Genomic DNA, 72089 nt, shown 5'->3' on the forward strand with positions numbered 1-72089 from the left:
TCATGATCACTAAGTCACTAAGTAAAAAATGATAAATTGATTTAAAAGCATATAAAATGCATCGATTGGAACTATAAAAAATCAAACAAGTTTATATTTCATGAAAATGAATGTACATTTCAGTTACACAAATGAAATGCCATAAATAAAGGTAAAAACAGTATAGTTACATTATCTAAGTGAAATACATGAGAAACACAGAACATGTGTTTTTCATCAAAGTAAATATGAAACATATGAAGAAAAAAATAAAACCATGAAAAAAAATAAAGGGTAATTATCCGGTTATATTAATATATATGCAAATATTCCTAAAATATCACAACAAATTTCATTATTATATGAAAAGAATGCTCAGATTCTAAATCAGTCCAAGAAACTCACAGAAGGGAAGATCACAAACTCCAAGAAGAATCCGGCTGGTTCTGTTACTGTTAGGGGTTGGCCTAACGCTGTCCGTACACGTAGTCGTTAGAGCGCACCCCAAAATTTCAAATTTATATCCCACTGGCACCGACTCACAAGGAACGGCCCATATGGTTCTCCTCCTCCTCCCCAACCCCAACCTCTGCCCCAACTGGCTCTCTCAAATCCTAACCCCTAATTTGCAAAACAAAGAAAAAGATAAAACTCAACCATCTCTCACAACCTCACCATGAGAAGGAGAAGGGAATCTGGTGCCACTCTTCCTACCTCGGGGTTGATCCCCTTCTTCTTGACCATGCTCTCCTTTGTATAAAGTTTTGTTGGGGGTGGGGAGGTGGGGGGATGGAAGCCCATCTCTCCTCCATCATCCTCTGAGGCAGCGGCGAAGACGGTAGAATTCGGGGTTTCCGAAGCAGGATTATGCCTTGCATATTTCTTCAGGACGCTTCACTTGAGAGGGAAATCGCGGGCGACGAATGGCTGGCTGTGCAGGACGTCGTTGGCGTTGGTGTCGGTGTCGGTGTCGCTCACCACCACCGCAGGAGTTTTTCGTATAATAAGCTCCCAGAGCAGCTCCTGAGGCTCTCTGTCTTGAAATTGGATGGGGGCTGCTTTGGTAAGAATTTTGGGGATTTCTTGGAGGTTCTCTGTTTCGGCAGGAATTCGGGGTTTTGTGGGTTTTCTTTAAGGTTTTTGAGTTTTTTTCAGATGTGCAAGTGTCTAGAACGGCTTCAATCGCGGAACTCAAGCAAGCCGTGGAGGCTGTGTTCAGTCAATCGTCCAAAGAGGGGCAAGACAAGATTTCTTGGTACGAGCATTGCTTCGTCGATTATGTTTTTTTGTCCATTGATCAATCTGTTAATCTAATTGCCGATTCTTGGTTTAAGTATAATCAGTCTTTCTTTCAGAAAATTCTGCAATGCACAGGCGTTTGAGGGGAGAAAACAAAACCCACTTGTGATTGATCTGCCAGAAAGCTTCTCCAATTATAGAGCAAAAAAAATCACACGAGTTTCATATATCAGAATGGTGTGAAACTCACCATTAACATAGAAATGAAAAAATTTATGATAGTATTCTAAAATAGGAATTATAGAATGATCCTTTGCTACGTAATCAATTAGCTCCTGTAATGGTTGCATTATCAATATACATTTTTTTCAGGTCAGGTAACTGGTAAACCACCTTGTGGGAATGAACGAAAAATAGTGGCAGACATACACTAAGACTAGAATTTGTGATTTGGAAGAAGAGATGGGGAAAATGTAGATTCTTCGCGTGTTAATTTTGCAACTTGCATCATATTGCTCTGGCTTGAAATAGTCTTGGTGGTTGTAGGTCTCATGTTTGGGGACATTTCTGCCTACGCCATCGGGGTTACAAGCTACTAAATGACAAAGAGTCTCTTCGTACCTTTGGAATCAAGGATGGGGATCAGGTATACATCAACTAAGTAATTCTGTCATGCGTGGATGATTTTCATGAAAAGCCTTTTAGAAAATCTTGCACAATTGATCATTTCTTTAGCTTTTGCATTTTGGTTAGGCAAATATAACAGCTTAGGCTGGCCTTTTTTTTCCTTCTTTTTTTTTTAGCTTTGGGAGCTAATGTGATTTGAAAGATGTCCTTAATAATGATAGAAGGAACATTCATGAATCATGATACAGGGTTTTACCTGCTTTAGGCAGCCCACTTGAAGTGCTGATACAAGATCCTTTTTCCTAATGATCACATTCACCAGGTCATGTTTCGCCAACAGAATCATCCACATTACAGGAGAAGGAATCGTTGGTTCTGGAGATTTACTATCCTAAGAATGATTTTTTCTTCTCCCTTATTTTTCCTTCTTTCTAGTCAAGTAGAAAGTAGGTGCAAAAAGAATGTGCAGGCAATGAGCAACAGCCCAATGCTTGTCAACATAAACAAGCCCATGCCAAGCCAGCCGATTAGAGGTTGCATGCAGCTTCATACATTCTTTTGTGTGTGAGTAATATACTGACACCATCTATTCTTAAACTATCTCAGTTCTTACCATCCAAAGTCCCACCACCAAGTTGCGCCAACATCTCTAGAGTTTTGACAATTTTCTTCACCTTCAGGGACCACCAAATAAGTAATGCTCCATCTCCAACATTTATGAGATTGCCATACTTCTAGCATTTTCTTTAGACATGATTTGGTTCTTCTTGGACATCAAGCCCCTAGTTCAGGCACTATTTTCCGCATGGTTACATTAAAGACCAATAATGATGTTAATGGCAAACTATTCTTTAACCCCTTTATGGAAGGAAGTATGCATTCTTTCCCAATGTGCGAAATACTTTATTTGTGCCAGAGGCAGACACTACTTGGCTCTGCAATGTTTAATCCTTATTGTTTTCCACTTGTCACATTAGCACTCAACCCTTAATGTCTTTGCATCATGACTCAAGGGGGGTGTCCAATGCAACCTGGACGCACTAGAGAAACAGAAGCGTCTCAGAATGAGAAAATTATTTGTTTTGAGCAACAATCTCAATTTTGCACCCTGAGAAACATAAAATCATCTTATCAAATCAATTCCTTCTAAAAAAAGAGAGAAATATACTAGAGGAATGAATTTAAGGTATATGTCATGATATCAAGTCATCTCATACACAGGCTTGTCTCTTATTATAGTTCACTAGTTCACCTGACTCATGCACAAGCTTGGTGTCCTAGATTTTGAACTTGACTAATGCTTATAATGACCTTTTTCCTTTTGATAGGCAAGCTGTGGGGAAACCCCAGGGGGGGTCGAACCTGAGACCACTCGATTATAATAACCATTCCAGCTATCTCATACAAACCCCTCTTACAATGACGTTTTTATTCTGCGAGAGAGATTACTGAGATTTGGTATAAAGTTTTCAGAATAAATTCTACCACTTTTGGTGGTGCTAGATAGATAGAACCATTTTAAAATTTGAATGCCTATAGCAAGTAAATGTATTCTTAGATGTTAACCTGTTTTCTACCCTGTGGCCTTGTTTTCAGTAGAATCCCATTGTTTTTGTTACCTAACCTAGGTATTTCTTTTTCATGGGCATGCAGCTTGATTTCATAAGGCATTTATCCATTCATCATTCTCCAAAGGATCGGGCTAAAAATCATGCCACAGCCCATGGGAAACGCATGTAAAGTACTCCCACTACTAGTCTTTCTTCAAAAAAGTGACTGTACCAATATTATGCCTACTAATTTGACAAGGAACCAACGTTGTCAATACCAGGTCATCAGCAGGACCAGGTGATGAAGGAAAGATTGAAGATTATCAACCCCATGAAAAAAATTATGAAGATAACCATAGTGATGATGACATCATAAGCCGGACTGAATTTATGTTCGTCGACTTTTTAAAGGGGTGGCTATATTCGAGACTGTGGTTTGTGAGGCGAATGAGATCAGCACGCAAGGCACGTCTTCACAGTTTAAGGGGTGATGAATCAATGGTGAGATTTGCACGGTTTCAGAATAGTCCCTAGTTTCTGTAACGGAAGGGACGCCAATGATAGGCTCTTTGCTTTGCATATAATGCACAGAAAATCTAAATTTTGCACAAACCTGCTGCTTGTGGGCTGACTGATTGCTATTGTTGCCAAATATCGATTACCTTTTCTCCCACAGACATTCTGTAAATTACGGCCCACATTTTCCAAGCTATAACTTGTAATAAAGCAATTTGAAGATATCAATTCATGAAAAGCCTGGAATACAGTCAAGGGTTAACACTTTTCTGATATTAAAAGAAGGCATCTGCACTATATCAATTAAAATGAAAGGAGTGCAGTTCATTTTCCAAGCTTGCCAACAGAAGAATCTACAATAATAAACATCTACAGCATTAAAAGAGGCACTTGTTTAATAGGTTGCGTCTAGAGAACTAACACGAAGGAAGAGCGTTCATGAATCGCACTGCTGTCCGTCGACCACTTCCCTCCAGGCTGAAAAGTAGGGTCGGGCAACGGACCAGGCGGCCCAAGCCGGCCGGGTTTGGGCCAAGATTTTAGCCCCGGGCCGGTTAGGTACCAGGCTGAAACCCAGCCTTTTATATAAGTGGGCCGGGCCCGGGCCAGCCCAATGGGCCTGAGTTTTTTATTAATATAAAATTTTTAAAAATTAATTATTGCATTGTAACTTGGTAATTATTACTATTTATCTAATTAGTTGCATTTATTTTATGAAAACTAAAAGGATAATTAGTTAGTTTCACGAGAAGTGAGAACTTGTTAATTATTACTCTTTACAAATGGATTGGGTCAGGTCAGGCCATACCCAGCCCACTTCATATTGGCCCGTTGGGCCAATAGGCTGGGCCATGGACTGCTCTTCAAACTTGAGCCTATTAAGAACCTGGTCAAAACCGGGCCGTTAGTAAATGGGTCTGGCCATCTACGAGTCATGTCACACTTAAAGCCCGGTGAGCCGAACTCTAAATAGGCTTGGGCTGGCCCAATGCCCACCTCTAAGCTGGAGTATTTCTTCCCCATCAATATCCCTCATCACGGATTATGGCCACCCCTTGAACTGTGGCAACGTCCTCTCGCTATCCGCCGACTCCGATATTTAACTCACTGTCGGAAGGTCCACGTAGAGGGGCTTTGGATGGGGTGGACGACACTTAGCGATTAGCTCGGTCAAAACTCTCCACTAACATTATCATATGGTCCTCATGCCATCTTACTGGTCGCATACGATCCTTGGATAATCTCTTGCTTTCCTTGTCTAGAGAGTTTTTCTTGCATCTGGCTGATCTGATGCAGAGATGCATCTCAGTCGGATCACTCATCATCCTGAAGATGGCATGATTTGTTCAGAGCCTTCGATATGTCATGGCCTTTTTCTCCACGTCTTTTTAACTCGCGCGAAGAGGGAACTTGATAAGCATGACACACAACTTACCTTAAGCGAGGAGCTACATAAGCCTTGCAAAAGCAGATTCAAAGTGATGCATATCTCATGCACGCTTAGCACATCGGAATATCTAAAGCGATATAATTTGACATGTCGATAGCATGGAGCGATGCCAAAGTCTTTTGGGTACAAGCGTTCAAGCTTATAAGGGATGGGTGTGTTGCTTTCCTGTGGCGAGCGCATGAGCAGTCGAGGATCGATAGAGCAAACTGTGTGTTCGAATAAGAATCACATACATTAGAGTGAGCATAGAGTTTCAGAGACATACCGAACAAAGAGCATATTGTATTTCGACACTTGCGAGTCTTGGCACAACTCGTGCCCTACGGGTAACCCCCCGTTGCGATTATGAAGACCTGTCTCCTTCCAACCTAAGTCAGTTGCTAGTTTGATACAGTGAAACTCCCTAACTTAATTAGAGGAATCATCGTCGCTCGATATGCACTCGTCGAGCCTGTCGTAAGGGTGCGAGATTAGGCGATAAATTGGGCAACAAGAGCGGGCCCCACGCATGCCTAAGTTGCTAATGGAGAATTTGCATACTCGAACACCTTAGAAAATTGTGCCCAAGTGAGCACGTGTCGATGCACTAGTGTATAACGCACCTCATGAACTGTCTCCCACTAATTCTTTGAGTCGCCTTGAAGTCGGTAGGTAGCGAAGGCAACCTACCTCTCTACAGGAACTTCGAGGATGTCAAAGATCTCGCCTATGGCACATATCCACTCATCGGCTGTGTCAGGGTCCTTCTTCCCAGTAAAGGTTGGGGGACTCAGTTCCATAAAGCATATTGTGTTTGGTGCACCATTACTATCAGAGTGATGGTTGTTTCTATTGCCATTAACCCTGTTATTCACGAGATTATGGCAAATAGTTGTCAAAGTCGTGAGAGCTTACAGGAGAAAATCCCTCTGCACAGTCCAACCTCGGGTTGTCATGCAGCCATCTACAAGGATTTTAATTCTATATGAATTTTTAAGTTTGCATAAACAATTTTTTCTACTGATGTCCCTATTTGGCATCTAAGTTCAGAATTTGCAAGAATCATAAACATTAAAAATTTCATGAAAAATTTCATAGGAGTACATAAAAGCAAAACAAACACACTCATCAAGCAATGTCGGTTAGTTAGACGAGTTTTGACCCACATTTTCTCATCTACTCTGATATCAAGTTGTAACACCCAAAAAGTTATGTATTTTTTTTTTTCAAATCGTTTTAGAAATCACAACAAAAATTCAAAATGAGATAAAAACTTCTATCATATCATTCACACATAAATTTAAAATTTAACATCCACATTTAATCAATATTTATTACAAACTTTTAATTAATAATATCAGAGTCCTTAAACAAATGTGAATATTCGCAATCCAAAACACTAGCAAAAAGGAAAAAAATTTAGCTTGGTTCTCGCCGCAACCTTTCGCCATCGCATTGGTACTCTATTCGCTACTTGAAATAAAATATTTTTATAATAGGGTCAGACTAAACAAGTCCTCAATAAGAAAGCATTATTCAATACACATAAATTAAAACAAATATTCAAAATCACATTCCAATACTCACACATGCAGACAACAATAAATAATTTAAGAATACATGCAATGTAATGCTTTACACGATTTACAATCACACACTTACATATTTCTTTCAATTCTGAAGCAGTTACATATTCATGAATAAGTAATCATGCATGAGCAGTTAATAATGCATGCATTTACTATTGCAGAACGATAAACCATTTATGCATAAGTGACCTTATTATCTTTAATTAGATTTTTTTTTTTACACAATGCATGTTATATTTTAACTAAATGAACAATCATCTTAGGTTCACATTTTTTATCCTTATAGGGTCACAAGCTTAAACCTAGACCAATGCCATGACACAAGCAGTATATTCAATCAATTGTGGATTTATCCTAGCTGAGTACCTTTCACTAGTCCCGAGTGAGGGACGACCAAAGTGAGAGAGACTCCCAATACCACAAACCCGATGTATCAGACTTTCACTCATGAGTTTCTTATCCTTCACATTGCAGTCTAATATGGAGGGTTATTCTCTTTTCATGGTTGGGGAGGAGCAACCTTCCGTACTCAAAACTTTATCTAAGAAGCCTTACCTATCGCTTACCCTCTCTTTGTAAGTTTCATACTTTAATGTCACATGGATAATCTTTTTACTTCATTAATTTCATGCAATACACACTTATGAATCCAATTGAAGGATTTAGCCTCTTCCAGGACTATGGATGCACATTCTTAAAATACAAACTTAATCAATCATGTATCATTGCACATTCTTTTTATTTTTTGGCTTAAGCAATCATTCATCAATAGGCAATGATTATAAACAATTGGATGCATCCAAACATTAACATTTCATGCATTATTCATTCACTTCAATATCAATTCGCATTGCAAACCCTTTGTGCCCCAAGCACCATAATCAGACTGTGTCTCTAATTAGACACTCAATTCTTGCATACATTCAATATAGGACTACCTATGCAATAAAATTGAATTTTCATAAAAGCATGTTCGAATACTTGGAAAATTTTGCATACATTGCTAACTGATCCTTAGCTGGTTGGGGATCTATCAAACCCTTAAACTGTTTGACAGTTACAACTGTCACAATGATATGTATAGTCTGCAGACATAGTTTAAATTTTGACAGATTATAGAAAATTTTATCAGTTTTTTGATGCCATAAACCATTTATATTCCTTCGTATGAGTGAGATATGACCGATTTAGTGTACGCTTATACTTTTTTGTTTCGATTATCACAGTTCAGTGCTCAATCTGAGAATAGAGCCCAAAATGTTATAAATTATGTAAAATTTTATTAGCTTTCCAAGGCGATAAATCATTCATAAAAAATCCTCTTAACGAGAGAGATACGAGAGATTTACCGATCGAGTGTCATGCTAGAAATACGAAATAACAGGAAACATGTATTCAGGTGAGCAGAAATAGGTCACCCCAATTGAAATTTCTGAAATTTATTGAACAACACTTTAAATATTATTTTAAAAATCTGAAATCATGATATTACATATTTTTCTACAGACAAATCCCATTTTCACAATCATTAGGCTGAGAAATCCATCTGCCTTTCTAAAAACTATTTTCTCAAAAAAGTTTCCGGTATTTTTCTTTCATTCATGCATAGATTTATATTTTTTCACAGAAACAATGGCATAATTTTAATTGATAGTATACATGTATAAAATATATTAAATCAAACAATCTAACTAATTTTTTTATAAAGAATCAATTATATATCTCCCTATTGTATCTTAAAATCCAATTTTATTTATAAGGAAACCCATTTTCACGGTTAACATAAAATCTTAGGTTTAAAAAAAAAACATTTTCTATGGATTGAACTGACTCCCCTCTGAGAAATCAAATATGTCGCTTCTTCATTGATACATTTTAGGATTTACGAAGGGTGTTCATTTGAAAACCATTCATACTTCGAATCTGGGTTAATCGGCTATGCCCGGTTTGCCCATATTCCAACACAATGCAAACTCTATATTTTTTTTCATTAAGACTCAAGACAAGAGCCTTCTTCACATGTATATGCGTGTGTACACCTCTAAATCAGAGTGTATACATGCATGTTAGTGTCATATCTCCATTTTAATTAAGATTCATAAAAACCGATGGAACAAAATCATTTTCTTAGAGAGTTTTCTTCAGAAAACCGTCTCTACTCTAAATTTGACAAATTTGACATAAAATCCTCACATGATAGGTTCGATATAGGATACATCTATTTAGAAATCAGAATAAACTCATGCATACCAGTTCTAATCTGTGTAGAGAATAGAACCCTGTACCTTTTCCGAGAAAAATGCCTCTTCTAGTCAAAAATTTGGATTTTTCTACTCGAACCATCTCCTCCACTTCATGTGGTGGCTGCAGCTCGATGCTCAGACCCCCTCCAATTTATGTATATTTCTCTTGGTTGTGTAAAAGAGGAAAAACCAAGAAAAAGGAAGAAGAAGAAAAAAGAATAGGAAAACTAGGGAGTTAGAGAAGAGATAACAAAAAAATCAAAAGTGCCAAAATAGGGTGCATGAGCCCCTCCTCCCTTTTTATAACATATTGAGCTAAACCAAGGGGCTGGAGCAAATCTCAGCCCATGATTTAGATTTTTCCTTTCTTTCTTTCCTTCTTTTTTTTATAAATTTTCTAATCATGTTTTTTTTTTACTTTATATTTTTTTCTACCTAGTTAGCATAGGTTATGAATTCATATAATATACTAAGATGTACATTATAAGAATTATAGCCTAAATAGGCCAGACGTCACCCCCTTATGGGGTTTTCTTTTCCTAATTCCTAATTTTTGTCAAACTTATTTGCTTGACTTGGTCTATTCATTTATTTATTTTTTCTTTTTCTTTCCTTCCTCCTTTCTTTCCTTTTTTTTCTTTTCTTATTTAATGTCCAACACATCCTAGAATCTTCTAGGATGGGATGACTCCCCCCCCCTTGGTGGTCTTTCTCTTGATTTTAGTAAGTTTTGACTTAGTCTCTTAAACATTGATTTTTAGTAACTTTTTTAAAAAGGCTTTCAATGTAAAGTTTTAAATTAAATTTTTAATTAAACCTTGAGGTGACACATAGGATGAGCTCCATGGGGGATGACCCACCTATGGACCTCTACCCTTTTATTGGTTTTAGTTAAATCTCATTTTCTATTCTATTTTTTTTATTAATTAATTTTATTAGCTATTTGGGACTTCAAAATTTTCTAACACCACATTTAATATTTTAAATAAAATGCATCTTCATGCAATCCAAATTATTTCAAATGCATACAAAATTCTTTTAATTATTGATTTAACATAATTGTCTAAAATTTTTTCTCATAATGTCATTTTCACTAAAAATGAATTTCAAAAGTGATTTCCACTAGGGACGGCATAACACATAGTCATTTTGATTTTTTTTTTCTAAGATCTAGTCTATTTATTTTATAATGCTTATTATCATTATCCAATTATCATTTATAGGAATACTAAAAAAATGAAAAATCATAGGTATTACAATTTTGTTAAGAACTAGCATGACCAAACTGAGTTAGCAAGGGTGTTTTTATATAAAGTTGCTAAGCGGACGAAGAAGTGGGCATATCAAAATGGCCGACCAGTTGAATTTCAAGACGAAGATCAGGTGTTGGTCAAATTATACCCTAAAAGATTGACTATCTTTCGATGACTCATTTGAAAGTATGATGGGTTCTTTATCATTATCCAAAGAATTGGCAAAGTAGCGTACAAGCTAGATCTCCCTTCCAGCTTTCAGGTCTACCCTGCCTTTCATGTCTACAATTTGAAGTCCTTCAACAAAAATAAAGAAGATCCCAACCGCAGTCTATCTCAACGAGCTCCATCATCAACTCCAGCCTTTTCCTCCAAAGAAGTCGAGTTCATCATGGATCACGTTAACAACTATCTTGGAGAAGTAAAGTATCTTGTGAAGTGGAAAGGATTACAAGAGAGGGATGCCAATTCAGAGACTCCATGCAACATCTGCCAGTTTCAATAGTCAATTAAAGAATATCACCAACAGATAGCATCATGGATGGTGCCAGATTAGGCAGGGTAGCATGTTCCAGCCCGCTATATTTTTAATTTTTTTTCTTGATGTAAATACCTCTTTGGCACTTTATAGTGCTTATAAATAGCCTATGTCCTAAGATCTCATGTATACTACAATGGCAATGGGTCTCTCCCCTCTCTCTATCTCTGTAAATCTTCAAGTTGTTATAAGAAGTTGTTGCATTCTCTCTCTATTTCTCTCCCTACCTCTCTCTCTATGATTATGCACACACGTGTTTACGAGACTACGCATGCACTCTTGTTGCGACTGTGCACCCTTATGCAGGGTGTTTGTATGTTGCTTTTCTTGACTTGTGAGGCTGACCTGGTCGAGATCACTAGGTGTGGCACAATCCTTTCAAATAAGCTTGTGATAGTGATCAATGCTAAGAGAGTGTTTAAATCATAGACAACAGGGGAGATGACAGTGCATTTTATCTTGTACTGTTCGTAAACATTCCAGGATGCACTATCTAGCGTTGTCCACACACCATTAAAAAAACTTTTTATTTTTTTATTAACCATTCATGTCCATCTGTGACTGTTTTGTGGGGGGGGGGGGGGTGTACAGAACTGTAAAACCCAAGGTTTTTCTTTGGCAAATAAATTGAATAAATGTTGAATTTTTTTATATCTATAACTTGATTGCAAAATCTTGATTTTTTGGAAATTCTTGATTTTTTTGAAATTCTTGATTTTTTTTATTTCGACTAATTATGAAATCTAGTCTCAAGTATGAAGAAGATTACAAGAAAAAATATAAAAAATTAAAATATGTGGATTAAACAAGAAAGTAAATTATTTTAGATTATGAATATTGGATTTAGATCTAAATCCTAGCATTCAAATCCAATATAGATTTGATGTAATAATTTGGATTGGATCTAGTTTAAAATGTTAATTGGATTCAATACCAATGGATTGAACCCGCATATAGGATGACTTATGTGGACCCCATTTGGATCCAAGAGTTCATGTGGTTTAAATCTCATTTAGTTCTAATTGAAAAAAAAATAATTAGGACTTTATTTAGAAAATTAGATTTTTCTAAAATGTATTTAAATTATTAATTAAGAGAACAAAGAGGGTGGGGCATCCCACACCTTTTATCTTAATTAGATAATCTAGATGTTTGTTAGTGGTTTGCATGTAGAAAAGTCAAACAAGTAGAGTCCTAACTAACTAAAGTTTTTAAAAAGTTGATAGACTAATAAGGAAAGGAAATTCTAGAGAGTTAGAGGTTGGTCTAGGCTAGGACTCCTCCCCTTCCACACAGTTTTGGAGGGGAGAGTTCTAACCAAGTTAGAACTTTTGGCTAGGTGAGAGAGGTTATATATTCCCCCTCCCACATGCCCTCTCATTCACAAGTGAAAAAATAATATTTTTCTCTCTTTCCTTTATTTTTTTATCTTTTATTCTTCTTGCTTTCTCTTCTTCCTCCTTTCCTATTCATGCCTAGAAGGTCTAGAGTATGTGGCTTGAGCAGTCATTAAACCAGCATATTTCAAGGTGGTGGTGTTGGTGTTGGTGAGACTATCGGATCACCCGATTTCCTTTTGGTTTAGCGATCTACCGATTCTTTCAGGTAAGATTTATGCAGTACATGCTTTGTACATACACCAAGCATGCATATGTGTATAATATATTATAATAGAAGTGTATTTGCATTGTTAGATCAATCATACACATTTTCTTTGGTGAAGATTGCTTATTTGGATTTGCAAAACATGAATCATGAGTTTTTATAAAAACATTTTTGAAAGGCATATCTAAATATGGTTTCATTGTTGAATCAAGTTAGATTTAGCCATAACATTTTTTTTTTGATGATATCTATAAGTTAGTTCTTTTAAAATCTGGTTGAATATAAAATACTGAAGTTTTAAAGGTTTTATGGACTCAAGATAGTTTTTAGCAAAAACGTTTTCTAAGAAACTCTTGTTTGAGATAACTGTTATATTTTGTGACTAGTTTAAAAAATAATTCTATATTTCTGAGAATATCAATACAAAAAATCCAAATAAAAATAATAGGATAACTTATACTTCTAGAGCTTAATTTTAGCATCTTGTTTTACCCAATTTGGATAAGTTTTGATGAAGAAACATCTATCCTAATAAAGCTCTAGTTTTAGGCTTTGGTTACAAAATTGTTTCGACCTGTCTCTTTGAAAGGTATAAAGGCCCATAAAAAATCACTCTAAATAAGTTATGAAAAATATGGTTAAGTCCAACATATAATACAAGATTGTGTAACAAGGGTTTTGCCAAAAATGTTTCCTATAAATCTGAAAAAATTCTTCAGTCTGAGAATTCTTTTATAATTTACATAATTTGGTTTATAACTGTGTCAAAATAGGGTTAAGTAAAGGAATTTTTATTATTTTTATACTCATGATTTTAAAGATCGGTTTATTGGCTTGTGTTCCTGTCAGGAAAGGCAGCATCCATAAAAAATATGATGGTTACATATGCAATTTATAATTTTTGGTGAATTTTGCAAAAATGGATTAATAGGGATTCAAAATTCCCTAATGACTTGTACATGTTATTAGGTAGTAACGTGTATGGGTTTTGTTTTTTCACTATTTTTCTTTCATGTTTTGCATTTCTCATGGATTTCAATCCCGTTTTCAAAATCTCTTCACCTTATTTTCCAGTGAATTCCATGATCATGGCAGTGGGAAAGAAATTATCTGCCTACCTTCCCTTATAGTTTACCTTAGTTGTGTACTTCCTTTGTCGAAGTAACAATGTAATTGTCGCAATTCCAGCGATGATCCAATCCCGGGTAATGGGATATCCTTTCAAAAAATTTAACCTAACCTCATCAGATTTTTCTTTTATCCTTTTCATTCAAATTGTTGTCCTCAAAAAAAATTTCCATCCTGACCATCCCCTTTGTCCTACAGAGAGTATCGACATTGTTGAATGGTTCAGACCAGATTAGGCAAGAAGACTGCACCATATCAACGTGTCAGCGATATTAGCAGCGAGCAAGAAAGGATGAGTTCCCCAAGTTAGGTCAGAAGACGGGGACAGCAAGATGGTGATGACATCAATCCTGCCATGTATACGTTATTCCAAAAGATGATGGCCAAGATGCAATCGAATCAACCTGAGGCTAGCTCAGAAAAGGCACCATCCAAGAAGAAAACTAAGGGACAAACCATCAGGAAACACATCAAAATCACCCGAAAGAAGGTTCAGCGGGACAACGAGTCTGAAGGGGCAGATTCAGCCGAAGAAGGTTCTGGAGAAGAATAGGAGTTGTTCATTCAAGAGCCCAAATCTATTAACCAGTCGAAGAAGTAGACCCTAGAGGTTGATGATCCAATCCAGCTTCAGTTAAAGGAAGTGACCAAGATGGTCAAGGATCTATAGGCCCGAGATAAAAGCAAGAAGGTCTATACTAGTGAGGACTTCTATGATGGTCTTGAAGGGGACAACAGTCTGAAAGATCTCCCCCGTAAATTTATCAAATTTGATGAGACTGGTGATCCCAAGGCTCATCTGGCCATGTTCTTTGCAGAATGCAATCGATTAAGAGAGATAATTGGGCTTTGTTTAGATGCTTTCCATGCAGTCTAGAGGGCACAACAACCAAGTGGTACTCCGAGCATATCAATTCAATCGAGCTGCGAGAGTTTGATAAGGTGGTCAATCTTTTTATTGATTAATTTCTATTTAATACCGAGACATTGCCCACATTGAATCATCTTTGCAGCCTGAGACAAAAAGATGGTGAAAAGGCTAGAGACTTCATTCACAGATGGAGATCCACGTGCAATCAAATGAGGGATCTGATATCAGAAGGGCATGTATTGTTAGTAATCCTAAATATTTTTTTCCAACCTCTGAAGGGCCTGATCTCTACTTCCCCGGCGTGATCCTTTGTTGAATTAATAGAACGAGCCGAATGACTCAAAATGGGGATAGAAAATGGTGTATATGAGAGCCTCATGCTCTCAAAGAATAGCTCAGACGCCAAAGAAAAAGTGTGAGTCACTTGCGCAATTAACACCATGGGCCAAAACAATAGCAACGACATAAAAAGCAAAAAAGGTAATGCCCTCAAGTATGATAACAAGTCTTCTGGCTCCCCGCAGAAACTAAGAACTAGAGAGATTTGATCATCAGTCATGGTTGCAGCTCTATGGGCTCTTCTGATAAGGGACTCGGGGTCCTCAATTGGCTCGACAAGCTCGAGGTCAAGTGAGTGTCGCCCTTGCATACACCTTAAAGTAGACCGGTGTAGCACACGTTCTAATTTTGGTTTTCTACCTAACTAACACGCTAGCAGCAAAACCACGCAAACCACAAAGCAAGTAAACAAAAACAAATACTGAAAATGAGAAACAAACAAACACCACACACTTTCACTCAGTAGAAAATTTGCGAAAAGCAAACTATGAGCACAGTACCAATTGTGCACAGTCACCTCTAAGGGTATCCTATAGGTGGGCTTGTGCAAGAAAAGTAAATTGTTCTCTACCGTTGTGCAAATACGTGGTTCTAATCCTAAGTACAAAAAAAATAACCTAAAGAGTCCTAGTTAATTAACTAAACAATCCTAATTAAAGAACCGAATTAAACTAACAACCTAAAATACGAGAACAAACACAAGACAATAAAGTGAATACTCGTATTTTGCCGTTCTCCAGCAACGGCGCCAAAATTTTGATGTCTCTTTTTATGAAATAATTTTTGAAAATATTTTTATATGAAAAGTAATGTGAAAATCAAACACCAAATATAAAAACCGATTCTCACTAGTGGTAGAGACCGGGTCGAACTCAGGGAACGGGGAATACTTTGTATTCGAACAAATAATTAATTACTCTTTATTGCCAAAATGAAAAACTATGAGGAAAGTAAAGCTAATTAACTATTACAACAAATGAATACCCTACGTAGAGGGTTTAAAATGGTTTTATTACAAACCCAAAAATTGAATTAAATTCCTAAATTCTAAAAGAAAAGCAAAAAGTATCTTCTGCACTCACACCTCGTATTGCGTGTCGAACACACACCACCATATATCTCGCTCGCTTGCCTTTGCTCCCACGCTTTCCTGCACAATGCAACCATCTTATTGAATCATGATCATAGACCCAAACACTGAAGAAGATCCGAATTCAAATTTGTGTAGATTGTGTTTGAAAAATATTACAAAAGTTCGACTTATGTAACTTAATTATTTTGGTTGATTCCAAAGAATGATATTTTCATATATGATTGTGCTCATCATGTGTACTTGTTAAATAACTAAAAGCGTTCTTGACTAAATGGAAATTGAATGGTTGGTATTGAGAAAATTAAAACCCTGATTTCTTAGAAATCGATTTAGGGTTTTGGGCTCTTTTCTTATAATTTAATTCCTATAAATGCATATATTGTTAGGATTTGATCTTTTAAGTCATTGATAACATAAACTGAATTAAATTATGTGTATTTACCTTGGATAAGCTTGGCTACAACTGAACATAATTAAAAATATATGAGTCTTTTGATTTGTGCTTATGGGGGCCTTGACCAAAAAACTGACTTGTATGCCTTTAGTTATGGGTTAGTTGTAATAAACTCATTGATTCAATCTGTTATCATTGATATTTTAAATTAGGTCTGATATAATTTGAGGTACTAAAAAATCAATATATTAATCAACGTCATGTAGATTTACTTGATAAGAGTTTATGGGAGCTCTTATTGGGAAAGTCGAGTTTTATGACTCTAATTATGTTTTGATATTTTTTTCAAAATTTTCATAAATTCAGTTTTAAATTATATCATATCTAATGTAAATATTTATGATTGAGATGAAAGTGAGTTAAATCATGATTGGTAAGTTATAGTTTTGGGATAAGGATGCCTTGTTTTAGAGAAATATGCTTCTACGCAAATTGTGATTGATGTTAAGGGTTAAATTCATTCATGACAGCTTGACTATATTTATTTTTATGATAAATTAAGTATGATTATAATCTTATTTCCAATTAATGTGAATAATGAATCTAGACGTATTTGATTGCAATGTGATTGGCAAAACATGTTTTGGATGTACGATTTTGAACTACTCTAGCCACGGGACCTGAACAACTTAACAATGATTTAAACTGTGATTCTTTGAATGATATATGTTTGTGATAATGATGCATGTTAATTTTTATTCATTGAATTTATATGATATTGTATAAATAATTATTAAATAGCATATTTACATGATTCATTATTTATGAGAATGCATGTGGTGCTATGTGATGCAGTATTTGTGAAATGCATGTAGGGTGATAGAAATTTCATAAGATTGTATGGGCATGTGTGCTTAATAGAATGCTGAATTAAGGTTCTAGAAAGAGAACCATGTGATGATAATTTACTAACATAAATGGTAGTTGCATTTACCCATAACCTAATTAATAAGATAACTCTAAGTAAGATTTTGGGTATGCCTTTACCGATATGTACTTAACCAGAATGGTCCTTAGTCTACCTTAGAGAGAGTAGATGGTATGAAACTCTCTGGGCCCTTTTTTTTTTATGCTTAAAGGGTCAATGCCTCGGTGACCCCCTGACCCAGAGAAGTTAAGGAGGTCAGGACTCTCAAATTTTATCTTTGGTGGGAATGTCCTTGAGTCTTCTGCATAAGTGAGTGATCGATCACCGTTATGACGGGAAGCCATGCCCCAACCAATGTTTCTTGATGAAGTGTTATTCCTAGAGAACGACTCGGTCATTTACTCGAGGAATTAAAATGCATAGCATAATAAATACATGAGTAGTCTAGTCTATTTTGTCGAGGGCCCATGCATACTTGGTAGACTTTTTTATAATCAAGTGAAAACTTAAAATAACTGTTCACTTTACTTTTCTGCACTTATATATTTGTTCATATGATTATGTGGATGAATGCATGTGATTAAATGTCTTGAATTTAAAATATATTGCTATTGTACATGCCTGAAATGAGATATTATCATTGTGCATATTTTGAAAATAAGAATTCTTGAACTTTATTGTTTAGTAATTCATGTGTATTTAGTGTTAAATTTTATATAATATGGCTGATACATGTTATGCAAGCTTAGTGTATTATATATTTGCATTATTTGTGTGAATTTTATTGAGACTTTTGAAAGTCTCATGTTTTCAAAATAACATATTTTTCAGGTAATATGTGATCTAATGGAACAGATGCAAGACATTGCAGGGATGCTATGTGAGATCGATAATTTCGAGATCCCGGGAGCTATCTATCAAAACTTTAATTAAATATTATTTGATTATTTTAATTATCGACATTTAGACAGATACATGAATGGTTTGATAATTAGATAGACTATTCAATATTTCAATTAATTTATTTTATGAATAGTCGATTGTGTGTACTTCAGAATGTAATGCATTCGAGCGGTTTAACCAAAAATCCTAAATGTTTAACTGATTTTAAATCAATATTTTTTGTTGTGTTTTCTCAACAAAAAAAGAAAGGAAAAATAGTTTTTTGTCATTTGGATGTCTTTTTCTTAAACTTTGTTCTAAGGATCTATTAAAAGTTGGTGCATGCGCATGCTAACTCTTTAGAGCTTAATTCGATTAAGGAAATGCCAATGATGAATCTTTTAAATTAATAAATTTTTTATGTAATGTGTTCAATCGGTTTATTAATGGTAGTTCCGTAATGGATCTCGTACTAAGAGGCTAAGACATGATTGCGTTTACGCTTAGGCGAGTCGTCTAGTGCTTTGTATGGTTGGAACGTGTCTGTTGGTAAAATTGTTGTATTATTACATATTAGAAAAAAAAATTACTGATATTTTTGGGTTAAAATCTTTTAGAGCGTTACAAGAATAGCGACGAACGTTGTTTTCACATCCACGACACACACCAACTCAGCATCAATGCATCCTGTGTTCCCGGTTCAGTGCATCCGAGGGATGGGGAATTTAAATGCCCCTATTCGGATCAGGCTTGGATTACAATGCATGCCAATTAGGAAAGCAGGCTCCATGAAAAACTAAACCAACATAATATTGTGCCAAAACAAACCTTGTTTGGGAAAATGGCCCAATGGGTCACACCAACTTCACTGGAGTCTAGATTACCTAGACCCACTTGGGGTTGTTTCGAGAATGCAGTTTCCACTATCACAGTACACATAATGATTTGGTCATATGAAAAGCTCATCGGAAGGATCCCTAGCATGTCTAATTAAAGAACATTTAACTGGTCCTTGGTTACCTCCATGGTTAATTAGGATGGTCCCCATTTGAATGGAATTTAAATGCTTTATGCTTGGGGAGAGATGTTCTCACTTTGGTGTATGCCAGGAGCCAAGGAGTCGATTGGAGGTCTCCCTTAAACTTTATTAGATGTGTTTGCCATAAGTTTGGCAGTGAATCATGGAAGTGGAAGCCTTCCTTTTCTCCTCTTTGCCTTTTGTTGTTCTCCCTCAACACTATAAAATATTTTTCGTAGTTGAGGAATCATTCCTGGGCATCTCTCTCTCTCTCTCTCTCTCTCTCTCTCTCTCTCTCTCTCTCTCTCCAAAATGATAGAGCTGATACAAACTTGCATGCATATCGAGTCGGAACAACTCGCACCAATGAGTTTCGCTTGCATAGCCAAAGTAATACAGCTGGATACTTACACTTTATAGTATGCAATAAAGAGTTATGTGCTTGCATAGCCAAAGTAATACAATTATTTGAAGAAATGCTAAAGCCTGTACTTTACGCATTCTCATAAGCACGATGCACGCTTTAGACTTCCTTTTTTAGCATATTCAGGCAACAGTGATAACAATGGTAATAAAGAAAATTTGAAAAGAACATGGGAAGTTTAAAATAACATGTTTTGTTCAACACACAGACTAGTCTTTATAGCAAAGATGCTGACCTGCTTGATATGAACGCATATGCGTGTTAAGAATCACTGCAGGATTCAAAGGCCACCCTGACTATCTGATAGCAAAGATGCCTCACATACATGCATCGTGCATGTCAAGCATCACTTTAGCATTTAAAAACCTCCACCCTATTTTCTCGGGGAATCGCAATAGGAAAGTCAATTTCTACTAAACAGAGCATGTAAAAAAGAAGATAAAAAATTTGGTTTTGATTGATAAGTCGATTGTAGGCACAGTGACAAAAGTTTAAAACGGCAATCGGCAGTCAAAAACTGGGAAGATTTTAAAAATTTTCATAAATCTCACATTTTTTTGGCAAAATCTCGGCAATAAAAAATAAATATAAAAATATAAAAAATTTAAATTTTATAAGAAAATATAAATAAAACACATTTAAAAAAAAAACTCGAGGGTTTTCACGATAAACATCTGCTAAAAACATAAATATCATGATATTTGTCAGGGTTTGAAAATCTTGCAAGAAATTGCCGTTTTAAACTTTCAGAAATTTCTTGCCAGATTTTTTATAAATCTCACGCTATTTGTCACAGAGCTTGTGGGTACAATCAATTGTAACAAATATTGACCTTTTGAGAGAGAGAGAGAGAGAGAGAGAGAGCTCTCCTAATGTAGCCTGGATCTCAGAAAACTCAAGGGGGGCTGTTACCATCAGGCTAAATCAGGTCCACCATGTCTCTGTCCCAAAAGATTACATTTATAAAACTGAAACTAAGGCTGAGCTCAAAATGGGTGTGCTTGGCCTAGCCCACCAAATCACGCACAACCAGCTTGGGACCTTCAAGCCAAGCATGGTTAACCAATTATTTTCAGCCTGACAACTCTACTGGCAACCCCAAATTACTAAACTGGCCTAAAGCTGGAGACTGTGACTGAAACGGACCTCTACCCATTTTCACCCAAGGTATACGTGCCTCGCGTAAATGACAAATTGATAGGTACCTCCAAGTCTATGTCACAAGGATACTTTAATTTACTCTTGTTTCGTGTCCTATATACTCAGAAATATGTATTGTATCCTGTGGTTTTATGCCGTGTCCTTGTGATACAGATCCAAGTCTATCAAGCGTCGTGACTACCCTCCGCAAGGGATGACATGCATGTGTCAGATGAGAATATACTCATATTTTTTAAAGCCTCTTTTTGTTCGGCAGAGGATAGAATATTTCCTATAAATGAATTGAGACAGCTTGAGCAAATGAGCAGTGAGTGAATGAGATCCTATCAAGCCAATGAGAGGAAAGAAAGAGAGAGAATGATAAGACATGAACCATACTCTCTGAGACTGATGTTAGAACTGAGGTACCCACCACCAATGTGGAAAAAAGAAAAAGAAAAAGAAATGATCCCTCCCATTCATTGTGTGTGATCTTTGGTGATCATGTCATTGATGATGATGATGCCTGTTGCCTCCAAGAAAATAAAGAAAAAGAAAGCAAAAGCTGGAATGAAAAAGAGAGAAAATCTTTCACTATGCTTTCTCTATCTTCCAGAAAGACTCAGTGTTTGCCTCTTTTTTTTCTGGCTTATGCTTTTATTGGAGGCTTTATCTTTGAAGTAGTAAAAATGGGTTGTGAGTGAATCTGAAAGGAAGAGAAGGGAGAGATGGAGAAGTGTGGATGTTGGACCGGGCTGAAGCATCACATAAAAGGATCTTGCAAATCTTCTTCTTCTAAAGATACTCCTCACACCCTTCCTAGAACTAGCCTGGTTTATGATGCAGGTGTTCCCCCCACCCCTCTCTCTCTCTCTCTCTGAAAAGCGAGCCTGTCTGTTATTCTTCTTTGTATTTAATCACTAAAATCCTTTCCTATTGGTGTCAAGGAAAAATTTTTCGGGCTAAATTAAGCTACTGGGTTATTTTTGTTCCAACTGAACACTGTGAGGAATGAATCTATTATAGGTGCCTCTTGTATTGGTTTTGTTTGTGGGTAGTTTTTAGATTTTTAGAATTCATGTTTTTGTTGTTAAAAGTTCCAAATTTCACAATAGTTGTTGGGTAATTTTTTGGTGATTGAGCAGTAGAGACCTCTTATTGTGGTTTGGACAGATGAATTGGTTGAACAGATATATTGGATTGCTATAAACAACATCAAGGAGCTTGGCAGTTCTTATTTGCTGCTTGCACTTCTGAAATGATGCATATCTTTAGTTTTAGGAAGATTTAGGACAGTGAATACTTCATCTTGATCTTTGCACTTCTTACAAAGAGCTATAAAACTAGCTGAATTGCCATGTTCTAAACCATTTGATGGTTCATAAGTGTCTCGGGACTTTTCATGCAGCTGCTGAAACAAGATACTTGAATGCCAGCAACAGAGAGCTCTCTGCACCTCCAGAAGCTCTCGTCTCTGATGCCATCGATATTTCACAAGAAAAGAGGGCCTCAGGCCGCCTGCTTCAGTTCACTTTTCAAGAGCTTAAATCTGCTACTGGCAATTTCAGACCTGATAGCATTCTTGGGGAGGGTGGTTTCGGGTTTGTTTTTAAAGGATGGATAGAAGAGAATGGTACAACCCCTGCAAAACCAGGTTCAGGCATTGCAGTTGCAGTTAAAAGCCTGAAACCAGACGGTCTACAAGGTCATAGAGAATGGGTGGTGGGTAAAGCTAATTTTGAGGAGCCCATGCTATACATGACATTTGTTTTAGGACCTTTGTTCTCTATTATTAAGTAATATTGGTGTTTTCTTTTCTTAATATAGGCTGAAGTCAACTTCCTTGGGCAGTTATACCACCCAAACCTTGTTAAACTTGTCGGATACTGCATTGAAGATGATCAGAGATTGCTTGTCTACGAGTTTATGGTCCGTGGAAGTCTTGAAAACCATCTCTTTCGAAGTAAGCACATATCTCTTTGGTTAGTATGTGTGTGTGTGTGTGTGTGTGTGTGTGTGTGTGTGAGAGAGAGAGAGAGAGAGAGAGAGAGAGAGAGAGAGAGAGAGAGAGAGAGAGAGAGAGAGAGAGAGAGAGAGAGCACTATATGCTCAAGATCACAATCTCATGAGGTAGTGAAAAATGAACCATGTTTATCATAGCAATTTTCCATTTTGATGTTTCTGTTAGATAAGGTTAGAAACCAAGCAAGTTTCTGAGTTTGCAACACCGATAGTGATTGCAGTTCCACATTCTGTTGCTTCTTTAATCTATTTGTTATTTAACAGTGGAAGAGGACAGTGATTGACTCTGTGTAGCCTTTCTGGTTCATCCTAGCGCTGGCATCCTGGGAAAAAATGGGATAGCAATGGGATTTTGTTTCTTAGTTTTTTTCCCCAACTGCTATCTTGGATAGATGTCACATTTGAACAACTGACATGGCCATGATTCTATAAACTCTCCTATGAAGTGGTTGTCATGTTTGTGTTGCTTCAGGGCAAGATTGTTTTCATTGTATTATTGTAATGGTCTGGTTGCAGCATTAAGCAATCAGTGATACTTCATTCCACTGATTACAGGTGCTGTTATTTTGGAGGGGCATGTCATGTCAATCAAACCATGCTGATTAAGTTCCTGATCAATGCCAATGATTTTGTTAGGTTTCTTTCAAGTATATCGTTTTCAGTAGCTGGGCGTGAAACTTAGACTTCCATGTATGACTAGATTAATCATCAAATCACAAGGATTTGCTATTAACGCCCAATACATCTAGGATATTATTTGGAGTAAATTATTGGCCTGTACATTAGTGATCATGCTAAATCTTGGTAGTGAAGCTAAAGATTATGGAACCCTATTTGGGGATGTCACATAAGAATGTGGTGTGAGAAAAATCTTTGAATTCCAAATATTGGATGGACCTGACAGACTTTGCAAAGCAAACTTACGTAGGTATGGGCTTCAAAATATCTCCATGGTGCTGCATAGGGAAGGGTCTGGAGTCTGGACCTATTCATTCAACATGGGTAATTGGATGACATGAAGGAAGCTGAGGTGTCACAGAGATGAGACTGTCTCACAGTAACTTTTTTTTTATGCAGTAGCTTTTAGTTCATCAAGAAGTTTCAGTTGTTGAGACTGCTAATGTAGTCCTGAATCGTGGTAAATGTTTGCTGCATTATTTTTCATACTGGCAGTACAAAATCATCTACTTTAGTTATTACCTGTGCGCTCTCATGCTTTCTGTTGTTATTTTTTCTGACTTCTAGGGCCCTCTTGTTCTGGGTTCTTCTCTCAGTATGTGCTTTAAATGTGTCATGGTTAAGTATATGGTGGTGCTCATAGCACTTCTAGATATAAATGTCAGACGTTTCAGATCTTTTTTAGTTGTGAAACTGTTACTTTTCTTATAAAAAGAATTGTATACTGCAAAAAGTACATTGATTCACCTAAGTTTTCTTGTAGAAGCATCTAAGACAAATCCTCAACTGAAATATCATGGTCCATTGTCATGCATCCAACTTCAACATTTTCACAGAAACAAGTGTAACATTTGATAAAAATAACATATGTATATGTAACCTTTTTCTTTCTTGGGATGTCCAATATTTTTTCTTGGTGCAACATGCAACTGCTGTTGCTATGTCCTATTCTAATTGTCGTTGCCGCAAATGACTATGTCAAGTTCAGTCAACTAGAGAACCTATTAGTGATCCAATGCTTTAGATATGAACTTTTTTTTAACAATGTTCTGCCTTTGCTATCTAAAACCACATTAACCGCTTGGTTGATGATGTATAAGCATGCTTAGCTACACTGCTGAATGTCAAGTAATGTAGTTGTCACTGGCTCTGTAAAGTTACCACTTCCATGTAAGATAAAACCATGGATATGTTAGATCCAACATTAGGTTCAACATCTTGTACAATGAATGATGTGAATTTCCAATGCCTGCTTAGACAGTTTTTGATAATTCATGGAACTGTTGCAGGGACTCTACCTGTTTCATGGTCTAACAGGGTAAAGGTAGCTATTGGTGCTGCTAAAGGCCTTGCCTTTCTCCATGGAGGTGCTGAACCCGTCATTTATCGGGATTTCAAAACATCCAATATTCTGCTAGATTCAGTATGTATCTTATTTTTTAGCATTACAACTTCCAATATGGTTCTGTTATCTAAAACCTTGGCAATTTTGTTCAGGAATACAATGCAAAGCTTTCAGACTTTGGACTGGCAAAAGCGGGACCTCAGGGGGACAAAACACATGTTTCTACCAGAGTAGTCGGTACATATGGTTATGCTGCACCTGAGTACATAATGACAGGTACACATTCATGCATTGGTATGGATTCCCGTAGTGTCTCTCTTTTTCTGCTTGTGAAACTCCTATACAGAAATTTAATCCATTAAATTGTTTTACCTTTTCTTTATATACTGAATCCTCAGATGTAATGTCATTATCTTTTGTCCCTAGACTGTCATCAATATGAACAATAAAACCTCTGAAATGCTTGTAATGAAATTAAAGTGTGCACAAAGACAATGTCACTAAAGGGCTACAAGAGTGCATAAATACAAAAGCCTCTAATAGGCAAAATACAATAAGCCACAAAGGGGCTAACACAAACCACTCAGAAAGAGCAAGAGAGCACAATAAAAATAAAAATAATTGTATTAAAAATGCTTGAACCAAGCACACTTAGAAAGGGGTCAAATGGCCCTTTAAATAGGCTACAGTAGGCCACTAAGAGCCGTTGGGGAGCTCTAATGGACATTTACATAAATGCATACAAAATTATAAAGACAAAAAAGAAAATGGAAAAAGACAAGGCTGCCCCTAATGGACAGCACCTATTAAGCTCCCCAACAGCTCTAATGGTCATTTAAGTAAATGCCCTTTATACAAAATTATAAAGACAAAAAAGAAGATAAAAAGAAGAAAATAGAAAAAGACAAGGCTGCCCCTAATGGATAGCACCTATTACATATAAGTGAAAAGACAAAAATACACTTAGAGGGTATTTACCTATTACATTAATATGTATAGTGTATAAATATATATGTATGTAAGAATATCATATCTTAACACCCCTCTCTCAAACTTACGATGTAATCACCGAAAGTTTGCTAAGGAGATAAATAAATTGAGGTGTCAAAAGAGCTTTAGTGAAGAAATCTCCAAGTTGACACTCTGAAGTGACATACGGCAACTCAATAATCCCTTAGATATTCATCACTTACATAATGACAGTCAATCTCAATATGCTTTGTTTGCTTATAGAAGGTATGATTGCTCGCAATGTAGATCGTAGTATTATTGTCGCAACATATCTTTGAAGGTTTGAAGATGACAATGCTCATATCTCTAAGAAAATTTCTTAGTGATACCAGCTCCATAGTTGTCGTAGTCATTGCACGATATTCAGCTTTAGTAGAAGACAACAATATTTTTTGTTGCTTCTTGACCTTCAAGATATTAGAGAATCTCCTAAAAACACACATAAACCTATGTCACATGGGTGCGGTGCAATTTCAAAAATTTTGGACATGGGGACTCGGCTATATATATATATATATATTAATAATAAGATTATAAATTTTAAAGCAAAAATAAAAAAGTAATTCTTAACAACACAAACTTACCAAAATATAACACATAAAGAAGCTTGTGAGTATGATAAACAACAAAACTTATCATAAATCTGCCTCATCGTCTGTGTAGAAGATCTGAAAACAAACACAGAAATCGAGGCAGAGAGAGAGAGAGACGACTGTATAGAAATGAGAGAACTCGTTACATTGTATTAGGGTTAATCTCTATATTAAATAGAGAGAGGCCAAAGAAAGAAATTACACACAAGTCCCTCATTAAACATTAAATTTCAAATAACCTCTAGTTTAGAAAAAACCTTAACTTAAAACCTCTTAGTCTCAACACTCCCCCTCAAGTTGGAGCATAGATATCAATCATGCTCAGCTTGTCACAACATTTTGAGAAATTTTGCGGCTTTGTAAACATATCTGCAACTTGGTCTTCCGACTTTAGATATTTGGTAGTGATATGACCAGCTTGAACCATATCTCTTATATAGTGGCAATCAACCTCAATGTGTTTTGTTCTCTCATGAAAGACAGGATTGTTCGCTATATATGTGGCAGCCTTGTTATCACACATCATGGTCATAGGAGAGGAAACCTTCACCTGAAGATCATGAAGAACAGTACGAACCCACATCAATTTAGCAGTTGTTTGGGCCATAGCCCGATATTTTGATTTTGCACTCGACCTAGAAACCACATTTTGCTTCTTACTTCTCCATGAAATCAAGTTGTCTCCCAGAAACACACAGAATCCTGTGGTAGATTTTCTATCCACTACAGATCCTGCATAGTCAGCATCAGAATAGGCCACTATCTCCAGAGTTCCACCTTTCCTGAACAATAACCCCTTTCCAGGAGAAGATTTTAAATATCTGAGAATCATTATAGCTGCATTCCAGTGTACCTTAGTTGGTTTGTCCATAAACTGGCTAACTTTGCTTACTGCTAAAGCAATATCCGACCTGGTCACATTTACATACAGTAGCTTCCCTACTAGGGAGCGATAGCTTTTGCTATCAACCGGTTTTGACCCTTCTTCAAACAACTGAACTTTATGGTCCATGGGAATATTTGTTGGTTTAGCTCCCAACATTCCCGTTTCCTTTAATAAGTCAAGAACATACTTCCGTTGAGACAAAACCATCCCTTCACGGCTCCTGGCAACTTCTATACCCAGAAAATATCTAAGTGAACCAAGGTCTTTTGTAACAAAGTGTTTTTGAAGATGAGCCTTTGTGGCTTCAATATCTTTCATATTGTCTCCTGTAAGAATGATGTCATCCACATATACCACCATAACAACTATGCCTGAGTTAGTTTTCTTGATAAATAGTGTATGATCTGCCACTGACCTATTAAAGCCAAAGCGTGACATCACTTCAAACAACTTTTGAAACCATGCACGCGGACTTTGTTTCAAGCCATAAATTGCCTTTCTCAATCTACACACCTTCTGACACTCCCCCTTAACCTCGAATCCTGGAGGTTGTTGCATGTAAACGGTCTCAGATAGATCCCCATATAGAAATGCATTTTTCATATCTAATTGGCACAAGCTCCAACCATGTTGAACAGCTACTGAGAGAACAAGACGAATGGTACCCATCCGTGCAACAGGAGAAAAGGTTTCAAAGAAATCAATACCATATGTCTGAGTATACCCTTTTTCTACTAATCTGGCTTTGTACCTTTCAATAGAACCATCCGATTTGTACTTTATTGTATATACCCATTTGCATCCAACAATGTCAGCATCTACTGGGGAATCAACTAGATCCCATGTATGCTGAGACACTAAAGCATCCATTTCTTCTTGCATAGCCAGCTTTCAGCGGTTATCAAGCTCTGCCTGTTGATAGTTCAGAGGAATAGTTTCTGCAGATAAGGCTGAAATAAAAGTTTTCATCTGATTTCCAATTCTGGCATCGGAGACAAAATGAGATATGGGATATAAGGTACATTGTCGTGTCCCCTTGCGTAGAGCAATAGGCCTGTTATCATCATCATGAAGATCACTATTGTTAGTAGTACTTACCTCAGGAGAAGAAGAAGATGAAGGCACTTGTGGAGGTGGAGCTCTACGCACATATACCAATGGAGGATTATTAAATTTTGAAGAGGATGAAGTTTGGTTCGGTAATGAGGGCACAAATTCCAAAGGAAAATGAGGTATAAGTAATGGAAAAGACTCAGCTGGATCAACCTGCAGCGGGGAACCGGTACTAGAGTAATATGGAGTGGATTCCAATAAAGATACATCCGCACTGACATACTCTCGGCTAGAAATAGGATCATAACATCGATATCCCTTTTGATTTTTTGGATAACCTATAAATATGCATTTTGTAGCTTGAGCAGCTAATTTATCATAGTCAGGGCCAAGTTTGTATACAAAACAAACACATCCAAATATTTTTGGCGAGAAATAGAAGAGTGGGGCATTAGGTTTTAGGATATGTAATGGAATTTGATCACCCACAGAAGATGAAGGCATGCAGTTGATCAGATAACAAGCAGTGGTAATCGCATTACCCCAATATAGCGCAGGAACGTTGGATTGAATCATAAGGGTCCGAGCAACATCAAGCAGGTGCCGGTGTTTTCGCTCAGCCACCTCATTTTGTTGAGATGAATAGGCACAGGAAGTTTGGGGTTGAATGCCATGATCTTGGTAAAATTGTAACAGAACTTTTGATTTAAATTCAAGAGCATTATCAATGCGAACAATCTTGACAATAGATTCAAACTGTGTTTTTATTTCAAGAATTAGGGATTTGATAATACTTGGAACTTCAGATCGTTCTTTTATTAAAAACACCCACGACAACTTAGAGAAATCATCAACAATAACAAGATAATATCGACACTGAGTCCTAGTAGGAATCTTACTAGGACCCCATACATCTGCATGAAGAAGTTCAAAAATTTTATGACTAGACTGACTCTGACTCGAAGGTAACGAACTTCGATGATGTTTGCCCAACTGACATGCTTCACACTGAAATGATGTAGTTGAAGGAATTTGAGGGAAGACAAAACGAAGCTTTGACAATGAAGGATGACCAAGACGACGATGCCACTGAACAGGACTGGAGTGTTCCACTGCAGCATAAACATTACCCACTGGATGATGTAGGTAGTATACTCCATTTTCTTCATAGCCTCCACCAATCTTCTTTCTCGTCAGCAAATCCTGAAAATGACAACCCATCGGATCAAATATTACTCTACAGTTTAGTTCTTTTGTAAGTTAACTAACAGAGAGTAAACTTTGAGGAAAGTTAGGAGCATGAAGAACATTTTTCAACTGTAAGGTGGAGGATATAGAAATATTTCCCTGACCGACAACCGGTGAGGAACTCCCATCGGCTAATGAGACTCCTCGATGAACAATAATATCCTTTAGATCTGAAAAGACAAGCGAATTTCCACACAAGTGTCTGGATGCACCAGAGTCAATAATCCACTTACTATCATTCAGATGAAGATGATTCCCTGTTTAGTAGGCAACACCGGCTACAGGAGGGGTGGAACTCGAAGGGCGAAGAGCTATCAACTCATCATATTCTGCTCGACTGAGGGTGATATTGTCACTTGCAGAGATATTATCATGTACATTTGTTGCCTCTAGTGTAGTAACATTTGCTTTTGAAGCATATGACTTGGATGAAGAAGAGGTTGACCGACCATGCTTATCCCAGCAACGATCTTCTAAATGTCCAGATTTTCCACAAAATGTACATTGAAGTTTTCCTCTGCCTCCTATACCTCGCCCACGACCTCGTCCTCTGATATTCTGAATATTTTCACGCCCATAACTAGATGAGACAACTAGAGCAGATGACTGGGTCACAGACTGAGATTGTGGAAGAGAGATCGCAAGTCTACTCAGACGATTGTATGCATCAGCAAGAGTAGGTACATCTGATCCAGTCAACATTTGGACTTTTGCAACAGAGAATTCTGAAGATAAACCTATAAGAAACCGAGCAACCATAGTCTGTTCTTGATGATCCTTTTGCTTCGAACAACAAAGAGGCATGTGAGCATTGAGTCTTTCAAATGCAACTTTGACGGAGGCATAGTACTGGGCCAAGGTCTGATCTCCCTGCTGCAAATTATATATCTCCTGTTCAACTTGCAGGATACGACTCACATTAGTCTCTTGTGAGTACGTATCTCGAAGATTGTCCCACATCTGTTTGGTTGTATGATAGTAAATTAAACCATCTGCAATATGGGGTTCGACACTATTCATGATCCATGACATAACTATGTCATTATCTTCGTCCCAAGTAACGCATTTTCCAACCTTTTCATTAGGTTCATCTTCCAACAAAATATGTTTTCTATGATGGCCAGATACCGACATCATAAAAGTTCTGGACCACCTGGCATAGTTAGTTTCATTCAACCTTACAGAGGAACCATACGAGAAGGGATTTGCAAAAGCCTTATACTCCCCAATATGTTCAATTTTGGAATCACATTTCGAAGTTTCACCCATACTGAATATTGAATTCTATTTCATCTGCAAAGAAAAATCAGATTTACTCACGTGAACAACATGTTTTATAATCACACGTCAGACAAGTCCACGACTACACAGGTTGCCACACCAGAAATGAAATCTTGACAGGCGACAAGTGACCCAGACAATAGCGTGTGGTACAATCACACATCAGCCAATACTACGACCAGCAGTTGTACTAATTAAAAGCTTCCCACAAACGACATATGTTTCCATACAGCAGGGAATCACGCCTGCTGCTTCCACGACAAAAAAAAAATTGATATTAACATTCTATTTTCACAACACACATGTTACGGCTGGAAAAAAAAATTCACGATAGAGCAAGAAATCACGACGGCTGATATTCATATTCTGAAAACGAACAACCAAATAAGATCTGAGAAGAACTCGACACCCAGTTTCACGACAAACGACAACATGTTACAGCTGGAAAAAAAAATCACGACACAGCAGGGAATCACGTCTGAAATCAAACACCCAAATAAGATCTGAGAAGAACTCGACACCCAGATTCACGACCAAAGATAATATGCGCACGCAGAAACATAGAAATCACGACAGCTGCTCCCATATAAATCACGACAGCCAAAAAAAATCGTTGTTTTTTTTTCGAGCAATTTAAAAAAAACTGTCATATCCCGATCTTAATGACACACAATCATCGTGTCACAAATCTGTTATCAGATAAAAAAAAACTAGAAGAGTAGCACACCTGTTTCCAACCCTTTCTGTTTTGTTTTTTTTCCTTTTTTTTTTGTTGGTGTAGATCGATCATGCTCCCAAGATCTACTGCTCTGATACCATGTAGAAGATCTAAAAACAAACACAGAAACCGAGGTAGAGAGAGAGAGACGACTGTATAGAAATGAGAGAACTTGTTACATTGTATTAGGGCTAATCTCTATATTAAATAGAGAGAGGCAAAGAAAGAAATTACACACAAGTCCCTCATTAAACATTAAATTTCAAATAACCTCTAGTTTAGAAAAAACTTTAACTTAAAACCTCTTAGTCTCAACAGTCTGAATTAGAGGGAAGAACATGATCAAGGTAGTCCATGTTGAGAGTATACAAATCATGTTCTCCCTCCAAGTCAAAATCTTTTGGATTTACATCCCAATACTTGGATGGTCCACAACTGCATCAAAAAATGACTAACTTAGTTTCTAACTTCAAACTTTGAATACAAATATTTAAATACGAACTTTGAATACAAAAGAAAAAAAGTACCTATACTTATCTTTGGTGCGGCGAGAAATTAATCGTAGATTAGAGTGAACATAAACCAAATCCTCTGCTCTTTTACTAGTGAGTTTGTTTCTTTTAATGTTGTGAATTTGAGCATATGTACTCTAATTTCTTTCACAACACGATGATGTAGGAGGTTGGGATAACACCTTCATTGCAAGACGTTGCAGATTTGGTGTCTCTGATTCATATGTTGCCCACCAATTAAGGGGATCTTCCTCGTCCCTTGCCACGAGTGCTGCTAAAGAATCAAATCTCCCAGTAGAGAACTTTTCAAAATCACTATTTACAACCTTAAACATATGAGGATCATTAAAAAGTTTTTCTAAACATATCATTCTATTCCTTGATATCTCATGATCTTCATTTGGAGAAACATGACCAACACCTGCTATCAACCATTTTTTTGCATAATATTTTGGATCGAGTGAGTGTACATGAAATGTAAAAGTGTATTGCTTTTATCCCATCTTCTCACTAAAACTGAATATACATGATTGTAAAATTCTGAATCATCAAGTGCAACATCTTTCTTCTCATGTTTAAAAATGATACTTTGAACTTTTTCAATCATATTGTCCCACATTTCATAAATTCTATGAAGTATGGGTATATCTCTGTCAACTTCTCCCAACATTTCCCAAATAGGCTCTGTAAATTCAGCAAAATATGTAATTTTATCCCACCAAAAATCATCACAGATGCATTTTTTGATAGCTTGAGCCTTAACATCATCTTCAGTACGATAAAAATTTCAATCTTGATCAGTTGCCATCATCATCAATGCATTCTTGAGTTGCTTAATTCTTTTCATCATAACACTGAGAGAAGCAAAACGAGTTTCAGCAACTTTTGGTAACTTGAGATCAGAATGCCTATTAAATATAGAAAGGGCATGATGATGGTTTACAACAAAATTTATAATATTTCGAACATCATGCTCTATTTTCTCAATCCATAAACACATTTCACGTGCATGTGCATCATCTTTTTATGGATTGCATATACTCTTAAGTGACAAATTTAAATGTGTGCAGCACAAGGAGTCCAAAAAATATGTGAATATGTATCTTCACTTGCCAAATTCATTCTTGCACGACTGCAAACTGGAGCATTGTCAGTAATGATTTGCACCACACTTTCTTCACCCACTTCTTTTATCACTTCGACAAATAATATCTTTAAATATTCAACATTTTTATACTCCCCAGATGCGTCAACAGTCTTCAAAAAGATTGGCCCATTAAGTGAGTAAGCAATGAAGTTTATCAGTGGTCGCCTTTGTATATCAGTCCACCCATCAGAAACAATATACTCCATGTCGTTTTCATGTAAATTTTTGGGTCTCTAACAAGTCTTCAATTTTATTTTTTTCTTCTGAAAGAATAATTGTTCTTAGTTTTTCTGAACTAGGAGGCATATAACCACTCAAATTACAATTAGCCAAATATGTAATCATATCTTTCCAGTATGGACTTCTAGCTACATTAAAAAGAATTGAGCTTGAGTAAAAGAATCGATCAATCTTTTTATCAATTTTTGCTCTTGTCATGTTTTTGAATGATGCTTGTATTGTTTTATTGATCTCCATCTTTCTTTTCTTCAAAAGCTCTTCTTGTATATCACTAGCAATAGAAAAAGACAGATTAATCGAATCGCTTCTCATCTCTGCAATTTTCTTCTTTTCAGCTTCCTCTTGTTTTTTCTTTAATTACTTTAACAAGTCTTTGTCAACCCCAGAACATGCCCTAATTCCTTGACCACGAATATGCAAAAGATGTGCTTTCACACACGTATAAGAACCCGTGAAAATAGTCTTACATAAATTACAATGAAATTGCACATTCCCACCACCACCACCATTAGCTTTTATCCCTTTTGTCACAAGCCTCCAAAGCGGTTGAGAAACTTCTAATTTAGGGTTAGAACTTGAACCAACTGTATTGACATTGCCGCTAGAACTCGCCATTATATCTGAAAAGTGAAAAATGAAAAAAAAATACGTAAATAAAATAAAGTTAACAAACACTTCAAAACAATAGTATCAAGAGCTCCACCCCTCTCTCTGTGCCGCAGTTGTGCCCATCAAGAAGCGCATGATGCGGCCTACCAAACTGCATGTCCTTTTGGCAAGATGCACAAGGAACCTTGTAGTTGAGCTGTTAACACCGAGTAGGGACACGATTCTGCTGCGACAAAGGGAAAGCAAACACATAGACCCCAAAAGGCACCAGCCTGGCAAGAACGAGGCAAGGGGCAGAACCCCCTACCTGAACATATGTTCGAGGTAGGGGGCAGCCCTCTGCCGAAAAGTGCATCTGAGGCAGGGGAGCCTCCTGTCGGAAAATAAAGTGTGGCAGGGGCATCCACCCCCTACCGGAAAAAAAGAACGAGGTAGGGGGCAGCCCCCTACCAAAAACTAAAGTATGGCAGGGGCCTCCGCCTCCTGCCGGAAAAAAAGAACGAGGCAGGGAGCAGCCCCCTGTCAGAAAACAAGGAGGAAGGGGGAGCCTCCTGCCGGATGAAGAGGAAGAAGAACGAAAGAGGGAGGAGGCATACCTGAGACCAATGGTTGGCGTCGCCTGCGGCTACGGTCGTCTGGGTCTGGGTCATCGGCGTGACGGCAGAGGATGAAGACCGGGCGGCTGGGGGGAGGCAAAGATCAACCAGGTAAGCCCCTCCCCCTATCGTAAACCCCTCTTTAGGGTTTGGCCCCGATGCAGGTAGCATTTTGGATCTAGGTCGGGTCCGGATCTGAACCCGTCCCAGATCCAAAATGAGTTTGAAAATGGACCTTTATAGACTCGGTCAAAGTTGACCGAGTCTATAAAGTGGATGGACTTAGCCCAAGTGCATTGACCGAGTCTGACACCTGTTGACCGAGTCTGCCTCGTGTCCACACCAGTGTCGGGGCGTGTCGACGCGGGTGCATCGCCTCCCTAGCCGAGTCTGTGTGACATAGACATAAACCAATTTTTAAGATTCTATCATTAGGGTTTTTTTTTCAATCATAATCAGTATCTAAAGAAGAATATGCAGATAAGGAAAGCTCTTTTGTTATGAAATTTTTGATGTATCAAACAATCCTTAGAACTGCACTCATGTGCACTGTGGTTGAGCATGTTAAAATTGGATTGATGAGTGAACTGCATGAGAAATATTCAGTTTGGTGATGAACAAATAAGTGAGAGATCCAATCAGTTGTTTGTAAAGTGTTGGATATTCAAGTAGAGTTTCATCTTTAAGCCTTAATATTGCATTGGCAACTTTAGGAGTATTTAGTTTCTTATCATCCGAGATACCTGACTTAGCACAAATATATGTAGCAAGCATTATTTGAGACAAAATATACCCTTTGAGTATGCAATCTCTATACCTAAAAAATATCTCAAAAAGACCAAGTCAGACATATCAAATTTTTTCTTAAGAATAGTTTTTATTTCTTCAACTCTCTTTTTGTCATTCCCATTGATTATCATATCATCTACATACAACAGAAGTATCGTTAGTACATGTGTTCTTGACAAAAAGTGTAGTGTCAGTATAACAATATCGATATCCCAATTTGATCATAATATTACTAAATCTATCATACGAAGCTTTCGGGGCTTGCTTAAAACCATATAATGCCTTCTTCAATTTGAAAGTTTTACCTTTTTCAATATTAAATCTCGGCGTTGGATTCATATAAACTTCTTTATTAAGTTTACCATTAAGGAATGCATTTTTGACATCTAATTGGTAAATATGCTACTTTTGGATGGAGGCAACGGCTATCAAAGTCCTTACACTAGTCATTCTAGCTACGGGTGAAAAAAGTCTCTTTATAATCAATGTCGTACTCTTGAAAGTGACTCTTAGCCACTAGCCTAGTTTTGTATATTTCTAAAGTCTCATCACTCTTGGTTTTAACTTTAAAAATCCACCTACATCCTATTAGTCTTTTTCCTAAAGGTAAACTAACAACTTCCCAAGTATTAGCTTTACAAATGACTTCTAGTTCTATGTTCATGGCTTCAACCCTGTGTGTGTAGTTTTTGGCTTCATTGAAATGAGATGGTTCGTGATAAGAGTGAAGTGCTATCAAACAAGTTCTAAAATTTGGAGAAAAAGATTCATAAGTTATAAATTTATTTGGAGGAATTGAAACATAATTGGATCTTCTAAGGGTTGACTCTTCTAAAGGTAGACTTTGAGAGTATTTTTCAAGAGCACATGGTTGGTCTCTTTGTTCATGCCAAATATATACTTGTATATTATTAGAGGGATTCTCAACAATGTTATGATCACTATGAGAGGATTCTAAAATATCATTCACTTCATGAACATCATTATCTAAGGCATTAATACAAATAGAATTATCGTCATTATGATTTATTTCACAATCACTTGGTCCATAAGAACCATGTTCTTCCTTGGGCAAAAGATCAAATAAGAAAGAATACTCTACTTTTTTATTATTATTTTTATCAAAGTCATTCTCATTTTCCAAGAAAGTCACATCTTTAGAAACAAACAATTAATTATTTTTGAAATCAAAGCACCTATACCCTTTTTTATTTTCTCCATAGCCAACAAAAACACATTCGATGACTTTTAGAGATAATTTATCATTTTTAATGTGTAAGGACAAAACACTTGCAACCAAAAAATGTATAATCTTTTGAAATCAAAAGTCATGTTGAATAATTTTTCAAATAGAGAAATATTTTGTAAGGATGAAGAAGGCATACAATTATTAAATATGTTGAACTCAAAATGGCTACGACCCAAAAAAATTTAGGAATATCTTTAGAAATGAGTAGGGTCATAGCAGTTTCTATAATATGGTTGTTTTCTTTCCGATAGCTCATTTTGTTGGGGAGTTCTAAGGTATGATCTTTGATAATAAATTTCATTTTATTTTAAATAATTTTGAAAGTCTTTAGACATATTCTCCACCTTAATCGGATCTAAGAATAAAAATCTTGCTTTGAAATTAGTTTTCAATAATCATGTGAAATTCTTTAAAAAATGAGAACACATCCGATTTAAAATTAAGTAGACCCACACATATCTAGTGAAATCATCATTGAATATAATATAATATGAGTAGCCACCTTTACACATAACTGATGAAACTTCAAGTTTTATGAGCTTTAATTAAGGCTCGAAAGTAGTGCCCATCACATACCCCCAAAGCTTCTTTCCTTTGAGGTAGTCTCCATTGCGGCAGAGCACATCATATAGTTAGTTCCATTGAGTATGAAGGAGAGCTCAATCTTTTCTTCATGTTCCATGTCGAAGATGGAGAGCTAAAGAGAGAGAGAAAGATAGAGAGAAGAAGAGGAAGATGGTCACAAACACGTTGGCAACAACTACCACAAGCACATGGTCCCTTGATCACCACGAACAATACGTTCCAAGATCCCAGAGCTCTAATACCATGTAATGAAATCAAAGTATGCACAAAGACAATGTCACTAAAGGGTTACAAGAGTGCACAAACACAAAAGCCCTTAATGGGCAAAATACAATAAGCCACAAAGGGCTAACACAACCCACTCACAAAGTGCAAGAGAGTACAATAAAAATAAAAATAATTGTATTAAAAATGCTTGAGCCAAGCATACTTAGAAAGGGGTCAAATGGCCCTTTAAATAGGCTATACAAGAGGCCACTAAGAGCATGTGGGGGAGCTCCCAACAACTCTAATAGCCATTTACATATACATAAATGCCCTTTATACAAAATTATAAATACAAAAAAGAAGATAAAAAGAAAATAAAAAAAGACAAGGCTGCCCCTAATGGTTATCTATTACATGAGTTAAAAGACAAACATACCCCTAGAGGGTATTTACCTATTACATTAATATGTATAGTATATATATATATATATGTGTGTGTGTGTGTACGTAAGAATATCATATTTTAATAATGCTCACATTTTTCTGTTATATCTCTAACGACCCCAACTCCTACCCGTTAAAAAGTGGCAAAAAAAAATTAAAGCATTTGCGAAAACATTTCCAAAGACCCGGGCCTTTACAGTCATAACCAATCCACAACCATAAAGGATCTTACACTACCATCATTCAAACCAAACCAACTTTATTAATTAAAGGCATAAAGTCTGAGAACATGTACAAATGAATATAAATAAATCAAAAGGTAGAGTCACTCTGTCCCTAAGTAAATCTGTCAGGCAGTCGTATAACCCTCGTAGCTCTTCGTAATAGCAAGTCCCCTCACTGGATCTCAGAAGCTGTGAAAAAACATATAAATAAGGGTGTCAAATCATAGATCCTGTGTACGAGTTCCTCTAATAAATCAAATAAGTAAAAAAAACATAAATAAGATCCATGCAACATTTTAGAGGGCTACAATTATAACAAATTTATAATTCAATTAACTATTCATGCATTAGGGAACTATTACTAAACAATAGAGAACAATTATTAAGCAAGAAAGAACAATTATTAAACAATAGGAAACAATTATTAAGTAAGAGAGAATAATTATTAAATAATAGGGACCATCAATTAATCAATAGGAAACAAATATCATACAATTATTAATTTAGCACAAGGGGACAAATAAATATGCATGATCTAATGCATAACAGGAATATGCATGATTTCAGTGCACATGTATGAATAAATTATTATTTTTTATCAAAGTTTGTTTTTATATGCATGTCCATATTAAATGCATACAAACTTTAGTGCTTCTTTTTATTATCATTGTTCGCAAATACTCCAAATAGGTAAAAAATTTTCAAGATCAAGTTAGATCACCAGTTATAGCTTAACACACAACTTGTATTTTATTACTAGGTTCCACACTCAACCCTCGACCGATATTAGAAATCAACACCATTCTTCGAAATATTAAAAATCAATATCTAATGTCGGGACATTATGAAAATCAACATCCACTAATGCCACTTTTTTGGTATACCAATAACAACAGTTGTGTCTACACAGCACCCTCAGGCAAAGTGGCAGAAGTTCTCTAAAACTATGGCCGAAAAGTAAACAACTTAGTTGGGTTGAGGGGCACAACAATGCACACGGAGTTTTAGTATCCTCATGATTTCCCAAAACCGCAGGTCCAGGATTTCCATACTAAAGAAAGGACATCGAAGAAGCATAAATTATACTTTTCTCTTTTATATTTCAATTTCTTTATTTTGCAAATCAACATGCAAAATCAATAACACACGTTTCGCAAATCAACAACACACGTTTCGCAAATCAACATGTGAAACTCATCACGGGACCACAGTGGCAATATGGAACAGTGCAATTAGAATAATAATATCAAGTTTGATTTTTGCTATGCATAAAAACAACTAAACAACGAGCAACACATGCTCAAGGCTCACACAGCCTACGATGATTCACTTTTGATCATCGATGCACCCAAAGCAAAAATCATAAAGAGCATGTCACTCATGCATTCATTTCACATGCTTTTCAATGCACATTCATATAAGTAAATCGAGGATGTGCATGAATAACAATACTCATATTCATATGTTCACATGATCATGCCAAATACATGAATCATTTCAAACTAAAACACGTGATCACTCATGCAATTAAACACATAAATTTTTTGAGTTTACACATGCACATGTAAGTAATTCGCATAAGGACATTGATAAAGCATAAACAATCAATTCTAAGCATGTGAAAATATCATTCTTATAATGTATAAAGACAAATCTATTACAATAAGCAAATCTAAAAATTTGCATACCAAACTGAATTTCTATTCAAGCTCAACTAGGCACCACTAGTATGCATAAACTGAAAAATTGGTCATGTACCAATCTGAATATTATTTAAGCATAATCTGGACATTTTAACAAGTAAGATTAGCTTGCATTAATTTTTTTTTGTCTTAAAAATCTACTGGCACATGGCCCAGCCGACCCAGTCGGCTGGGTCTGGTACCTTGCTGAACCCTCGGCTGGGTCAGACCTCCTGCCCAGCCGACTGGGCCCCAAGGAATAAAAAAAAAACTTTTATATTATCATCTTCCTTTTTTTTTGTTCTATCAGACCTGTCGGCTGGGCCTGGCAGGGCCTACGCCTGCCCAGCCGAGCCCAGCTGCAACCAAGAAATTTATTATATTTTTTTTATTTTTAAATATCTTTTTTTCTTTTACAGTGTGCCAGCCCGGCCAATCAGTCGGCTGGGACTGGACTTTTTTCCAGATTCAGTCCAGCCGATTGAATCGGCTGGAGTCATGATATATATATATATATATATATATATATATATATATATATATATATATATATATATATATATATATATATATACCTTTTTTTTTTGTAAAGGTAACATGGAATGGGCCTGACAGGGTCTGCACCAGCCCAGCCAGTCCATCCAAGAAAAACATATATATATATATATATATATATATATATATATATATATATATATATATATATATATATATATATATATATATATAAAGGATTTTTGTTGGGTATGCATGCATATGCATAATGAAAATCAAGCATGCATGTATGAGCAGTTTTTACATCCAGATATGCCTATATATTCAGATTCACAAGCAAAATAAGCATACTTGTACAGATTTTTACATTCAGATTTCACATGAACCTTATATAAAATAATTTGCCATGGAACATGCAACTAAACATAGAGTTCTAACATGAACACAAGCAAAAACAGAAATTTCTGTTTAACATGACAACAAGCATGCACAGAAATTTTTATAACCACATGCTGATCGTACTCCTTTTTTTTTAAGGTATTAGTGCACTAGATCTGGACCAGATCTGTGCATGTTTGATACATGGCAGATCTGTCCAGCTCTATGGATCTGCAGCACTTTATATATATATTCCATAATAAAATTCAAAAAGGGAAATACATTAATCACATACGTGTATCTTAGAGTAAATATTCAGATTTACTCTTTTCTCTTGGGTTTTTACTAAAACCTTGCATAGAAAACCGATCTATGCTCTTTTTCTCATTCAAATAAAAAGAACGAACTTGTACCTTATTTTTGAAGTCAGACGATCAACGAATATTTGGAGAAGAAGGCCTCTTCTTCTTCCTTCTCGTTCCTTCTTCTCTTTTCCTCCTTCCTTATTTGCAAAAGCCGGAGGATCAATGGATATTTGGAGAAGAAGGCCTCTTCTTCTTCCTTCTTCTCTTTTCCTCTCTCTCTCTCTTTTTCTTTCTTTTCCTTCTTTCTCTTTTTTTTTTTAAGTATTTATAGAGAATAGGGGGGGTGACGTGCCCCCCCCCCCCTCTTCTAGAGTGGCTGGAAAGAGTACTCTCCTATTTGGGAATCTCTCTCCCTCTTACTTTCCAAATTTGTTAAAACTTTTTCTTTTTGATTTTTCCAATTTTCTTTCCTAAAGAAGTCTTTCTTTTTTTTTATACTCTTCTAATTCTTATCTCTTAGCAATTTAGGGATTTTTTTAAGGAATCTATTTAGTTAACTAAAACTGAAATTCGGAATTAATTTTAATTTAATAATAAATTATTTATTTATTAATAATTAAATATCCAGAAACTTCCATAGGGTACATTATTCCTTTTGGAGTCTTTTTAACTCTAGTTAACTTCAATTTAAATATAAAAATTAAATTTAAAGTTGTATTTTCGTTGGGTATGGATCTAGATCCGGATCTAAGATCCAAATCCATATCCAAATTCCAATTGGATCTTGAGCTGGATCAATTCCTAATTAATATGGGTCTTAAATAGAGTCTAGATCCATATTAATTTGGATCAAATTCATTGGATCCAGTCCAATTCAAATCCGGACCTGGCTAGTCGAGGCGGTCATTTTTTGAAAAATTATGATTTTTGAGCCAACCGTAGCCCGAATTCAGAAAAGTAAAATACTGTTGAACTCAGAATTTCGATATGCATCCAACGATATATAACTCGAATTTTGCTTTTGAAATTCGCTTGAATTTAACCCGAATTTTGCTTGAATTTAAAGGTTGAAAAAAACCCTCTTTATCACCTTTCGATTGGCTTATCTAAACATTGTCGATGAGACCTAGGCCAAGCCTAGACTCCAACATCATACTCTAATATAGAGCATTTATCGATTCTTCTTCAACACTTAGCCAAATTTCAAAAACATCTAAATTTAACTAAGTATAAAAATACACGATATTACAATATCATTATTTTTCTCTATTCCTTACTATCCTTTTTCTTAAAATCACTCAGCTTTATCATGATTTTTGAATCATGGGTTGTTAGTTTCAAGATTGCTTGAGGGCACATGCATGCATTTATCAGTTGTCAATCATATGGATGACAATTTATGTAACTTAATTCACTCATATAATGGTTCCTTTTTTTATCCATCCAGGGCATTTGACATCAAAGAGTGATGTTTACAGTTTTGGTGTTGTGTTGCTTGAGATCCTAACTGGTCGAAGATCAGTGGACAAAAAACGGCCAAGCAAGGAGAAAAATTTAGTGGCATGGGCTCGTCCATATTTAGGAGACAAGCGAAAGTTACACCTGCTAGTTGACCCACGTTTGGAGCTCAACTATTCTGTAAAAGGTGTCCAGAAGGTTGCTCAATTAGCTTACTATTGCCTCACCAGGGAACCAAAATCCCGTCCATCCATGGATGATGTTGTCAAGTGCTTAATTCCATTGCAAGATCTCAATGACCTGGCATGCTTGTCATTCCCCAGCCAGTCATCTCAGCAGGGTTGGTGCAAGCAGAAAACAGATGGAAGCCGGCAGCTTTCTTACATACAAGCTAGAGACATCAGAGGCTTTTCACTCCACACTACCTAGCAAGGTGGAAGATAGACCAGTCTATTAGTTGCAGGAATATTTTTCCTAATCTATATTTAGGAGGTTGTTTCAGTCGGTCGCACCATCGTTCTGCAATTGTGATATGAGATGAAGGGATAAAAGATGGTCAATTGGGAGAATGCAGGATTATGGTACACCCTTGTGATATGAGATCTTTTGTCCTTGTGTTTTTGAGATATCCTGCAAGATAAGCTCTTCTATGGGCTGCATTGTCAAGGGTCACATTTTACATGGATACAGGGACTGTGGAGTTGCAACATTGGAGGAGATGGCAAAATTCTGGAAACTCCATAAGGTTGTTAAGAAATCTCAATTGGTATAAGGTGCACCAGATTGCCGCTACTTTCTCTTTTTAACATTTGGAAACAAAATGTAAATATTGAGCTTTAGAATGTTTTCACATTTCCAGTGTTATGCTTTATATTTTTCCAATGCCACCAGTTGAATGATTTACCACTTGATCGCCATGTAATTTAGTCTGTTAAAGGCCCACTCTTTTGAAACCCTGCTATATGAATCTCATATCTCAGCCTGGAAACATTCTATTCTGATAAAGACAGTCTAATTTCATTTGTTCAAAAATCTTGAAGCCTGTCCAAATCTCATGTAAGAATTTTCTTTCAAACTACAGTCCAGTGATGTGCCATATAGTTCACTCGAGTGACATGCCACCTACCTAATATCCTCTCACTTCAAATCAAATGTGAATGTTAGTTAGTCATGCTTGACATACCATATGACCCAGGATAAAGGTTTTATCAAGCAAGGGACATGTACGATGTTATGCAGTCTGAGGAGCTTAGCTAAAGTTACACGTGCTTCATGATCTGCAAAACATATACCCTATGAAAAGCCACTATCATTTGAGCTATCTTCTAAGCCTTAATCTAATCAATTTTCGTATGGTTATTGAACTGGAATCACTTGTACCCACAGTTCATTTAGTTACTCTTAAGAAGAAAAGTGATCATTCAGCTCATGTAACAAGAACATACAAAATATGATCATTGCCATGCTCCAAAAGGAGTAAGCTCAATGATTCTCTGGTTCTTCCATTCCTAATGGAGTCTGCTAAGGTCCCACAAAACATGACTAATGCAAATGGCTCAGCTTTTTCTAAGGCAGTATCTAACACGCTTCTCTTTTCTGTCTGAAAATTTATGTTCTTATTCATTAAACAAGCAACCTTGTTTTCAGCAAACCAGTAAGTATCTACTTAGAGAACTTTTGCATTATTACTGTCAAGGCCACAACTGTATGCTCTTCCTCAAGGGAACGATTGAATCACTAGTATGGGCTTGTCTCTTGTCTGTGTTGACTGTTGTAATCTCTGAAACTACTTCCACTTGCATTACTGATGCTTCTTGAACATTGGGAACAAGAAAACATGACTACAATCTCAACCAAGGTTGTGCATATCATACCGTATCGTATGATACATATCGTTACTATGAATAAAATTGATACGATATGCACTCGTATCGCGATATGAGTGTGTATCATATGTATTGTAACGTATCGTATGATAATGGGTCGACGCACTTAAAAAATGATTGAATCATTTTTTTTAAGTTTTAAAGACCTCTTGAAGGCCAACTTATTCATTTATATAGAAGTCATTAGAGGGGTATCCGCGCACCCTAGGAGAGCGATTTGGGAACCGATCCGTGTGCAAAGGAGAGGGTTTTTGCAATTTGCTCTAGTAAGAGTGCATTTTCACAATTTTTTTCACTCTAAGTGAATTAAGGTAAATAATCTCTATTATGAGTAAAATTACAAAACTATCCTCCTAAAAAATTCTGCCTTGGGAGCCGCTACCCCCTCCCTCTCGCTAATTTACCGCGAAGTTGAATCCGTAGAAATTAGGGATTTGTATCAAGGTAAAAATCAGGTTTCACACTCTAACAATAATGGCATCAGATGATTTGCCACGACAATGGGGTACTCAAGTAATGAGTGAAAACCAATTGAAAATTAAGTGCAACTATTGTCATAATATTTTTATTTATGTAATATGAAAGTATTGAGTCGTGTGGCATGTTCTTAATTGCAAGATATTTGATATTTTGCATTGTTCTTGTTAGATAGTTGATGTTTGACAATGTCTTATGCAGCTCATAGAGATGCTTCATATTGATTTTATGGTTGTATTTTGTGCAATTCATCATTGTTTTATGTGTTATGATTTTTTTATCATTTTTGCTATTTTTTCTGATTTTCATAATTTTTAGAATTTTTTTATTAAAAATTATGATTTTTACTATATGATACATATCTTATTTTGGGCCCGACCTATACGGTTAACAATACGATACTTACAACCTTGATATCAACATCTAATTTTTCTTCTACACTAACTGTTTCAAATTCACTGAAGTTACTGAAATGGCACCTTTACATGCTAGGTAGACTAGTGTTGTTTGATCATGTTTCATATGTGCTCAGGAAGAACTTATGATTAGCGTTTCAGCATCTATCTGCTCAAAAGCGTTTACAGATAATTTTTTGAATAACTCAAGACAGCTTATGTGCAATGCAAACTAGAACTAATTTACAAAGAATGTCATGAATCCCAAGTTAGGGACTGTACATGTTATTTGATCATGTCAATATGCTTGGGAAGAATTTATGATCTATGTTTCTGCATCCTAGCTGCTCAAGAGTGTATAGAAATCAAACTTTTAGTAACTCAAGTAGCAACTCATATATAGTTTTTTATGATGCAGAACAAAAACCACATATAAACTTTAATATGTAAATAGTGTAAGGAATCCCAAGTTGTTGGCCATTCCTTGTAAATATCATTCATGGGCAGTTGTTTTTGCAATAATTCACTATTCATGTTTCTTTCAGAAATATGGTTTTTGTTTAGGACCTAGTTAAGCTTCTCTTTACTAAACATTCCTCTAAGTCTTTCTTGAATTACTCTGAAGCAGGCAGCCTTCCACTGCTCATTCATAGTCAAATTTGCTGCAAGATATTTTCGTTGGTTTTCATGTGGTTTCCAGCAGTTAATAGTGCAGACGCGTGCCTCTTGACTGTAATCTGCTTGAAAAGAAGGGATGAAACCAGACTGAACCAGGGCCTGTATAAAACCATTCCACATGCTTGCGGGCTTATCTTTTCTTGCTGAACGAAGCCAATTCCAGAATCGGTTGGTGTCGGATCAGTACTTGAGCTTAGCAATATAGACACATCTAAAAAGTTTAGCCTGGCTTTTAGTCCAATGGAATTCCATACAGTTGAACCTGATGTGCTGACTGGAGTAGTTGGAAAGCTTATCTAGGAGGCAAACACTCACGTATGAGTTTTGGACACCAAAATGACCATTCATTCAAATCAAATTGATTTTACCAATACAAGATACCAGAAAGGAAGCTTGACAAACTGAATTTTGTGCCTGCAGTTTGGATAAAGGCAAAACCATTCGGCTGTTGGGAACCTGCTTTTGGTGTGAACTTTTGGTATAAGCCATGTGAACCCATGCAATACAGTTTTGTTGGTTATGTAGAAGAGGTTTGCATTTGTACCATGGCACCTAGCCATGCTGGTCGGTAACCATTTATCTCATCTCATTCTGTGCACATGTAATTCACATCAATGTGGTTGGTTCCTGAATTGAACCAGTTTTCAAAAAAAGCCTGAATCTGTCTGATTCGAATATAACCAAATCATTTTGAATTGGTTTATTCAAAGGTGCTTTTTTTCAAATCAGACATAACAAAGAAAAAAAAAGGGAGGGGTGTTGATTCAGGCCTTATCAGGCTGATTCAGCCCGACAAGCCGAATAGAATCAGCCCCTGCATTGAATTGATTATTAGGTCATTCAATTCAAATCGGCCAATTCAGGCCAATTTGAATTTGATTTTAACATTGGTTAACATAGTCTGCATCTACAAGATAGACCTTTAGAAAAGATGAAATGACTGAGAATCACTCTTGTAAATCAATGAACAAATGCCTCATATTTCATACTTGCCTTAAATGTAAAAGTACACAAGGAGGACTTGTATTACATGCTTGCTTAATGGATATAGATAAACTTCACACCAAAATGAAGAGAAAAAGAAACATATGCTAAGAAAACGTTGAGAGAGAGAGGTGGTGGTGTAGATAATGATTCATCATAAATGAAGAACAATAAATGGTGATTCTGCCGCTTCCTCTGCTATGAACCAAAGGCTTCCATGGTTATGCATAGTGGACCTGCACATTTACATAAACAAGTACTTCAATGCCAATATAACAGAAGGTGAAAGCAACAAAGTTTTTTGTGTTTTCTCTGGCAAAGTTATGGCACTCGGACTGAATGGTTGTGGTGATGATGATCATGGTGGTGATCTGTAGCTAAAAATGGATGTAATATCATGATGATGGTGATGCACACTATTGGCATACATATGATGATGATGGCTGTGATGATGCTTAGCAACTGATGCCAAAAGGAAAGTTGAATCAAATCCATGGGACTTCTTTGGTATGCTCAAATACTGCTATACCAATCACACATCCGGTACATAACCGAACCGGTTCTTCTGGTTCAGCAGAACTGGAATCAAGGGAAGCAGCTTCACGTACCGTTTCTGAGCCTATGGAATGCAGCGACCCGGTGCACCATATCCTGAACTCCGGCGAATACGGCCAAGAACTCGGCAGCATCCGTCCTGTCAAGCACCCTCTTGACAATGAGCTCCAGCACTCTGTATCTGAGCTGCTGAGCCCGGGCCATGACTCGGTCTATCTTCTTCAGACCGGATTGCAGAGATGATACTGCCGTCTCAGTCTTGCTTGCCCGATTCTCTCCGAAACCTGCCTTCACTTCAGCGAATGGAAAGCGGAGAATGCAGGTGGCCTGGTACTCGGCGAGCTCTTCGTCCAGGATAGCTTCCTCGATGCGGGTGTCTCGGCGAAACCGGGTAAATATCTTGATCTGCCTGGGCCTGAGAGTGAACCGGGTCGAACGGAGGAAGAGGAAGAGGAGGGTGAAGATGGCAGAGAGACGCCAATCTCCGAGCCAATTGAGAGCATTCTCCAGTGGAAATCTCCACATCGGCATGAGCACGCAGGCGACCTTGCCGGGACGGATCAGAGCCGAAGACAGGTTGGAGCGCTGCTCGTATCGGCTGAGTTGCTCATCAATGAGCCGGTCTAAGAAGCATCTTGCATTGAGATATCTTTCCATCCTGGCCGCCCTGTTCATCGGATCACGGCGCCAATGGTTGTAGGGAACGGATTGTTTCTCTCCTATCAGATGATGGTACCAAGAAGTAAAAACAATAATTATTGTGGTAAAACGATAGAGAATTCAATCCGTTTCTTCACTGCCAAGAATAATTTTTCAGTCTTGGTTTGTTTGCAGAAAACGTAAAGAAATCAGTAGACGCAAGAATTTTGAACAACGAGTTGTTTCTTTGATGATGATTTTTACTTGATGGGTGATCTGTTTTTGGCCTTTGAATGGTCTGAACTCTTGCTAAAAGCAACAGGTACGATGGGTCGTCGATTTCTCGGCTAAACTAGTTTTTCGGACTATCGGTCATCGACTTTTTGTTATACCAACCTAGTGAAAACAGGATTTCAGAAAAGAGAATTCAAGCCTAGAGGCATGTTCTTAAGATCGCTATCTTTAGAACTTCAATCGCCCCACTCCACTGAGTTCCCAGGATACAACTAGGCTTGAACCTCAAGAGTCACTACTAGGCTTGAACCTCAAGAGTCACTGCTTCGCAAGAACAGATGACCTCTCCCACACATGAACTCTGCAAGCCAAACCGAGAAGAAAGAAAGGAGAAAACTGGAGAGTCAAAAATTCTGATATCCAAAAGACGAAGATAGAAGATATTTATAACCTTTTAGAGAGGCCAAAACGTTTTGCGATAAATGAGATTAAAGGCCATAAATCTGACAGTTTGAAAATAGGATGAAAGGTACCTGAACGGTCACCCACCTTTGACTGTCAATCAAAGGCCTCCAAAACCGTCCAACAGTGACAAAGCGCCTTAAACTCAATATAAATGCTATTAAAACCTTTCAAACGGCCAGATGTCTCAAAACCGAAAAATCAAAATGGATATTTGTGCCTCATATGCACCTCGCACCGCTGCGAGCGAAGTGCAAAGTGCGCCATCAAAACGCCACATTGCGCCTCAAGCGCCCTTGCGCACGCACGCGCGCGTCCGCGAACGGCGCGTCCGTTGCTGCACGATGCGCAGCAACGTCCGCAATCCACCTAAATACTCAAGGCTTACCAAAGTAAAGAATAGATTACAAACTCTCTATTTAAACCTCTTGAAAAGCTTTTCTCTCTTAGATATGGGACTAAACTTTTCAAAACACTTTTGGTAGTAACCATTAATAATTTAAAACTTTCCTAACAATCCCCCACTAGTTTTAAAATATATTTGGCTTGCATAGAAACCTATGCATTAGTGAGAGTGTCTGCATGACTTGAACCCCCACTATTTGAAAGAAAACCTAAATTAACCAAGGTGCTAAGTGGACTTACCTTGAACTTAGCTCCTTATATTGTTAACGGAGTTTTCAATCATACATCGGTTTCCAAAAGTTCGATTGTGTGGATTTCATGTTGGCACATTTAGAGCCTTGTGCTTTCCTGGATTCATGAGTGCTCTAGAGAATTGCCAATTCTCAAAAGAAACGGCTCACATTTCTACACTCATATAGGTGAGTTTGTCTAGGTGTACTGTAACACACACCTTAGCCTTAAGGCCTACAAACTCATTAAGAGCTATTAGCTCAACCCTCATATTAGTTACAGCTCATGAGCACACATCAGTAATGGGCTTACATAAATATGCTCAATATCTGTCATTCACCAATTCGTTTCCCATTGAACCTATGCATGTGGGATCTCCAATGCTCTAGGTTGGGTATCCTTAGGTGATGACTTAATTGGCTTAATTCTCATTCCCCTCGATGTTTTATTGATGACATCTCTCGAAAGGCCTTTCGTAAATGGGTCTGCCAAATTTTGACATGACTTCACATATTTCAATGAAATAATATTGTCATCAATCATTTGTCTTATAAAACTGTGTCTTAGACTAATATGTCTAGACTTCCCATTGTATTTCATATTACCTGCTTTACATATAGCTGATTGGCTATCACAAAACATTGAAATAGCAGGTATAGGCTTCTCACCTAGTGGAATATCCACTAGCATATTCTTAAGCCATTCAGCTTCTCTACAAGCAGATGCCAAAGCAATAAACTCAGATTCCATTGTAGAATGAGTTATACAGGTCTGTTTCTTAGACCCCCATGCAACTGCTCCTCCTCCAAGGGTAAAAACCCAACCACTCGTAGACTTGGAATCTTCAAAGTCAGTATTCCAACTTGCATCACTATACCCTTCAATAACAGCAGGAAACTCGGTATAGTGAATTCCACAGTCTAATGTATGCTTTAGATATCTAAGAATCCTGTTCACTGCATTCCAGTGTTGATGACCAGGATTATTAGTGTATCTACACACTTTACTCATTGCATAGGCAATGTCAGGCCTTGTGCAGTTCATTGCATACATAAGGCTACCTACAACACTGGCATATTTTAATTGTTGAACACTAGCACCATCATTAGGAGTCAATTTCATATTTGGATCATATGGGGTGCATGCTGGTGAACTATTAAGACATCCATACTTTGTAAGAATTTTCTCAATATAGTGTGATTGACATAATATGATGCCATTTTTATTTCTTATTATTTTGATTCCTAAAATAACATCTGCAACACCCAAGTCTTTCATACAAAACAAGGAAGATAAAAATCTTTTTGTTTGATTTATGCATTCACTATTGTTACCCAAAAGAAGCATATCATCAACATATAAACAAATAATAATAATTGAGTCACTATCTACTTTACTGTAGACACATTTGTCCGCATCATGAATTTTAAAACCATTATGCACCAGAGAACTATCAAATTTTTCATGCCATTGCTTAGGGGCTTGCTTTAATCCATATAAGGATTTCTCAAGTTTGCAAACTTTGCGCTCTTGCCCTAGCACTACAAAACCTTCAGGTTGCTCCATATATATCTCTTCATCTAATTCTCCATTCAAAAAGGCCGTTTTCACGTCCATTTGATAAGCTTATATATGACAGCCATGGCAATCAGAATTCTAATAGTAGATATTCTGGTTACAGGAGCAAAAGTATCAAAATAATCAATACCTTCTTTTTGTTTAAAGCCTTTTGCAACCAAACGTGCTTTAAATTTATCGATTGTACCATCAGCTTTTAATTTCTTTTTGAAAATCCATTTACAGCCAATAGTTTTGCAACCAACAGGTAAATCCACTAATTTCCAAACATTATTAGACATAATTGATTCTATTTCATCATTAATAGCTTCTCTCCAAAAGGCAGCATCTTGAGAAGACATAGCCTCTTAAAAAGACACAGGATCATTCTCAATTAGAAATGTATAAAAGTCAGAACCAAAATTAGTTGGTTTTCTAATGCGTTTACTGAGTCTAACTTTAGTTTCTGGTTCATCAACACATTCATTAGAATATTCAATCATGTCATTTACAGGAAGTTCATCTACTATAATCCGGCTGCCATCAAGAAGAGAATCAAATGCATTTTTATGTTCTATGAAAGATGCATCTCTAGATTCTACAATATCATTAACAATGTCCAAAAATCTATATGCTTTACTATGTTCAGCATACCCAACAAATGCACATTTAAATGCTTTAGGTCCAACCTTCTTCCTTTTATTTTCTGGAATTTTAACATATGCTAAACAACCCCAAACACGAAAATAACTAAGATTAGGTTTCTTACCAAAACACAATTCATAAGGTGATTTATCAGATTTGGAATAAGGAACTCGATTAAGAATATAACAGGCAGAAAGTATAGCTTCTCCCCATAAGTTGGAATGCGAACACGTATTAAGAAGCATAGCATTCATCATTTCTACAAGTGTTCTGTTTTTCCTTTCTGCTACTCCATTCTGTTCAGGAGTTCTAGGAGCTGACGTTTGATGGATAATACCATTATCTTCACAGAATTTATCAAATTCTCCACCTAAGTATTCACCTCCTTTATCTGTTCTTAAATGTACAATCTTTGTTTTAAACCTATTTTGTACTTCAGCTAGATAAAGAAGAAATTTGGAAAATGCTTCAGATTTATGTTTCAACAAATAAACATAACAAAATTTTGAGTAATCATCTATAAAGGTAATAAAGTACCTATTGCCACCACGACTCAAAACATTATCCATCGTACACACATCAGAATGCACTAATTCAAGCAATTTATAATTCTTTTCTACACTAGGAAACGGGAGTCTAGTTAGCTTAGTTTGAATGCATGTCTCACACTTATGTTTATGTTCTATTTTCACATGACACGGAAGAAGACCAAAGTTATTCATATTATGAATGCAACGAGAATTTATATGTCCTAATCTTGAATGCCAAAGAAAATTAGAGTCAACCATATAAACAGAAGTAGTAGCTTCATTTATGCTCATCTTGAACATACCACCAGTGGCAAACCCTTTTCCTACAAAGATTTTTCCTTTGGTCACAGTTACAATCCCAGACTCAATAACAATCTTAAAACCATTTCGTGACAGGAGATCTGCAGAGATTAAATTTTTCTGAACTTCTGGAGCATAGTGGACATTCTCAAGTGTTAGGACTTTCCCGGAGGTGAACTTAATTTCCACACTCCCTTTTCCCAGCACTTTAGTTGAGGAAGAGTTTCCCATAAAGAGATTGCATCCCTCCCCCACTACTTCATACGACTTGAACAAGTTCCTGTCGTTTGCCACATGAACAGTGCTTCCAGTATCCAGGTACCAGTCCTTATTTGCAGCCACCATAAAGGTTTCAGAGATTACAGCAACAAGCCTCTCCTCTGACTCATTTGGCTTAGGACCAGTCCTCTTCCGTTCTCTGCATTCTCTAGCAAAATGGCCAAACTTGCCACAAACATAGCAACTAATTTTCTTTTTATCAGTTGGCTTTTTCCCTTTCACAAAATTCTTTTTGATTTTCTGGGTTTTCATGATTTTGCCACCCTTGTTACTAACAAAATTCACTTTAGGATAACCTTCTTTAGGACTCGAATTCTTTTTGTCACGAAGACGAGTCTCTTCCTCAATTCTGATGTCCTTAAGAAGGCCATCTAAAGTGATTTTCTCATTTTTATGTTTTAGGTGATTCCTATATTCTTTCCAGGAATACGGCAGCTTCCCAATGATGACAGCAACTTGGAAGTCATCATCAAGATACATACCTTCTCCTTTGATCTTATAGGCCAGTATTTGCATCTCATGAATTTGAGCAAGTATAGGCTTATCATCAACAATAGAAAAATTAACATACTGATCTACTATAAACCTTTTGTTACCAGCATCTTCTGCATTGTACTTGATCTCGAGAGCATTCCACAACTCTCCAGCCGACTCCAATGGTGAATACAGGTCAAAGAGTGAATCGGCTAAAGTGTTCAGGATATGCCCTTTGCATCTGTAGTTGTCAGTATGCCACTTCTCTCGCTCTTTCTTCTGTTCTTCTGTCTCAACTTCTCCAGCAACGACAGTGGGACAAGATTTTTTGAGGACATAGTCGATATGCAGTTCGGACAGCAAGAAAGATACCTTTGATTGCCACCGCTTGAAGTTTGACCCATCAAATCGATCAAGTTTTTCAAGGTCACGGCTAAGCAGATTGATGGAGTTGGATGTCGAACCAGAGGCCATGATTGAAGTTCTAAAATTGTTATACCAACCTAGTGAAAACAAGATTTCAGAAAAGAGAATTCAAGCCTAGAGGCACGTTCTTAAGATCGCTATCTTTAGAACTTCAATCGCCCCACTCCGGAAATTCCGAAGATGCGAAAAAGGGTTTTGTTACGACTGAGTTCCCAGGATACAACTAGGCTTGAACCTCAAGAGAGTCACTGCTTCGCAAGAACAGATGACCTCTCCCACACATGAACTCTGCAAGCCAAACCGAGAAGAAAAAAAGGAGAAAACTGGAGAGTCAGAAATTCTGATATCCAAAAGATGAAGATAGAAGATATTTATAACCTTTTAGAGAGGCCAAAACGTTTTGCGATAAATGAGATTAAAGGCCATAAATCTGACAGTTTGAAAATAGGATGAAAGGTACCTGAACGGTCACCCACCTTTGACTGTCAATCAAAGGCCTCCAAAACCGTCCAACAGTCACAAAGCGCCTTAAACTCAATATAAATGCTATTAAAACCTTTCAAACGGCCAGATGTCTCAAAACCGAAAAATCAAAATGGATATTTGCGCCTCATATGCACCTCGCACCGCTGCGAGCGTGCGAAGTGCAAAGTGCGCCATCAAAACGCCACATTGCGCCTCAAGCGCCCTTGCGCACGCACGCGCGCGCGCGTCCACGAACGGCGCATCCGTTGCTGCACGATGCGCAGCAACGTCCGCAATCCACCTAAATACTCAAGGCTTACCAAAGTAAAGAATAGATTACAAACTCTCTATTTAAACCTCTTGAAAAGCTTTTCTCTCTTAGATATGGGACTAAACTTTTCAAAACACTTTTGGTAGTAACCATTAATAATTTAAAACTTTCCTAACAATCCCCCACTAGTTTTAAAATATATTTGGCTTGCATAGAAACCTATGCATTAGTGAGAGTGTCTGCATGACTTGAACCCCTACTATTTGAAAGAAAACCTAAATTAACCAAGGTGCTAAGTGGACTTACCTTGAACTTAGCTCCTTATATTGTTAACGGAGTTTTCAATCATACATCGGTTTCCAAAAGTTTGATTGTGTGGATTTCATGTTGGCACATTTAGAGCCTTGTGCTTTCCTGGATTCATGAGTGCTCTAGAGAATTGCCAATTCTCATAAGAAACGACTCACATTTCTACACTCATATAGGTGAGTTTGTCTAGGTGTACTGTAACACACACCTTAGCCTTAAGGCCTACAAACTCATTAAGAGCTATTAGCTCAACCCTCATATTAGTTACAGCTCATGAGCACACATCAGTAATGGGCTTACATAAATATGCTCAATATCTGTCATTCACCAATTCGTTTCCCATTGAACCTATGCATGTGGGATCTCCAACGCTCTAGGTTGGGTATCCTTAGGTGATGACTTAATTGGCTTAATTCCCATTCCCCTCGATGTTTTATTGATGACATCTCTCGAAAGGCCTTTCGTAAATGGGTCTGCCAAATTTTGACATGACTTCACATATTTCAATGAAATAATATTGTCATCAATCATTTGTCTTATAAAACTGTGTCTTAGACTAATATGTCTAGACTTCCCATTGTATTTCATATTACCTGCTTTACATATAGCTGATTGGCTATCACAAAACATTGAAATAGCAGGTATAGGCTTCTCACCTAGTGGAATATCCACTAGCATATTCTTAAGCCATTCAGCTTCTCTACAAGCAGATGCCAAAGCAATAAACTCAGATTCCATTGTAGAATGAGTTATACAGGTCTGTTTCTTAGACCCCCATGCAACTGCTCCTCCTCCAAGGGTAAAAACCCAACCACTCGTAGACTTGGAATCTTCAAAGTCAGTATTCCAACTTGCATCACTATACCCTTCAATAACAGCAGGAAACTCGGTATAGTGAATTCCACAGTCTAATGTATGCTTTAGATATCTAAGAATCCTGTTCACTGCATTCCAGTGTTGATGACCAGGATTATTAGTGTATCTACACACTTTACTCATTGCATAGGCAATGTCAGGCCTTGTGCAGTTCATTGCATACATAAGGCTACCTACAACACTGGCATATTTTAATTGTTGAACACTAGCACCATCATTAGGAGTCAATTTCATATTTGGATCATATGGGGTGCATGCTGGTGAACTATTAAGACATCCATACTTTGTAAGAATTTTCTCAATATAGTGTGATTGACATAATATGATGCCATTTTTATTTCTTATTATTTTGATTCCTAAAATAACATCTGCAACACCCAAGTCTTTCATACAAAACAAGGAAGATAAAAATCTTTTTGTTTGATTTATGCATTCACTATTGTTACCCAAAAGAAGCATATCATCAACATATAAACAAATAATAATAATTGAGTCACTATCTACTTTACTGTAGACACATTTGTCCGCATCATGAATTTTAAAACCATTATGCACCAGAGAACTATCAAATTTTTCATGCCATTGCTTAGGGGCTTGCTTTAATCCATATAAGGATTTCTCAAGTTTGCAAACTTTGCGCTCTTGCCCTAGCACTACAAAACCTTCAGGTTGCTCCATATATATCTCTTCATCTAATTCTCCATTCAAAAAGGCCGTTTTCACGTCCATTTGATAAGCTTATATATGACAGCCATGGCAATCAGAATTCTAATAGTAGATATTCTGGTTACAGGAGCAAAAGTATCAAAATAATCAATACCTTCTTTTTGTTTAAAGCCTTTTGCAACCAAACGTGCTTTAAATTTATCGATTGTACCATCAGCTTTTAATTTCTTTTTGAAAATCCATTTACAGCCAATAGTTTTGCAACCAACAGGTAAATCCACTAATTTCCAAACATTATTAGACATAATTGATTCTATTTCATCATTAATAGCTTCTCTCCAAAAGGCAGCATCTTGAGAAGACATAGCCTCTTAAAAAGACACAGGATCATTCTCAATTAGAAATGTATAAAAGTCAGAACCAAAATTAGTTGGTTTTCTAATGCGTTTACTGAGTCTAACTTTAGTTTCTGGTTCATCAACACATTCATTAGAATATTCAATCATGTCATTTACAGGAAGTTCATCTACTATAATCCGGCTGCCATCAAGAAGAGAATCAAATGCATTTTTATGTTCTATGAAAGATGCATCTCTAGATTCTACAATATCATTAACAATGTCCAAAAATCTATATGCTTTACTATGTTCAGCATACCCAACAAATGCACATTTAAATGCTTTAGGTCCAACCTTCTTCCTTTTATTTTCTGGAATTTTAACATATGCTAAACAACCCCAAACACGAAAATAACTAAGATTAGGTTTCTTACCAAAACACAATTCATAAGGTGATTTATCAGATTTGGAATAAGGAACTCGATTAAGAATATAACAGGCAGAAAGTATAGCTTCTCCCCATAAGTTGGAATGCGAACACGTATTAAGAAGCATAGCATTCATCATTTCTACAAGTGTTCTGTTTTTCCTTTCTGCTACTCCATTCTGTTCAGGAGTTCTAGGAGCTGACGTTTGATGGATAATACCATTATCTTCACAGAATTTATCAAATTCTCCACCTAAGTATTCACCTCCTCTATCTGTTCTTAAATGTACAATCTTTGTTTTAAACCTATTTTGTACTTCAGCTAGATAAAGAAGAAATTTGGAAAATGCTTCAGATTTATGTTTCAACAAATAAACATAACAAAATTTTGAGTAATCATCTATAAAGGTAATAAAGTACCTATTGCCACCACGACTCAAAACATTATCCATCGTACACACATCAGAATGCACTAATTCAAGCAATTTATAATTCTTTTCTACACTAGGAAACGGGAGTCTAGTTAGCTTAGTTTGAATGCATGTCTCACACTTATGTTTATGTTCTATTTTCACATGACACGGAAGAAGACCAAAGTTATTCATATTATGAATGCAACGAGAATTTATATGTCCTAATCTTGAATGCCAAAGAAAATTAGAGTCAACCATATAAACAGAAGTAGTAGCTTCATTTATGCTCATCTTGAACATACCACCAGTGGCAAACCCTTTTCCTACAAAGATTTTCCCTTTGGTCACAGTTACAATCCCAGACTCAATAACAATCTTAAAACCATTTCGTGACAGGAGATCTGCAGAGATTAAATTTTTCTGAACTTCTGGAGCATAGTGGACATTCTCAAGTGTTAGGACTTTCCCGGAGGTGAACTTAATTTCCACACTCCCTTTTCCCAGCACTTTAGTTGAGGAAGAGTTTCCCATAAAGAGATTGCATCCCTCCCCCACTACTTCATACGACTTGAACAAGTTCCTGTCGTTTGCCACATGAACAGTGCTTCCAGTATCCAGGTACCAGTCCTTATTTGCAGCCACCATAAAGGTTTCAGAGATTACAGCAACAAGCCTCTCCTCTGACTCATTTGGCTTAGGACCAGTCCTCTTCCGTTCTCTGCATTCTCTAGCAAAATGGCCAAACTTGCCACAAACATAGCAACTAATTTTCTTTTTATCAGTTGGCTTTTTCCCTTTCACAAAATTCTTTTTGATTTTCTGGGTTTTCATGATTTTGCCACCCTTGTTACTAACAAAATTCACTTTAGGATAACCTTCTTTAGGACTCGAATTCTTTTTGTCACGAAGACGAGTCTCTTCCTCAATTCTGATGTCCTTAAGAAGGCCATCTAAAGTGATTTTCTCATTTTTATGTTTTAGGTGATTCCTATATTCTTTCCAGGAATCCGGCAGCTTCCCAATGATGACAGCAACTTGGAAGTCATCATCAAGATACATACCTTCTCCTTTGATCTTATAGGCCAGTATTTGCATCTCATGAATTTGAGCAAGTATAGGCTTATCATCAACAATAGAAAAATTAACATACTGATCTACTATAAACCTTTTGTTACCAGCATCTTCTGCATTGTACTTGATCTCGAGAGCATTCCACAACTCTCCAGCCGACTCCAATGGTGAATACAGGTCAAAGAGTGAATCGGCTAAAGTGTTCAGGATATGCCCTTTGCATCTGTAGTTGTCAGTATGCCACTTCTCTCGCTCTTTCTTCTGTTCTTCTGTCTCAACTTCTCCAGCAACGACAGTGGGACAAGATTTTTTGAGGACATAGTCGATATGCAGTTCGGACAGCAAGAAAGATACCTTTGATTGCCACCGCTTGAAGTTTGACCCATCAAATCGATCAAGTTTTTCAAGGTCACGGCTAAGCAGATTGATGGAGTTGGATGTCGAACCAGAGGCCATGATTGAAGTTCTAAAATTGTTATACCAACCTAGTGAAAACAAGATTTCAGAAAAGAGAATTCAAGCCTAGAGGCACGTTCTTAAGATCGCTATCTTTAGAACTTCAATCGCCCCACTCCGGAAATTCCGAAGATGCGAAAAAGGGTTTTGTTACGACTGAGTTCCCAGGATACAACTAGGCTTGAACCTCAAGAGAGTCACTGCTTCGCAAGAACAGATGACCTCTCCCACACATGAACTCTGCAAGCCAAACCGAGAAGAAAAAAAGGAGAAAACTGGAGAGTCAGAAATTCTGATATCCAAAAGATGAAGATAGAAGATATTTATAACCTTTTAGAGAGGCCAAAACGTTTTGCGATAAATGAGATTAAAGGCCATAAATCTGACAGTTTGAAAATAGGATGAAAGGTACCTGAACGGTCACCCACCTTTGACTGTCAATCAAAGGCCTCCAAAACCGTCCAACAGTCACAAAGCGCCTTAAACTCAATATAAATGCTATTAAAACCTTTCAAACGGCCAGATGTCTCAAAACCGAAAAATCAAAATGGATATTTGCGCCTCATATGCACCTCGCACCGCTGCGAGCGTGCGAAGTGCAAAGTGCGCCATCAAAACGCCACATTGCGCCTCAAGCGCCCTTGCGCACGCACGCGCGCGCGCGTCCACGAACGGCGCATCCGTTGCTGCACGATGCGCAGCAACGTCCGCAATCCACCTAAATACTCAAGGCTTACCAAAGTAAAGAATAGATTACAAACTCTCTATTTAAACCTCTTGAAAAGCTTTTCTCTCTTAGATATGGGACTAAACTTTTCAAAACACTTTTGGTAGTAACCATTAATAATTTAAAACTTTCCTAACAATCCCCCACTAGTTTTAAAATATATTTGGCTTGCATAGAAACCTATGCATTAGTGAGAGTGTCTGCATGACTTGAACCCCTACTATTTGAAAGAAAACCTAAATTAACCAAGGTGCTAAGTGGACTTACCTTGAACTTAGCTCCTTATATTGTTAACAGAGTTTTCAATCATACATCGGTTTCCAAAAGTTCGATTGTGTGGATTTCATGTTGGCACATTTAGAGCCTTGTGCTTTCCTGGATTCATGAGTGCTCTAGAGAATTGCCAATTCTCATAAGAAACGACTCACATTTCTACACTCATATAGGTGAGTTTGTCTAGGTGTACTGTAACACACACCTTAGCCTTAAGGCCTACAAACTCATTAAGAGCTATTAGCTCAACCCTCATATTAGTTACAGCTCATGAGCACACATCAGTAATGGGCTTACATAAATATGCTCAATATCTGTCATTCACCAATTCGTTTCCCATTGAACCTATGCATGTGGGATCTTCAATGCTCTAGGTTGGGTATCCTTAGGTGATGACTTAATTGGCTTAATTCTCATTCCCCTCGATGTTTTATTGATGACATCTCTCGAAAGGCCTTTCGTAAATGGGTCTGCCAAATTTTGACATGACTTCACATATTTCAATGAAATAATATTGTCATCAATCATTTGTCTTATAAAACTGTGTCTTAGACTAATATGTCTAGACTTCCCATTGTATTTCATATTACCTGCTTTACATATAGCTGATTGGCTATCACAAAACATTGAAATAGCAGGTATAGGCTTCTCACCTAGTGGAATATCCACTAGCATATTCTTAAGCCATTCAGCTTCTCTACAAGCAGATGCCAAAGCAATAAACTCAGATTCCATTGTAGAATGAGTTATACAGGTCTGTTTCTTAGACCCCCATGCAACTGCTCCTCCTCCAAGGGTAAAAACCCAACCACTCGTAGACTTGGAATCTTCAAAGTCAGTATTCCAACTTGCATCACTATACCCTTCAATAACAGCAGGAAACTCGGTATAGTGAATTCCACAGTCTAATGTATGCTTTAGATATCTAAGAATCCTGTTCACTGCATTCCAGTGTTGATGACCAGGATTATTAGTGTATCTACACACTTTACTCATTGCATAGGCAATGTCAGGCCTTGTGCAGTTCATTGCATACATAAGGCTACCTACAACACTGGCATATTTTAATTGTTGAACACTAGCACCATCATTAGGAGTCAATTTCATATTTGGATCATATGGGGTGCATGCTGGTGAACTATTAAGACATCCATACTTTGTAAGAATTTTCTCAATATAGTGTGATTGACATAATATGATGCCATTTTTATTTCTTATTATTTTGATTCCTAAAATAACATCTGCAACACCCAAGTCTTTCATACAAAACAAGGAAGATAAAAATCTTTTTGTTTGATTTATGCATTCACTATTGTTACCCAAAAGAAGCATATCATCAACATATAAACAAATAATAATAATTGAGCCACTATCTACTTTACTGTAGACACATTTGTCCGCATCATGAATTTTAAAACCATTATGCACCAGAGAACTATCAAATTTTTCATGCCATTGCTTAGGGGCTTGCTTTAATCCATATAAGGATTTCTCAAGTTTGCAAACTTTGCGCTCTTGCCCTAGCACAACAAAACCTTCAGGTTGCTCCATATATATCTCTTCATCTAATTCTCCATTCAAAAAGGCCGTTTTCACGTCCATTTGATGGATTTGAAGCTTATATATGACAGCCATGGCAATCAGAATTCTAATAGTAGATATTCTGGTTACAGGAGCAAAAGTATCAAAATAATCAATACCTTCTTTTTGTTTAAAGCCTTTTGCAACCAAACGTGCTTTAAATTTATCGATTGTACCATCAGCTTTTAATTTCTTTTTAAAAATCCATTTGCAGCCAATAGTTTTGCAACCAACAGGTAAATCCACTAATTTCCAAACATTATTAGACATAATTGATTCTATTTCATCATTAATAGCTTCTCTCCAAAAGACAGCATCTTGAGAAGACATAGCCTCTTGAAAAGACACAGGATCATTCTCAATTAGAAATGTATAAAAGTCAGAACCAAAATTAGTTGGTTTTCTAATGCGTTTACTGAGTCTAACTTCAGTTTCTGGTTCATCAACACATTCATTAGAATATTCAATCATGTCATTTACAGGAAGTTCATCTACTATAATCCGGCTGCCATCAAGAAGAGAATCAAATGCATTTTTATGTTCTATGAAAGATGCATCTCTAGATTCTACAATAACATCATTAACAATGTCCAAAAATCTATATGCTTTACTATGTTCAGCATACCCAACAAATGCACATTTAAATGCTTTAGGTCCAACCTTCTTCCTTTTATTTTCTGGAATTTTAACATATGCTAAACAACCCCAAACACGAAAATAACTAAGATTAGGTTTCTTACCAAAACACAATTCATAAGGTGATTTATCAGATTTGGAATAAGGAACTCGATTAAAAATATAACAGGCAGAAAGTATAGCTTCTCCCCATAAGTTGGAATGCAAACCCGTATTAAGAAGCATAGCATTCATCATTTCTATAAGTGTTCTGTTTTTCCTTTCTGCTACTCCATTCTGTTCAGGAGTTCTAGGAGCTGACGTTTGATGGATAATACCATTATCTTCACAGAATTTATCAAATTCTCCACCTAAGTATTCACCTCCTCTATCTGTTCTTAAATGTACAATCTTTGTTTTAAACCTATTTTGTACTTCAGCTAGATAAAGAAGAAATTTGGAAAATGCTTCAGATTTATGTTTCAACAACGGACGCGCGCATCGTGCAGCAACGGACGCGCCGTTCACGCACAGGCGCGCGCGCGCGTGCGTGCGCAAGGGCGCTTGAGGCGCAATGTGGCATTTTGATGGCGCACTTTGCACTTAGATATGGGACTAAACTTTTCAAAACACTTTTGGTAGTAACCATTAATAATTTAAAACTTTCCTAACACTTTTTGGCTACTAGTGATCGAAAATCTTGGCCAGAACACAAAGAATGGGATCGGTTATTTGTTTCCGGCGGTGAATGTATTTCCCGCTGATGGGCCATCTGTTTCCGGCCAGAAAACAACCGAAAACGCATCAACAACATGAAACGATGGTTTCTCCGACGATGCGTGATCGGTTTGCGTCCAAGAAAACAGATGAACATGATTCCCCGACCACGGTGCATCGTTTTCCGGCCTAATAACGATCGAAAACTCGTAGACAACACGAAACAATGGTTTTTCCGACGATGGGTGATCGATTTGCAGCCAATAAACGAATTGGATTATCCTCGGGACGCCAAGAAACACACGACTTTTGTTGGTCGAAGGGTCATCACGATTAGCAAGAAGAATTCCGACGAAGAAACCGAACGTACCGCGTCTTCTCCAATCGAGAATCCACGCGCACTTGAGATGGTGGCCTTCTTGCTGCTGCTGTTGCTTGGCGGCATCACTTCGAGTCTTCTCCCTGCATCAATACAAGAAGGATTTTAGGCCGCTAGGATGCAGAGAGAAGAAGAAAGAGGCGGAAACGAGAGAAGGGGAAGGTGTCCTCACGCTTGAGAGGGAGGTGGGGCGGACGTCGGTGGCCAGAGGCAGGATAAATCGGCCCTCTTCTGTCTCGGCATCTCCCTCTGCTTCTTCCACGATTGGGGGGTCGTCTTCTTCCTTTTCTTGCTGTCTCAGAGAGCTGTAAGAGGGGAGGAGGGAAGATGGGGAGGGAGGACCCAATCGTTTGTTTGTTTGGTATTTATGCAGCAGAGGAGAGCCGTTATAAAAAAAACGCGGGAGAATGATTTCTCGATTCAAGAGTGAATTTGGAAAAGAAGTCGTTCTCGGAAAAATCTCGGCGAGGGAAAAAACCTTGAGATCTTTTTGAAAAACGGAATTTTCTCGAGAAAGTCTTGGACATATATATATATATATATATATATATATATATATATATATATATATATATATATATATATATATATATATATATATATATATATATATATTATGACCAAGAACCCTGACCAAAGTGAGGAATACAAATACTCCCAAAAAATTTCATGTTTCCAACTTTAAATTGTATCTTAATTGGGGGGCAGGGATGCCGGGTGCCTAAGATTGGATAATTAAATCTGAATCTAAAATGCATAAGATAGGTCCAAGCCTAAATCTGGGTCCAAATGATATCCGATGATATAGCACTGAATATGAATCCAACATACGATATGGTAATGAGGAAAAAAAAGACTAAAAACATGCTTTTTACATGTAAAGAATGCAAATGGATTGGATTTTATCTAAATCTAAACATAGATTGAACACAAGATGCAATGAAAATTTGGACTTTATTTTTAAAGATTTTTTTATCTAGAAATTACATACTGAATTCAAATCAGATATCATGCCAAACCCAATCCATCTGCACCCCATGGGTGTTTCTGGGGATGTCAGTGGTTCAGATTTGGAACAGATATATGACCAAATCCAAATCCGAGTTTGTAAAATAAACATTTGGTTGGTGATCAGATTCGGATTCAGTGTAGAGTAGTTTTGCACAATGTTGTCAGTATCCGCTGATACGTATGGTATTGTCAGAAAATCTATATGATAGAATCGGCTATTTTTTAATAAATGTAAAAAATAGCTTAAAATAAAAAAAAAAATAGTATTATTTTAATGGTTTTAACATGTGTCGAGTTATGATTGGCACTTAATATTTTTTAATTATTTTTTTGCCATTTAAGAACGATACACTTGAGTATCGGTATCAGCGTTACACCTGAATTGTTCGTGGAACGATACAGGTCCAATTTCGATACTTACAACATTGTTTTCGCATCTGAATATGAATCCAAACTGAATCTAAATTCGATGGATGCAAACATCCTTTAATTCGTAAAAGGTATGTATTTAAGCTAGTCAAATTAGAAATGTGAAACGAGTCCAAATCCAATTGGCAAATACCCGATTAGGTTGGATTCAGCAATGCATACCTCAGACATAAATCCAACCCATTTACATTCTTAGGCCCTGTTTGGATGACATGGGACATAACAAAAACCTGGTTTTACCTCAAAACCAAGAAACCAGGCTTTGGTATCAACAAAGAAAAAGAGGTGGGCTATTTTTCGGCCAGTCACCGGCCGGAAAATGGCCAGGTCAGTGTCGTCTTCACCGGGCTACATGATGGTAACACTGACCTGCCCATTTATGGCTGGTGGCTGGCCAGACAAAAAAACTAAAAAAAAAGCTGGCTGGCCATTTTCTGACCAACCACTGGCTGGTGTCATCCTGTGAGGGCGACACTGGTCGGTGGCTGGCTGGAAAATGGCCGGCCAGCCACTTTTGTGAAAATACGTTAAAAAATATACACAATTTTTAGCCCTTTTCCGGCCACTCTTTCTTCAAAAAAAAAGTTACCAAAACAATTCCTGGTCATTTTTTGGTCGGCTACCCGCGGAAAATGGTCATAGTGGTACCGCCTCAATTCGGCCATTTTACAGCCAGTAGCCGGTCGGAAGTGGCCGGAACCAGTTTGAGGATGGAGGGAGTTCAAAGTTGTAAAAGGGAAGAAGGGGGAAGAGGTTGAATAACAGGTCCCGTCTCCCAAAACAACTAAGTTAAAAAAAATGAAGAGGGAAGATTTGCAAATCTGGGCAACCCAGTTTTGCTCCCAACCAGGTTGACCCAAAACTTGGTTTAACCTGGTTTGGTGGCATCCAAACAGTCACCAAACCAGGTTTTGTGGCTTAAACCTGGTTTGACACCCAAATCCAGGTTTTAGGTATCAGCCAAATGGTACCTACGGATGCACACCGAACTTAGCTGGCTTGGGTTTGGCTCGGTTAAAGCTTAGCTCAGGCTTGTCCTCTTCGTAAATGAGCCGAGCTTGAACTGATGTATGCAGCTCGGATGAGCTACTAAGCCCAGCTTGAACGACCCGTCAAGCTCGGACGAGTTTTTCAGTAATAATAATCAAGTCATGTTTTGGCTTAATGGTAGGTCCCTTGGTTAATGTTAAGAAGGTTATCAAATCCCTCCACCAATTCCTTTTTTAATAAATCTTGTTTAAACTCAGCTCAGCTCCAGCTCGAAACCGAGTCAAGTTCGAACAATACCTTACAAGCTCGAGCCGAGCTTGGACAAAGTGATTTTGAATCCAGTCAAGTTCAAACAGCCTAGGCACCGCTCAAGCTGTGTGCATCCCTAATGGTACCTTAGGTGATTTGACTTTTTTTTTATCCTTTAATTGTCGGTAATCTCAGTGTTGTGAGAGGCGTACGCCTAGGGGTGCCAATTTCTGACACGACCCGCCAACCCGACCTGCCAACCCGCCTCTTAGGCGGGTTCGGGTTGGGCTTAAGCCAACCCGTTTAATAAACGGGTCGACCAGTGTAACCCGTTTATTAAACAGGTCGGGTTCGGGTTGGGGGTATGCCAACCCGCCAACCCGGCAGACCCGTTTAATAAACGGGTTAGGCGGGTGGGTCAACCCGCCAACCCGACCCGCCAACCCGTCTGCCCGACCCGCCAACCCGACCCGTCAACCCGCCAACCTGCCTACCTGCCAACCCGATCCGTCAACCCGCCAACCCGACCCGCGAACCTGAAAACCCGTTTACCCAACCCAACCCATTTATTAAATGGGTTGGCGGGTCGTGTCGGGTTACCCGTTTATTAAACGGGTCGGGTTCGTGTTTGCCACAACCGACCCGTTTAATAAACGGGTCGGGTTCGGGTTGAGGTATGCTGACACGCCAACCCGACCCGATTGCCACCCCTACGTACGCCTCAGTACCTGAAACGTACGCCTCAGAGGCGAGGCGCACACTCAAGGTACTGAGGCGTGTTGTGATGCGCAAATCGCCCCTCATCAACCTCCAGAATCCCCTCCTTCATCCCCAAGTCTTCCTCCTCCGCCCGATTCGCCGGCTGTGCTAACCCCAAGTGCGGGTGGATCCACCGCCACGTGCCGGCCAACTGCTCCTCCGCCGCTCCCTGCCTCCCCTCCCACCGCTTCACTTCCATACCAGTTGTGAGAGGCGTACGCCTTAGTACCTGAGGCATACGCCTCAGAGGCGAAGCGCAGGCTCAACGCCTCGCTTCGCCTCATCGCATTTAACAACCTTGGGTAATCTAGCCAAGTTTGGCCAAACTTGTCACAGGGACACACCCATTTTTTGACTCCACGTCGTAGGGACACGATAGGACACCAGGACACAACATGTGATATGTCCCTGATATGCATGGAAAGTATTATACCGCCTTTAATAGTTTTAATATTAATAAATACATTTTTATGCGTTGAAACATCAAAGAATCATTTTTTTAATCAATAAAATAATAAAAATTTGTGGACTTTGTGTCATATTTTGCAAAAAAAAAAATCAAACTCGTGTCATGAACTCGTATTGAGTCATGGTTCATGCCTGTCTTTGTGGAGCTGCATGGACTCCATCTTGATCAGGCTTGATCAAGATAGATGTAGGGATGCAAACGGGTCAGATCTAAGATGGAGGTTTTGTAAATTTCGGCTGTTCCGTATATGATTCTGATCCAAATCTCCATGTATTAAGCTGTTTCGGATACGACCCAGTTGCATCTCAACAGAGCTGAGCCAAGCTTAGTGCTTGTGTAGCTTGTGTTTGGATCTAGGTGCGGGAGAAAAAAGGCGCAAAAGGTGGGATTCGAACACAACACAACACGTTCTTAATAAAGACTAACGCCCTACCCATTATAAAATGTTTCACTATTTCCGAACGAGGTGTGAACGTTGATACATGGTGCTTCTAAATCTTAGCTTGTGTTTGGTTCATATGGTTTCTAAAGAATTGATACAAGTTTCTTAAAGGATTCATGTAAAACCGTAAAAATAACATTTTATATGTTGATAAAAGGTATATAATCCCCTATGTCATCCCCCCACCTTCATACTCCTCTCAAATCTTATGATGCAAGTTATTTTGATCAAATATGACCCTACGGATGGATTCACCATGATCAATTTAATAAGAAATGACCCTTGGATGATATTTTTCAATGAAAAATGACTTTAAATTACAAAATTTTATGTTTTGTCAAGAGTTTGAATCACCAAAACATCCTACATACAAGTGGGATTTCCGCAATTTAAATATCAATATTCACTAAATAAATGATTTAAATTACATTGCATCAATTAAATTCTAAGGAGGGGTATGAAGATAGGGATGACATAGGGGATGAGTGGAACCCATTTGATCTAGAAGCTGAAGCAACCGACTTTTGTATTTAGTTAGATTATTACTGCTATGAGTTTCAAGAAAAAAAAAACATGGTACACGTTCTTAAAATTTTGGTACTCTTATTTGTAGATTCTGAAAAAAAAAAGGTTCCAAATAAAGAAATATTTTATACCTTATATTTCATAAATAGAATCATGCTAAAAAAAAAACTTTTTTTAAGAAATAGAGAAGGAGAATCACAGTTAACTCCATGATTGATATGCATAGAAACTGTCTCTTTTGATTTTTTGCTTTGGAGAAGATGCTACTACTCTAATTCCTATGTCATAGTGACACGCCATTGAGATTCTTTTGATTTTTTGCTTTGGAGAAAATGCTTTTAATCTTACCCCTATGTCATAGTGACACGCCACTGAGATTCGTTTCATGGGTGAAATAAGTGCGACACACTATGACATGCATGGATGTTATTTTAATATTTTTCAAATATTTCAATAAAAATGCATAAAATGATCTATGTCCTTGCACCCTATTGTTCACAAATTTTTGCTTGTTTCTAGAGTCGTGTCCGTATCTCTGTGACATAGTCCTATCTTAATATATATAAAAAAACTATTTAATAAAATATCAGAATTGGCTCCACTCATCTGGTAGGGGCGCCTTGTGAGTGTTACCAAATTGACGGCACTTCACAAGTTCAAAACCTACGGGTGCATCCGTTGCTGTGAGCCAAGGATGAGTGTGCTCGCCGCTAGGCAGGGCGGGCCTCGAAGGCTTTTCCAACTCGAGGTCAGCCAATGTGAGGTCAATAATGAGTTTTTTTTTTCTTTTTACTATCCAAAAATATAGAGCACAATGTGAGGTCAATAATGGGCCTTGGCTTAACATGGGTCAATGAATCCAATTTAGATTTTGTATATAGATTTAACTGAATGGAAATCGAATTTATTGGAGCACAAACCTAAAAAGAGTCATGCATGTGTATCTTGGGCATGAGCTAACGTTTTGGGTCCAAAGACTCCAAATAGGATAGCTCGGGTTGTATCGGGTCTACCGGTCTAGCTATCCGATCCACTTTCATTCTTTTAGGGTCTGTTTGCGATCTAGAAAAGTTAATGCATTTGGTAAAAAGTTGATCAAGCTGTTTGAAAACTGGTAGTTTGGATGAGAGTTAATGCATTTTGGATGGAAAGTGGCATTGTAATTACACCAAAACATGGAACTGACAACTACCACTTCTAAAAGGTGGTAGCTGCTACCACTTCCCATCCCAGCTACTAGTTTCCAAACAGGGCCTTAATGCCTTTGTGTTACCTATCAAAAGGATACACGGTATTGTCGACAGTACACCTGTGAAAACAGCTTGGTAAAGCTATCCGTTTGCTCCCAATGGTAAGCTGCCACGTATACACATTGAGTTGTCAAAGTTTCCCCATCTTCCAGATGATTAATTTACTTCAAAACCAAAAACTTTTCATATTTTCTGTCAGGCCCCTAAAGTTTGATGAATACTTATAACCGATTATCGGTTATGCATCAGTTTCAAAGACCCCCGAAATTATTCTCAGCTGATGTTCCTATGTCACATGGATATAGGGGTGGCAATAGTGTCGGGTTGGCGGGTCAGCATACCTCAACCCGACCCGTTTATTAAATGGGTCGGTTGTGGCAAACACGAACCCAGCCCGTTTAATAAATGGGTAACCCGACATGACCCGCCAACCCATTTAATAAATGGGTTGGGTCGGGTAAACGGGCTCGCGGGTCGGGTTGACGGGTCGGGTAAATGGGTCGACGGATTGGCGGGTCGGGTTGGTGGGTTGACCCGCCCCCCTAACCCGTTTATTAAACGGGTCAGCCGGGTTGGCGGGTTGGCATACCCCCAACCCGAACCCGAACCGTTTAATAAATGGGTTAGGTGGGTCGACCCATTTATTAAACGGGTTGGCTTAAGCCCAACCCAAACCCGCCTAAGAGTCGGGTTGGCGGGTCGTGTCAGGTTTTGCCACCCCTACATGGATACCACTGAAGAAACCGGGATACAACCACTTTTATAAAGCTTTCAATATAACTAGTATACAAGGAATCAAAATGGAGTATCCATGTGACATGGTAATATTTAATTCACATAGTTTTTTTTTTAATTTATAACTGGAAGAAACTGCACCCGACACGAAGATATAGTCGCGCTTGCTAAGCCTGCCCTACCTGCGGTCATTGTGATGACAGTGTAAAACTCTTAGGCTAGGATCCATGCCCTTACCTCCGATCGTTGTGCTGGCAGCATAAAACAATTCACATAGTTGAATTTAAAGATTTTTTTTAATTTCGAGAAAAGTTGTGAAGAAACTTACAGTCATGACTTTAGTTTTTCTATATATAAATGACTATCTTTCGCATTATCATGCTTAATTGCTGTAAATTAATCATCATTCAGACGCTTGAGATTGAATTTGTTGAAAAATTATCTCACTCAGTATATAAGGCATTTGAGCTTGAACCAGGTATGCTCGAAGGCATGCATTATACACACTATCTTTCAAGATATAGTTGCCTCACCTTGTGTCTTTGGTGTCATGAGTGTTCATGCAACTTTTCTCTCATGATGCAATCGAGCTTTTGCCTTCTTGCGAAGATCAAACTAAGTATATTAACTTAGGCTAGACCTTGGGCTCAGCTCGAGTAGGGACACTGGGTAAGCATTGACTAAATCAAGGTCTAAGCTCACTAAAGAAAGGACTAAGGACCTATATATATATATAGATAGATAGATAGATATATATATATATATATATATATAGAGAGAGAGAGAGAGAGACGATCATTAGCTCAAGGGAGAGGGAGAGGAAGAGATAGGAGAGGAGAGCTCAATGTGAGTGATGGAGAGAATAAGAAAGGGTTGAGATATATATACCAGAAAGGGCATTCAAGAAGCCCAAACATCCAGCTTTAATGGCCCAAGTGGTCAAGAAAATTAGGAGTAGAAGTAAAAAGGCAGCTCATGGACGGTTTCACCATAAATGTTCGAACCAAGGACGTTGGCAGGTAAAGTCAAAGGTCAAAACGATTCCTGTAATGGGTTGGTCAAGGTTGGGTTTTAGACTTGGGAATAAAAAACGTCTAAGTTCTAAAATGAATGATCAATACAAGACCAAATCGAGTCAGAGTCCTAAACCCAAATCCAATATCAAAGGTCCAAAGTTTAAAATTTAAATTACAAGCCCAAGATCCAACCCCTGAGGGCCTTGCCCCGTTGAGGCAACTAGTGAAGAGAATAAATGAACTTAGATAATGGGTATAAAACTTAGATAGTTTTGGGCCAAAACCCCAACAAAATTTATAATTTTTTTTTTTTTAAGTTTCATTACGAAAGAGGAGCATTGTTCCTTCGCAAATGAAACAAATTTAAGGGTTGTTCAACAATTTTATTCAACTCAAGCTTTGTAAACTATACGAAGACATAGGACCAAACGTGCTTTTTGTTGCAAACAAGCAAATAAAATTAACAAACAGAATGGAAGAAACAAAAGGTTATGTTTTTAATTTTTAATACGTTATAAATTTCTGTTGAATTATCGATTTCACTTTATTCAATTGTCATTACTTGGGGGTAATGCGATGCTTATTATTATTATTATTATTATTATTATTATTATTATTATTAAGGGAAATCAACTGTCATATCAATGAATTCCATTCTAATTATTAGTTCCAATGAAGACATAAATGGCTTTAAGTTTTGAGCACAATATTGAGATTGGCTACAAATTGAAAAAATATGACAAATCAGACCAATTTTTGTTATGGTTTTGCCCTTTTGTCTCATGAAAAGTTAGGTCCCTTGGTGAAAACTGCTTTTTTAAGTTTCTCGCCTAGTCAAATCCAACGGAGGTTAGCTTGTTGGCAGGAGCAGTCAGTGCAGGTTACCTTGTGTTGGGATGTTGCAAGTTCTAACCCCAAATGGCATGGTTGTAT

General features: G+C 37.4%; 2 protein-coding genes across 2 annotated transcripts; both read left to right on the forward strand.

The window, feature by feature from the left end:
* The first annotated feature begins 846 nt into the window (after window positions 1–846).
* Window positions 847–1989, forward strand: LOC149835305 (uncharacterized). Its single transcript, XM_090009561.1, has 4 exons — window positions 847–1042; window positions 1135–1234; window positions 1765–1864; window positions 1972–1989. Exons 1-4 carry the CDS (start codon window positions 847–849, stop codon window positions 1987–1989), a joined length of 414 nt encoding a protein of 137 aa, XP_089865687.1.
* Window positions 1990–21513: 19524 nt separating this feature from the next.
* On the forward strand, window positions 21514–42969 carry LOC149835306 (serine/threonine-protein kinase PBL34-like). Its single transcript, XM_090009562.1, has 6 exons — window positions 21514–21631; window positions 22194–22507; window positions 22613–22748; window positions 24775–24908; window positions 24983–25106; window positions 42530–42969. Exons 1-6 carry the CDS (start codon window positions 21514–21516, stop codon window positions 42967–42969), a joined length of 1266 nt encoding a protein of 421 aa, XP_089865688.1.
* Window positions 42970–72089: the final 29120 nt, after the last annotated feature.

This window comes from Nuphar pumila, chromosome 6 (genome assembly GCF_984573655.1).
Source record: "Nuphar pumila chromosome 6, dmNupPumi1.hap1.1, whole genome shotgun sequence".
Classification (NCBI taxonomy): Eukaryota; Viridiplantae; Streptophyta; class Magnoliopsida; order Nymphaeales; family Nymphaeaceae; genus Nuphar; species Nuphar pumila.

Excerpts from the sequence above, each read along its gene's own strand:
- LOC149835306 (XM_090009562.1), top strand. The coding sequence starts at position 21,514 with ATGGAGAAGTGTGGATGTTGGACCGGGCTGAAGCATCACATAAAAGGA. Across the intron at positions 22,749-24,774 it reads TGAAAACCATCTCTTTCGAA|GGACTCTACCTGTTTCATGG; the intron begins GTAAGCACATAT and ends GAACTGTTGCAG. Across the intron at positions 25,107-42,529 it reads ACCTGAGTACATAATGACAG|GGCATTTGACATCAAAGAGT; the intron begins GTACACATTCAT and ends TTATCCATCCAG.
- LOC149835305 (XM_090009561.1), top strand. The coding sequence starts at position 847 with ATGCCTTGCATATTTCTTCAGGACGCTTCACTTGAGAGGGAAATCGCG. Across the intron at positions 1,043-1,134 it reads ATTGGATGGGGGCTGCTTTG|ATGTGCAAGTGTCTAGAACG; the intron begins GTAAGAATTTTG and ends AGTTTTTTTCAG. Across the intron at positions 1,235-1,764 it reads GGGCAAGACAAGATTTCTTG|GTCTCATGTTTGGGGACATT; the intron begins GTACGAGCATTG and ends TGGTGGTTGTAG.